The 72,089-nt window shown below is 30.5% G+C and overlaps 7 protein-coding genes and 1 long non-coding RNA gene across 10 annotated transcripts in view; 3 read left to right on the plus strand and 5 right to left on the minus strand.

Moving 5' to 3' along the window:
* Positions 1-957, plus strand: part of LOC112791426 (serine carboxypeptidase-like 31) — a 2,627-nt gene extending 1,670 nt beyond the window's left edge. The window contains exons 6-7 of the mRNA XM_025834262.3: positions 1-9; positions 409-957. The exon at positions 1-9 is cut by the window's left edge and continues 122 nt beyond it. Of these exons, the coding sequence (XP_025690047.1) occupies positions 1-9; positions 409-760 (361 nt within the window). The 3' untranslated portion in view covers positions 761-957. The remainder of the gene's footprint in view (positions 10-408) is intronic.
* Positions 958-6,302: 5,345 nt separating this feature from the next.
* On the minus strand, positions 6,303-7,957 carry LOC112791428 (NAC transcription factor 25). The gene is made up of 4 exons (XM_025834265.2): positions 7,645-7,957; positions 7,226-7,557; positions 6,853-7,114; positions 6,303-6,767 (listed from the first exon to the last, which is right to left on the minus strand). Exons 1-4 carry the CDS (start codon positions 7,850-7,852, stop codon positions 6,577-6,579), a joined length of 993 nt encoding a protein of 330 aa, XP_025690050.1. The 5' UTR covers positions 7,853-7,957; the 3' UTR covers positions 6,303-6,576.
* A 3,478-nt stretch (positions 7,958-11,435) lies between these two features.
* LOC112791429 (uncharacterized) lies at positions 11,436-13,770 on the plus strand. 2 transcript variants are annotated; one of them, XM_072233500.1, is made up of 3 exons: positions 11,484-12,257; positions 12,945-13,242; positions 13,586-13,770. In XM_072233500.1, coding segments are annotated over exons 1-3 (957 nt in total). In that variant the 5' UTR covers positions 11,484-11,600; the 3' UTR covers positions 13,588-13,770. The 2 variants fall into 2 exon arrangements, with proteins under 2 accessions (XP_025690051.1, XP_072089601.1); XM_025834266.3 differs by lacking the exon at positions 13,586-13,770 and having other exon boundaries at positions 11,436-12,257; positions 12,945-13,374.
* A 1,491-nt stretch (positions 13,771-15,261) lies between these two features.
* Positions 15,262-20,048, minus strand: LOC112791427 (ABC transporter G family member 9). 2 transcript variants are annotated; one of them, XM_025834263.3, is made up of 5 exons: positions 19,861-20,048; positions 19,037-19,178; positions 17,891-18,695; positions 17,456-17,775; positions 15,262-17,374 (listed from the first exon to the last, which is right to left on the minus strand). In XM_025834263.3, exons 2-5 carry the CDS (start codon positions 19,151-19,153, stop codon positions 16,742-16,744), a joined length of 1,875 nt encoding a protein of 624 aa, XP_025690048.1. In that variant the 5' UTR covers positions 19,154-19,178; positions 19,861-20,048; the 3' UTR covers positions 15,262-16,741. The 2 variants fall into 2 exon arrangements, with proteins under 2 accessions (XP_025690048.1, XP_025690049.1); XM_025834264.3 differs by having other exon boundaries at positions 16,659-17,374; positions 19,037-19,194; positions 19,861-19,954.
* Positions 20,049-28,428: 8,380 nt separating this feature from the next.
* On the minus strand, positions 28,429-29,199 carry LOC112782191 (probable 2' cyclic ADP-D-ribose synthase BdTIR). Its single transcript, XM_025824575.3, has 2 exons — positions 28,751-29,199; positions 28,429-28,525 (listed from the first exon to the last, which is right to left on the minus strand). The coding sequence occupies exons 1-2, from the start codon at positions 29,197-29,199 to the stop codon at positions 28,429-28,431; spliced, it is 546 nt and encodes a 181-aa protein (XP_025680360.3).
* A 15,246-nt stretch (positions 29,200-44,445) lies between these two features.
* LOC112791430 (uncharacterized) lies at positions 44,446-50,142 on the plus strand. Its single transcript, XM_025834267.3, has 9 exons — positions 44,446-44,867; positions 44,956-45,070; positions 45,334-45,624; positions 45,722-45,817; positions 47,788-48,779; positions 48,867-49,032; positions 49,109-49,273; positions 49,355-49,507; positions 49,595-50,142. Exons 2-9 carry the CDS (start codon positions 45,005-45,007, stop codon positions 49,799-49,801), a joined length of 2,136 nt encoding a protein of 711 aa, XP_025690052.1. The 5' UTR covers positions 44,446-44,867; positions 44,956-45,004; the 3' UTR covers positions 49,802-50,142.
* Positions 50,143-53,721: 3,579 nt separating this feature from the next.
* LOC112791431 (polyphenol oxidase A1, chloroplastic) lies at positions 53,722-55,846 on the minus strand. The gene has a single exon (XM_025834268.3). The coding sequence runs from the start codon at positions 55,694-55,696 to the stop codon at positions 53,963-53,965; it is 1,734 nt and encodes a 577-aa protein (XP_025690053.1). The 5' UTR covers positions 55,697-55,846; the 3' UTR covers positions 53,722-53,962.
* A 7,561-nt stretch (positions 55,847-63,407) lies between these two features.
* LOC112791432 (uncharacterized) lies at positions 63,408-66,884 on the minus strand. The gene is made up of 4 exons (XR_003197218.3): positions 66,287-66,884; positions 66,090-66,196; positions 65,830-66,002; positions 63,408-63,843 (listed from the first exon to the last, which is right to left on the minus strand). It is a non-coding gene; the product is annotated as an uncharacterized lncRNA (long non-coding RNA).
* Positions 66,885-72,089: the final 5,205 nt, after the last annotated feature.

Consider the following 72,089-nt stretch of genomic DNA (forward strand, 5'->3'; position numbering starts at 1 on the left):
TATTTGCAAGTAAGTAAAGGCTATCTCCGTTTGTTTTTGATAATAGAATAAGAGAAGATACTAAAAACAAGATTTATAAAATAAAGATACAAAATTTTGTATTTTTGTATTATATTTAGTAATAAATTAGAATTTATTTTCATTTTTTTTATCTAAATAATTTGAGAAAAAAATATAATAATAAAAAATATAATTATAAAAAATTAATAAGAATAATAAAAAAAAATAAAAAATAAATTATATCTTTTCTATTAGAATCAACACAAAATATACTAATTCAGTGTCTCTTAACGTAATGTGTTAATGTCTCGTCTGTCAACTATAATTTTGTATCTCTGTATTTTCGGTGTCATAGAGATTTATTTAACTTACCATTCATAATTTGATGCGTGGGAAATTCCATTGCAGCAATGATATATTCAATGGATGGGGAGATTCAAAGGCAAGTGTAGTGCCAATATACAGGAAGCTAATAGCAGGAGGAGGACTTAGGATATGGATTTACAGCGGAGACACAGATGGAAGAGTGCCAGTGCTGTCAACAAGGTATAGCTTAAGTTCTCTTGAATTGAGAGTGAGAAAGGCATGGAGGCCATGGTACCATGAGAATGAGGTGAGTGGGTGGGTAGAAGAATATGAAGGGCTAACATTTGCTACTTTCAGAGGAGCTGGCCACGCTGTTCCATGTTTCAAACCAAGTAGCTCTCTCGCCTTCTTCTCTTCCTTCCTTCGTGGACAATCCCCTCCTTCTACTAAATAAATCCATTATTATTGTTTCATTATCCTTTAATTATTGTTTCGTTCGTGCTCTATTAGGTGCTCACAATAAATTCCATCGTTAAAAATAAGAGAAATACTATATGTAAAATTTTGGTACACACTTTTTTTTTTAGTATTAATAGTGATCAATCACAAGTAACTACTTCAATAATAATATCTTTATATTTTTATAGGAAATTGATATTGTGAAACCTATCAAATCATCCCATGATTCATAATATTATCTTCATGCGAAGATGTTTTCGTCTAAATAACCACTTTTTTTTACCATAAAAATGAGTAAAAATATTCAAAATTCAATTCAACTCGAGATATATTTAATTTGGTTCGAATTTGTCATTTTTTACTTACGAATTTTGCTAGGAAGACAATGAGAAATCTTAATAATGTGTATAATGGACTATTTATTTAGGCTAATAAGAATAAATAATAAAAACTCATCCACAGATTATCCTAAATTTAAAAATTCTCTTTCATTATTTCACATCAAATTTTAAATTTTAAATTTTAAATTTTTTAATTTTAAATTTTAAATTTTCAAAAAATTCAATTAATTATTTTAAAAAAATAACCATCTAAAATTCTAATTTACCAAAATATTTACTCCAATACCCTCTTCTTAGTCAACCGGCGGCCACCCCACCTTCATCAATAATCATCCCAATTCACATTTGCTGCTTGGCTTGCCACACGCCACTCACCTTTAGTAAAAATAATCATCTACTTAAGAATAAAATAATCATTTGCTTATCTAATGAATTGAACATCCAACCTATTTTAATTATATATAATTAAACCCAATCTAGTCCAAATAATCATTTACATAAAGTTTAAAATAACCATCCGCATACCTACTAAAATGACCATAATAAATTGACCAATAAAATAGAAGAAGAAGGAGATGAATAAACAGAAGAAGCAACTATGATCATTCAACAATTTAATTTTTATTAAAAAAAATATATAATTTAACACATGAGTCTTATGATTTGATGTAACCATAAAATGAAAAAATGAAAAAAAAAAACTTGAGCAGATGAGGAGTGTGAAGGAGCCGTAACACCAATACGACTGTGACCAGTCCAACGGTCACACCTTCAACTAGTTAACGAAGGAGACAGGAGTCAGGCGGACGCAGGGCGCGCACACCATACAGGTTACTGGTACGGAGACAGGCTGGCGTCGAAAGACGAGTGCGCGCAATGGGTGAGCGGTACAGGACCAGGGCCGACCGAAGCAGCTACTGCCAACGAGGAAGACGCGCGCGAATGAAGGAGGTTGGGCACTGCAGTTCTGATCGACACTGATGATGGCTTCAGGTCATGCGGCGCCGCGGCGGTGGATGTTGAGGGCTACGGCGGCTGGTGTCTGCGGCGGTGCGGCAAATGAAAGAGGAGAGAGAAAGAGGAAGATCGGTTGGAGGTGTTCGTGATTATTTGAAATCCTTATTTGCTTTGTATTTAAAATTAGAAATAATTTTGTAATTAATTAATTTAATTATCATTTAATGTTAATTTAAAAAATACTCCATTGTACACATTGTACACTAATTATATTAATTCCTTACATTTTTTCTTTACTTAATATTATTATCGGTTCGAGTAATACTACCTCCGTTCGAAGTTGTCTTTATAGTTAAAATATATATTTTATAGTGAAATTAATAATAAAATATTATATTTTTATATTTTAATTAATATTTTTATGTTATATAATATTTTAATGTTAAAATAATTTATTTTAGTATAAATATGATATAATTTTTATTAAATTTAATTAGTAAAAATAAACTTTCATTAATTTATTATATAAAATTTATAAATTTATACATACTAATTTTATATGGGATCAGCTTGATTTAATCTTATTCATTTTGAATTAATTTAGGATCGAATCAAAATAAATTCGTTAAAATATTTGAGTCAAATTTAATTTTAATAATTAAATTTGGTATAATTCAGCTCGACTTAAAAAATATATTTTTCTAAAAATAATTCATGTGAAAGAGGTGTCACCTAGCATATTTTCTATTAGTAATAGATTTAAGCTTAATTATAATTAATTGATCATTTCAGCATGTTTTAATTAAAATATAAATTAAATTAGTTTGTTAGTTATTAATGTGTAGTTGATTAGTTCTTAGTTAATTTATTAACCACTATCTAATTTTTAGAGATGAGAAGAGCTCAATTTCTCTCAACTTTTATTCTTTATCTTTCTTCTTTGATTCATCAATACTCTTCCCTTAAAACATGAGATTTTCTTCAAGGGAAAATTGAAAGGTTACTGTGAAATAAAAGTACCGTTAATTGAGCTGAAAAGCTAGACGCACTTATTAGTAAAAAGTCATAAAAAAAAGAGTATGATGGGCTTTTTGAAAATTGGGCTCAATGAACACTGCTCGCTTACGATTTCTTACAGTCCAATTAGTCCAAAAGAGTTAGTTACCAAACAATGCACTTTTTATGTAAAACAGATGCATGTGTTATTACACTAAATAAAGTGGAATTTACATAAATCTGTGCACCATTTGATTTTAAATATAAATATTATTTTGATGTGAAAATGAGGGAATCAATTAAGTGGGTCAATATCAGGAGAGGAGGATAACAAATTGATGATATTCATGATCACATTGTTGAAAATAAAAAGAATTCCTAAACTGGTTAGAAATGAAAAGGACACTTGGAAAGCAAAATTGTAATGGTTCTCAAAAATGGAAAGCAGATAGTAATTAAAGGGGTCCAAGGAAGTTAATGTGAAGTATTATGATAAAGAAAAAATTAAAAGTGATGGTAACATAAATCAGCATGGCAACCTCTTTCTGAGGCAGCACTCACTATCACCATTCTTCTTCTGCCTAAATCATGGACATGGATTATGCATTACTAATCGCCTAATCCCTTTCCATCACCGACTTTTATACCACACACCCCAACCAAATCAAATTAAATAATCACCGACTATTACATATATAAATTCTTCTCTTTGCTTTATTTCATCCTTGACCTTACAGATCAAAAATAAAAGAAAAATCCACCAGCTAGTTACTATTATTATTCTTTTTTCTAAATTAATCTTATGTAAACATATACTTAGCTGCTCAGTATGTTTTACAAAAATTAAGTCAGATTGATTTAGTGGTTAACTCACTAATCTGCTTAAGTAAACGTTGGAGGTTTAAATCCTGCCTTATACAAGTAACAATCTATTGACTAATCGTAAATTCTTAAGTAGAGTTCGAATTCGCGAAAATTATTCTTAATCCGGTTGGATTAAAAAATATCGTAAAAAAAATTACAAAACCCTAAATATGCTCTATATTTTTGTTATTTCCATGATGAATTTTACATGTATTTTTTTTAACAAAGATTCAATTTTGCATGTTTAGTTCTATATGAATGGATGGATGACCTGCATACACTATATCTTGATGATCGAACAGCATATATATATATATAACATAATTGGTAATTGTATTCATCAGAAAACTTATATATTAAAATCAAAATTCAGATTTTATTTTTTTAATGGGGTTCTCTGGTGGCAATCTTCATAATACAAAGCTAACTAGGTCAATGAGAAAATGGGGATGTAACATGTTGATAAAAAATGATAATGACATTCATTATGCTGGCCCCCATCACGTTCGGCTTATTAGAAATTATGTGGGTGTAAATTTGAGTAGTGATATTATTTTATCAAACATGACAATTTATATACTGCGTTATATTGTATTATTTAATTAAAGGTGTAATATCGATGTTTTTAATTATCCAATCCGTAGCATTAGATATAGCGCAATTCCAGTGGTTTCTTTTGTATGTAACCAATAACTTGGCGATACATTAGAAAGAGATCAAAGGCTTCAGGAAAAGAATAAATGAAATTATGACAGCTTAGTTTGGTGCTTTTCTTAGGAGCCAATGCTATGGCGATACATTATATCGACTAAAGCTGAAATCATAATACAACAAAATTTCATATTCAAAAGTCGCCTGCTTATCCTACTATCTAATCTTTACATACAATCAAAATATATACATCATTATGACACTCATTAAAAATTACACGTCCTTAGAGAAAAGTCTGCCGCAAATAATATTCTAGAAAAGTTATTGTTTTGTTAAGGTAGATATTATATTGAAAATTTTATAATTATTTTTATATAAAATTATTTTTTCATTATTGAATAGTCAATTATAATATTATGAAAATTTTATTTTTATCTAAAAATATTATTATTCTTTTAAAATATAACTAAACAAATAGTTATCTTTGTTTAGGTGTCTATTATTATTAATAGTTATCTTTAATATATTAAAATTTTATTAACAACCAAAAAATTGATATATAAAACATATTTAAAAATATTATTTGTTTTAACAAATAATTTTAAAATAAACATTCATCCTTAATTAATTTAATTAGTTTTCAAAACATTGTGACTTGTAGTTGAGCTCTTGTTTTTCCATTTTGAGTAAGTTTTATTGTAAATTAAATGATAATACTATTATAACTTTCACTTAGTAATCCACGTCAATACCAAATTAGAACTTACTACTTTTCTCCTTAAGACTACTTGTAATCTCGATCATCTCCAGTTCGTGGAGGCATTGGAATTTATTTATACTCTCAAAGTTTCAACAACTTTAAGACCATGACCTTTAGAAAATAAGGTATGTCATGCTTTCTCATGTAATCATAATTAAGTATGAATATGTAGAGTTGAAATAGTAAAGAAAAAATTATGCGCTCTTATAAAGCTAGCTAACTTATATTAAGAAAAAAAGCATCACATCGAAACTTTTTAAGAGCACTACTTTGAAAGTTAGAAACAAAAATATTTCAATCTTTTCTGTTCATGAAATAGAGAAAAATTAATTTATGATAATCAAGGATGCAAGGATGCATTTTATAAAGAAAAGAAAACACTAGCAAAAAAGTATAATTTTTATATAAGAGGGAAAAACTTTTTTTTTTCATTCTCTTTCTCTGTTATATATTGAAAAAATAAATTTCTTTTTTAAGTATAGTCAAATATATTTTTTTAATAAATATTTTTTAATAATAAAATTCAAAATTTCATATTATTGAAATACAACTGATAAATATTAAAATTAGTCGTTAGTATAAAATATATATTTAAAATAATTTAAATAATATATTTATACACAAATATACAGTAGGTAACTTAAATGACACCATTTAGTTTTAGTGAGACAAGTAAAAGGCCAAAATTTTCTGCCTAACTTTATCGGCGGTGTTTCGTTATTTTTTGTTTCCCAGTTCACACTTTTTCTTCAAGTCATAAATGCCAAAAAGAGGAAGGTGGTTACGACCTTACCAGAATTTTCATCCTAAGGAATGGTGGTAAATCACCATTACCATTGAAACAAATTAAAGGCAAAAACAATAATAAAAAATATATATTATAATACTATTCATAAGTTCTTCACGTGTGGCTTTGATTATATATAAATATAGAAAACACAGAAAAGAAATTAGATGCTCCATGAACATGTGTAACCGAATTCATTTATGATGCGATGGTATGAAATTTCATCTAGGGTAAGCTTGCTTCAGTTTCAAAATATAGGCCTATAGTTATGATCATGAAAACTCTTGTATGTTCTTTAATTTGTGTATGCTATGGTTATTACATTCAAAAGTGAATAACTACATATATACTAAGGCACTAAGCTACACAATATGGATCAAGAGACCTATTAATATAATATAATTATAACACCCCCACCAAAGCAACGCAAAATATTATTATTATTAATTAATTAATTAGTTCCAATTTAAGCCTGGAAGTTGAAATTGTTGCCTCAAGACAGCGTCTCCCACGGAGCCAAGAATGGAGTTTGGGTGAAACGGTGTGTTGTGAGGAAGCTGGTTAAGAAGAGAAACGAAGGAGGTGTTGTCTCCATTATTAAGATCACCATGGAATCTCTTGCTTGAAGATGAGGACCCTGGAGACCCTGTGGATTATTATTATTAACTAGTAAGTTTAATTTGTTTGAATTAAGTAATTAAGGAAGGTAATAATAATAATAAGGTTGGTACCATTTTGCATGGTGTGATGATCGGTTGATGCTGCCAATATACCATCGAAGAAGTTGTCATCGTTTTCAAGTGCCATGGGTCCATAACAACCTGTTGTTGAAGTGCTTCTTGGTTTTGACATTGACATAGTTGGCACCATGCTGTTCTCCATGGAAATTAGATCCTTCTCTTCATCCATTAAAAACGCTGGCCTTGGAATTGGAAGGCTGCTACTACTGCTGTTGCTCTTCTTGTATATTCGGCACAAAACCCAATCATCAAGCTACAAAACCATCACTTAGTCCTCAATATTTAAAAGTACGAGATAAAATATTTTGTTAAATTATTAATTAAAGGAACTAAACTAAAAAACTAATAATAATAATATAGATACCCTGAGAGAAGTCTTCTTGAGTGGATCAAGAGGGATAGAAGGAGGCTTAGATGAAATAGAAGAAGAAGCATTGTTATTGTTATCGGTGAGCCTATACTCATGCATAATCCAATTGGTTTTGACACCTTTGGGGGGCTTGCCACCATAAAAAACAAGCGCTTTCTTGACTCCAACTTTCTGCTTGTTCCCATCAGAAGAGAGAATAGGCTTATCCGTCCCGGTGGCTTTCCAATACCCAGAAGTAGCCGCCCTGTTTGGCCGAGCTCCATTCGGGTACTTCCTATCCCGAGGACTGAAAAAGTACCACTCTTGATCCCCAAACGCTGCCTTACCTATATATTCACAAAATCAAGATTAAAAATAATCACTTTAATTCACATGCTACTAATACGAATTGGGCATGTGGAAAAGTTGGGTACTTGGGAGCTCCCATGGATCGAACTTATAGAGATCAACGTCGGCGATGATGGCGACAGGGAGTGGTGAAGAAGAAGCTTTCTTTTTAAGGTAGTGAACGACGAGTTCTTCGTCTGTGGGGTGGAATCGAAAGCCTGGAGGAAGCTGAGGGTGATGATGCTGATCACCCGCTCCTGATGATGAATCTGTGCTATTATCCACCATGATCATGGATCAGTGAATGAATATTATTATTATTCTCTTCTCTATTTATATCTCATGCATATATAGTCTTTATACACCTTAGTATATACATACAACAATACAACTTTTTTAATACCTATTTTGTTTTTTTCCATTTCATTTTATTTCTTCAGTGAATTTTGGGAAAAAAGTAGCCCTCTGATAGTGACATCGCTGGAGGTAGATAACGGGGACAATTATTAGGGACGTTAAAAATTAATTCAAATTCAATTAAAAAATATTTGACTCAAATTTTCAAAATTCATCAATATCGTCCAAATAAAAAATTATTTTAAATTCGCCATTGTTATTTGTTTTGTAAGTTGTGACAAAAAAATTTATTATTATCGAGCAGTTTAGTTTAGTTACAATTACAAAAATTGAATAAAAATAAACTAAATTAAATTAGTATTATTCATTATATTTTGATAAATAGATTTTATTGAAATGTTTTATAAAACGTTAAAACAAATGAAAAACATTAGAAAAACAATATTTTTAGTGTAATATACTTAATTTTAAAGGAGATGAACATATCCTATGCGAGTATGTGAACACTTTATTTATTTAATTTGCTGATTTTGATATTAGGAGAGGAAATCTGAGTTTTTGTAACAAGAAATAATATTTGTACTAATTTTTGTTTGTATATTTTTATAGTATAACAAAATATTTCTTATCAATTATTTTAGTAAAAAAATAAAAAGACATATACAAAAGAGCATACAAAATTATGCATATAATTTTTTTTAATTATATATCTAAATAGGTCTTTAAAAAAATTTACGTTGAACATTTTAATTTCTAAATAATTTTTTATTTATATTGAGATTTTTAAATTTTATAAAAGTAAAGTATATATTTTTTTGTCACACTTTTAATAATTTATTTATTTAAATAAAATTAATAAATTTGACTAAAAAATAATATACTTTACCTTTATAAAATTCAAAATCTTAATGCAATAAAATTTTGTTAAAAATCAATTTTTTTATGCAAAATTTTTTAGGAATCTACTGAGTATATATATATATATATATATATATATATATATATATATATATATATAACACATGCGGTAAAGGGATGAGATTTTGACACGTGGATGTGGGGACCACGATTGCAACGAGGAAAGGATGGCTGTTTTCCTGGGAAAAAGAAAGGGGTTGAGAAGTTTGGGAATGGAACGTTTTTGATGTCATGCTTTTCTTATGCAAACAAGCCACCTTCTCTCCCTCACACACATCCCACCTCCCCCCTCCCAAACACAAATACAATGTGAAATGCAATATTAAAAGCATCTCTGGTGTTTCCAATCTCATTCATCCTCCCCAAAAAATTAAAGAATGTGTTCGTTACTTGGGATCTCGGGTGTTCGACAGGTCAGGCAGAGATGGAATAGTGAGCGGATTGAACCCTGAGTTGATGGAAGAGTGAATTGAAGACGCTGAAGATGACGTGCGGAGGGGGTGGTCACCTGTAAAGACACTCCAACGATCAAGTCAATATTCGTACGAGGTGATGGCCGAATTAGATAAAGTGTTACGTACTTTGGCGCGAGAGCTAATTTCTCCCTTTACATATGGTACTGAACGGGTCCATGAATAACCTAGTCCACTGACTAAGAAATTTCTATGAACTGTTCTAGTCCACGTGGAAGGGGTAGGTCGAACCGGACTTCAGATCGGAAATTTAGGTGCTGTCCCAAAGATACCGACCCAACTGATGGCATGGGTCGTACGGAAAGTGAGTCGAGCGTGACTCAGAACAGGTGTCAGAAAACATGAGTGTTTTGTAGAATTAAAAGAGTGTGAAAGTGTGTATCATATTATCCTTCAACCTTACATCTTAAGAAAAATAATATATATATATATATATATATATATATATATATATATATATATATTGACATCCGATGTCTAACACCAAACAAGTAATTTTTTCATTTTAAAACATGATGAATAATATAAACAATGAATAGAATAACCATAAATACTCGAAGATTTCTACTTAAAATGAGTATCATCTCAAAAAGACTAATCAATAAATTCTTAATGAGCTAGACACCTGATCAATTATCACCAGAAATATGATCACAATACTTTGGGACAAATACATTTATACTTATATAGTTTTTAATAATTACTAAAACATGATTTTACTTTCTTTTAAATGTGGCTCCTAACACAACTAAAAATACATATACTTTCAAAATTAGTAATTAAACTAAAAATTCTAAGCTATTACCATGTTTCTCTCCCCACCGTTTAAAAACAGGAGGAGGAGCAGTATCATCTACTTTTATAAAATAATGATTAAAAATATATTTAATTGACTTTTGAACGCATATAAATATAAGAAGAAAATTAATTAATTCATTATCCTATAACCAGAAGACTACAAACTCTAAAAGCAAAAAATTTTCAACAATGTTGGTCTTAAAGAAATACGTAGTTGCAATGCTAATATGCATGGTGTTAGCTATTGTATGTTTTAATTATGCGGAAACTTTATCAGATTGTGCCAAACAATGCATGCCTGTATGCTTGCAAGAGGGGGGAGCTACGATTGAAGTCTGTGGCCCAGCTTGTGAAAAGTATTGTGATCAGATTTCTGGTGGTAATTGATCAGGTGTCTACCTCATTAAGGATTTATTAATTAATCTTTTTCAGATGATACTCATTTTAAGTAGATTTTTCAAGTATTTATGATTATTCTATTTATTGTTTATATTATTCATCATGTTGTAAAATGAAAAAACTATTCCAGATTTGATGTCATTTTCTACTTATTTGGTGTTAGACATCGGTTGTCAATATATATATACACTTTATCTTTCTTAAGATGTAAGGTTGAAGGATAATATAATACACACCTTCACACTCTTTTAATTCTACAAAACACTCATGTTTTTTGACACCTAACCCGAGCCACGACCGACTCGCCTTCTGTACGACCTATGCCACCAGTTGGGTCGGTATCTTCGAGGCATACCCGAATCCTCGATCCGAAGTCCGGTCCAACCTACCCCTCTCACGTGAACGAAGACAGTTCATAGAAATTTCTTGGTTAGTTGGACAGGTAGCCACTCCTCTCCACGTCATCTCCGGCGCCTTCAATTCACTCCCCAACTTCTACTCCACATCAGCTCAGGGTTCAGCCCTCTCACCATCCCATCTCCGCCTGATCCGTCGAACACCCGGATCCTCACGTAACTAATAGAATGTTTATTACTCTCTTTTTAGACTAACAGGGGAGTTAAGATACCTAATCATATGCCAAAAATTTCATTCCATATCTTTCACAACAAAAAATCCATAATTATATTGGACACATTCTTATTAACAATTTTTATATGCAACACTTATATAATATATAATCACAGAGCATTTTAATCAACCATAAATTACTAAAATAAAAGCAATCAAGTCTCAGAATAACTCAAATAATACTACCAAAATTTAAAATGAAATATATATAAATATTTTTAAAATAAAATAAATTAGACATATATTTTCATTGTAAGAAAATAAAAAACTTAAATAAATATTAAATTCTTAAAAAATTAAATGTCTATCACCAAAAATAAGAATCTATTTATTTTTTTCTTTCAAAAAAAGGATACCAAAAACGTAAACCCCCTTCTTGGTAACGATGAGAGTGTAGGGTTTATGTAGAGTGGAGTTGGTGATACGAAAAACTAAGCATTAGCAGCAGCATATCTTTCACCACGGATATGCACCCAAGAATGAGTCTGGTAGCAGGATCATACGAGAGGTTCATTTGGGGCTTCTCCCTAAATCCCAAAAACGAAACCCTGACCCTAACCCCTCTCTTCTCTTACCCTTCCCACCTCTCTCTCATCAAGTGCGTCGCCGTCTCCGGCTCCGTCGTGGCCTCCGGCGGTGCTGACGACACAATCCACCTCTGCGACCTCGTCACCGCTGCCTCCCTCGGCTCCCTCCACCAACACTCTGCCACGGTCACCGCCCTTGCTTTCTACGCCCCTCCCTCCCTTCCCTTTCCCCGCAACCTCCTCTCCGCCGACGCCGAAGGCTCACTGTCGCTCTTTGACGCCGATGGCTTCGTCCACCTGAAGACGCTCCCCCGCGTCCACCGCCGCGCCGTCAACGACCTCTCACTTCACCCCTCCGGCAAGCTCGCACTCTCTGTTGGCCGTGATGAATGCCTCGCCATGGTCAACCTTGTACGTGGCCGAAGGAGCTTCTGTTGCCGCCTTGGAAAGGAGGCAAGTATAGTGAGGTATGACTTGGCCGGAGACAGGTTCTTTATGGCCATGGAGGAGAAGGTGACTGTGCACGGGGCTGAGGATGCGCGCTTGCTATTTGAATTGGACTGCCAGAAAAAGGTCCTCTGCGCTACGCCAGCGAAGGTTCGCTCTTTTTTCTTGACCTTAATTCGTGATATAACTTTCAATTGCATGATACTGATTTGTCTTAGTGGAAATTGCAAATGTGCTTAGAGCGATGTTAAATTAATGGAACGTGTGTATTTTGTAAGGAATTTGGCTGTGGATATTTATATAGCATTGTTCTGTTTTGTAATTCAGCTTTAAATGTAAAAATTTATCTTCTTGCTGAATGGTGTTTAACGATGATCTAGATAATTAAAATTCTTTGCTGATGATCTGGAGATGTGCTTACAGGGGTGTTAAAGTATTATTTGCTTTTGAATTGTTGTAATTTTGGAAGTTATTGAAGTCTCAATCATTTGTATTCTAATATATCTGTTGGGAAGTGTATGATGTTGGTTAATGCAAGTGTTGCACATTTGATTGAGGGTCGAGTGCTCTGTTGGTAAAGTCAACTTTCTGTAGCATGGATGATAAGAATGTGCAAATACAGCATACATACAATGTTAATTGAAATATATTCATAATTTCATATTGAGGGATGAGTTTGGGGGTTGGATTGTTTTCTGATACAACTAAGAGAGCAACATAATTTGTGGTTTACAATTACCATTATTCCCTAATGACACTGCCTAGAGGTTGCTTTCTTTCCATTTTCAATGTTTGTTCTACTCCTTTTTGACACCTAGAGTTTATTCTATGTTGTAGAATGGACTTCTATACACAGGTGGTGAGGACCGAAATATCACAGCATGGGACATAAACAGCGGGAAGGTGGCTTATTGCATTGAAGGAGCACATAATGCCCGTGTAAAAGGAATTGTTGTGCTCACAGATAGTGATGCTGCTTCAGGGAGTGATGATCCGTACCTAGTTGCATCTGCATCATCTGATGGGGTTATACATGTCTGGGATGTTCGAATGGCCGCAACAGAGAAGTTGAATCCAGTAGCTGAGTGTAGGACACAATCTAGGTTGACATGCCTTGCTGGATCATCTCTAAAATGTGAGTCAATTTCTTAATACTGAATTGTTGGATTTTATGTTTAGACGGGATACTGCAACTTTTTGTCGATCCTATATCTATATGTATGATTTTGCTTTATAGTACATCAAACTGCTTTAAGGATGGCTGCTATTTCCTGTGGATCCATTTCATACAAGCACTTACTGCGCATAACTAATTGACTTGCTCATTTTTACAACATTTTAAGTTTTATTTAAACCATTGCTCTATAATTGATTAAATTATCATGACTTTGGACTAGCACCAAATTTAAAACTCTAAAGAAATTGAAAAAGCAAATTGGGGAATTTTGTACCTTAGGTAGCGTTTGTTTTCGGAACAGGACGCAGACATGGACAACACTTGTTTAAAACGTGTTTGGAAGCAGAGACATGGACAGTGAACATATTGTCTCTGAGACAGTTTTTTATACTTTTGTGTTTACTCTTTTACGAAGGACATTAATGGACATGGAATTTGAAAGAGTGGACACAGACAATTTTATAAATTTTGTTTTCTTTTTTTTTCATTATCACACCTTCTTATTTTTCCTATTGCGTTGTTCAAAGATATTTTTTTCTTCCTGTTCTTTCTCTATCTCTTTCTTTTCCAGGTACTCTCTCCTTTCTGTAAAATTTTTTATTGGGGTAGATAATTTTTTTCTTTTTATCGTTTTATTTTATACCATTTTAACCTTATATTATATTATTTGATTTGTAATAAAAATAATAACAAAAATAATTAATCTTGAAACTTTTGAAAGATAAATATTATCAAAAGTAAAATTAATATTTTAAAATACTAAAAAATAATTTATAAATTATAATTGATTTTATATAATTTAAAAAAATCAGTTTTTTATAAAGAAAAGTCAGTTTTTAGATAAAAAATTAGTTTTTTTTTTTAAAATAAAAATAGATTTTTATATGTAAAAACTAATTATTTTTTCATGTAAAAATGGATTTTTTTAAAATTAATTTTTTATTTAAAATTAATTTGGCTTATTAACTTAAATTTTTTTATTAATCAAACTCAAATTTATTTTTTTTGTTAATCTTAACCATATGTATTTCTACATATTAATAATAAATTTTAAAATAAAATAATTATATTTATAAATTTTATTTTAATATAAATACTAATATATTTTTTTATTAAAATTTTTTGACTTTTCAAATATTTTTTTCAAATTCTGTATGTACTCCTACATACTTTTATTTTTTATTAAATTAATTTGTATTGATATAGAAAATTTGGAATCACAAGCTATTTTAGTCATTTTATATAATATTTTAGTGTTGTCCATATGTATCCAAACATAATACTAGACATTAAAAAGTCAATGTTGGAATGTGAGGTGAGAAAGAGTGCGAATTGAGGATCTTTGAGAATGTGCTTCCACAAATTTAGAACATAATATATTCTTTCATAACTTCCACTAAAAGTTGTTTAACATTTGTCTTAAATTTGTCTAAAATTAAAAAGTCATTCGGACTGAAATTTTTGTCTGAAAAAAAAGCCCAATCTTTAATAGTAATAGTAGAATTTAATTAATGAGAAGTAACATACTTCACTCTATTTGTTATATTTTTTATTAATTTATATATAATCATATTTAACATAACAATCACAAAAATTGAGCTTGGCTCACGGCTCGCCTCATTAACAATCGAGTATATTTCTTAATTCATGAAAAATTTTCTATCATTTACTTATAATACTAAAAGTAAAAAATATATAAATAAAATATATTAAAAGATAATACATGTAACATTCTTTTAATATATTATAGCCTCATAAGTCATAAACAATCTCTGATTTCATATATTCACCAAAAATACTATTATATATGTATAAGCAAATGCCACACGTATACTGCACATGCAAAAAACCTATTCATATATTTTAGGTGCATTTTACAGTTTAGTTTAGACTTAATAATTAAAGATTTCCCATATGATTTTCACCTCCTTTAATTTCATGTATTTTGTACATAGATTAGGTTGCCACATTGAATAAGAAAAATTAGAAACGTGGGCATTAAGAATAAAGACTCAACATACACATTTTTGCATGCAAACATATACATAAAGTCCAATTAATTGCTTCTAAGCAAGATACTTTCACCTATGCAGTGCACTTCATATAACAAAATACATATAAATTCCGAACATGATGACGTGAACCCATCATTGGGCATGTGCCACACCCATCTTTGCCATTTGTCCTCTTCTTCATCATGCAACTCATGATCAATTATTCATAATAATCAATTAAGGCACAAGATCTTAACAAATTGTTAAAGTTCTTTGCAAAATGAAATTTGTTCGGTTGTCGGTTGCCGGACTGGTCTAGTGGTTATTTGAGGGGGTAATAACGCTTCAACCACGGTCGTGCTGGGTTTGGATCTGTTGGGTAGCCGAACTCTTGCTGTGGAAGGAAAGAGGGGGATGCCACCTGCAAAAACACTCCGACGCTCAAGTCAGCTAGTGTGCAGGCGGGGAATATGATAGGTGGAAAAAGTGACGTATCTCTGGGGAAGGGCAGGTCCTTCCTTATTTATACCGTGTCAGAGGTGGGCCCTACAAGGATAGGCCCACTAGGGCCCACCTTCCTCGAAGCTTCCTCACAGCTGCAGTGGAGAGCTGTCAGGGACGCGTGTTCGGGTCGCGTAGTGAGCTGCATGTGCTCGACCGCTTGGGTCGGGCCATCAATGGGTCGGGTTGACCCGCAAGTGGCCTGGGCCAGGCCGTAACAAAATTAAACGCTCTACATAGTTAAATATTATATTATACTATATAGAGACAATTAGTCTTTTTGTTTTCTTTTTCTTCATTTTTTACAAGCATTTTTCTGATAGAATGATTATGGTGGAATGGAAAGTTAACATTATTATTAAATATTATAGTTAAAAGTAAGTTATTACATCTATTTATAATGTGCACATTAGTATATTATAAGAATATGCAGAAAAATTTCCATCCGACACAAATTCGGACCTAGGATGTTATATATGGTTAGTATTGAACTTCATAAAGACCACATATTTAAACCCATATAAATGCTCAAATTCGATAAATAAAATTAGGCTATACTGTCTCCGAGAATTGTAGTAATAGTTTGATATTGCTTGTATTATTGTTGGAACACAAATTGTCCTTGTAACACATAATCTTCAATGCAAGTATGCAACCTCTTATGTTATTACCACTTTCCACATCAATTTTTATATGGTTAAGAACGCAACCAACATGAACTTAGCAGTACGAAACAAATTGTTTGGACTGGATTTATAATGGCCGCTGTTATTATCATCACTTTCTTGATGTGACTATGATTATCTCTTAGGCCAAGAATTTGTAACAACTAAAAGTAGTTTGACATCTAACAATTGAAGGTGAATTATGTTATCTAAATTGTCCTTTTAAATTTTATTAGTATTTAATAAATAAGAACAATTTTATAATTAGTTCACATAACCTACATGCTGTGGGTCTACCTAGCTATGTTTGACAACAATCATGAGAGCAAAATAGGCAATAATCCTGTACACTAGAACCATTGCAACCAAGGCAAAAACAGAGAAAATTTGATGATCAAGACCAACATGCTGAATCACCTGATATTCTCTAACTGAGCATGTAACATTATCCTTAAACTGTGACCCCAACAATAGCTTATAACCATAATAGCTATGAGATATGTGTTTAATCCATGACACAAAACTTGGGACATGCTGAACATAGAAGCCATTGCTTAGAATATATAAAGTCATGACTACCGATCCAACTCTAGAAGCCAACTTTTGATTACTCACCACAACTGCACCAATGGCAAGACCAATACCCTGTGACACCAAAGCATAGAGAAGAACAATGGCTAGAGTTTGAAAGAAATTTAAGGGATTTGGTTTTAGCCCCACCATCCAGTAAGTAATGGTGACAAAAATGGTTGGCATTGCTAGCACTGCTGGAAGTTCAACAACACTGTTTGCCATGACATAAGTTGAGAGTCTATACATGTAGCAAGATTTTTCCTTCATTAACATTTCATGATCATAAGGGAAGGTGTAGATTGACACTAACATAGGCAAGTATGCACTAACTTGTGTGTAGTAGAAAAGTAGTCCCACCTATGTAGCAATGAAACAATGATGAGAATTGAGAAATACATAAATGTCAATTTAGACACAGAGAGTTTATTGTTTAAATACCAGGTCTTTCGTTTGATTAGCTCCGGCCTGCCACCAAACAAGGCCTGAAATGGTTGATGCTGCCAAAACTTTACAGATTATGAGGATTGAAAATTGGTCATACTTCCTTTCTTTGAAACCTCTGTTTATTAATATAGTGAATTGTTGCCACCATGTTGTGCAGTACTGGCCAAGCATTTCATCCCCTGAAGTGTTGTGAAATGGTACCTTGGAGCTTTTGAGTTCCATGTTTACTTGAGATGCAAGGTTACTTTCAAATGCTGATTTTAACACTTGTTTTGTAGCTTCAACTTCATCTTCTAAATTTCCAGCATATATACCTACAAAATTGTAACATGATTTTTGAAAAATGAAACATATTAGCTAAAACTTTCAGAAAGACAATTTTCAGTTGATTTGAAATTAGTCCTTGAAACATGGTATCATGATAGTTACCGCTTGCAAGATCAAGTAGGAAATCTGTAGGATTCATGGCTACAGAAGGAGCATAACCAATGCTGTAGAAGTAATTCATGACAAGTTCTCCTTTCCCAAAGTACAAGGTACTACCATCTGATAGCAGCAGAATCTTGGGAAACATGTAAAATAGCTTGCTAGAAGGTTGATGAATAGTCATTACCACAGTCCTTCCAGATTTAGCCAAATCACACAGAGTTAGCACGATTCTCCGAGCAGTTGTCGAATCAAGCCCTGAAGTTGGTTCATCAACAAGCAAAAGACTAGGATTAGTCAACAATTCTTGACCTATGCTGACCCTTTTCCGTTCTCCACCTGACACACCTCTTAAGAGTGGACCTCCCATTATAGTGTCCTTACAATGATTCAGGTCAAGTTCATCCATAACCGCGCAAGCGTGCGCGATTTTCTCTTGTTTGGAGAGGCTGTTTGGCAGGCGAAGAAGAGCCGAAAAGACTAATGTCTCATGGACTGTTAGGTGAGAATAGAAGAGATCATGTTGATGAACAAATCCAAGGTTTCGCTTCATGGATTTCAAGAGCTTCTTGCCATTGTAGGTTATGCTTCCTTTTGTGATTCCATTTTTTAGTCTACCTCCCAATGCATTTATCAGAGTTGTTTTTCCACTACCAGAAGGACCTAAAATGGCTAATAATTCTCCAGGGAAAACAGAACCGCTAACCCCTTTCAAGATTAGTTTACCATCCTCATTACAACTATTTTCTTTCTTGCAAAACAAGCCACCCCTTTTACTTGTTTTGGTTTCATATATAACATCTTCAAACTGCAATAATCAACATTGTAATGTAGAATATGAACATGTCTAGCAAATCTTATAAATTATCCATGTTCCATGAGTTTACTAACCATTAGGCATTATCACATAATAAACCAATACCAATCTAGAAGTTACTCATCACTATCCATTTGTGTTAACATTTAAAATATCTAAAAATTGAAGGAAGGTAATGTACTTAAAGTGATCTAGAGTACCAAATAAATAAAAGGAACTAGCCCAATTCTTTCTATGTCTGGATTCAAATTAAATTCTTTATGAACTATCATTAACAACACTAACACATGAAACAACAATTAAAATTTTATGAGTGTATTTATAGAGCATGCCTTTAGGGTAACAGGTGGATAAGCTTTGATAAACATGTTTCGTTTTCCTTCTGTTGTTGACTTCATTAAGGTTTGGTATTCAGAGCTTAGTGTCCCACTTGCCATTTCATTTGACATTTCGTTGCAATGTTACCCGTAAATGCTGCAACAAGAGGCAACTAAAATTTATTAAAAGAAATACATTAGTGACATTGTTTCAGAAAATATCAAGGAGTAACAATTTTAATTTATATTAGTAGGCATTTTTAGTCAGCAACCTATAGTCTAGTAGTCCAAAATTATTCTTTTAACTAATATTTTTAAATATTATTAACTAACTGATTGTTGGTCAAAATTAATAAATTGTGCTAGTCCTATAACACTGACCTATAAGTAAGTCAAAAGATTTTGCGCTAGAATAATCAATTATAGATCCATTTTAAATAAGTTTGTTGCTTCTAATCATACATTTAAAAATTACTCCTTAACTTTATGTCAGGATTAGCAAAAGCGATTAAGCAATCTTTGTTTTAAATTTCAGCTTTACTTTTGTCAATTTCAAACATCTTTTGATATTGTTGTTTCAACCCAACCCAACTCAAGTTGTAATCTAAGCATGTTAAGAAGAGAGAAACAGTAGGCCCAAATAGAATTCAGAGATGAATGCTGAAAGAGAGATAATTGGCCCAGTTATGGGACCGTCTCTCTTTCACTCTATGCATTATCAAAAACAAAGTTTGGATTCATAATGATATGATTGAACAAGAAGGAAAATCACTATAGATAGATGGATGATATCGATTTCAATGTGGATGTGGCAAGAGGAACCATTGGAAAAAGCTTACCTTGTTATTAGTTATATTTGCTTCACTTTTTGTTCAGAATATGTATGGCTCCTCCTTTGCTCTGCCTTAATTATTAGCTTTTCGTTGATGAAAATGACGAGAGATGAGCATTGTTGACATGTCTGCAATGCTTTTTATGTGTGTTGGTTGATGAAAGAGGTTACGTGCACCTATGTTATGTGTACACTAAAATTAATTATCAGTATAAAATATATATTAAAATATAAATATATATTAAAAATAAATTAAATTATATATATATATATATATTTATATACAAATATATTAGTGATTGATTTTAATGTATAAATAATATTTTTGAATTACTAGTGTTGTGCCAATTGCTACCATTACGTGGGAACTTTGCATGCTGCCACCGTCCCTTTTACTCTCTCTATTCATTAAGCTTTTTCTCCTTTCATTTCTCATGTGAATGAATCTCATCGATGCAATAACTTCGTGTCATTTTCTTACTTGAAAATCTTCCTCCACAATCTCTTTTTTCCTTCTATTCAAAATGATTTTTTAATTTCAACATTTTTTTTAAATGACACAATAATAATAATAAATGAGTAAATTAAAGTAGTAGTATAAGAAGAAGATAGATATATTAATCCTTTTGGTTGTAAATTCCTATTTCCTAATATATGAATTGAAGAAGCTTCTACGATTTAAACTTCCAATAAGGCTAATAACTTGTCATTGCTTCTGAAAGTCAAACCAAGCCATATATATGCATCGCAGCCTATAAGGTACCAAGAATGATTTAATTATAATTTTCATACTACTATGTATGTGTTTCTCCCATTCAAGCATTCATCGTCATTGGTGTCTTTGTTACTTTCTTGGATCTTGTCGTATATACTCGTGGCTTATGGACTGAATACGTAATCAGTGACGTCAGCGTTGTTACATTTACTACCCCTCTACTAGAATTTATTTAGATATGACATGTAGTGCTCACTGCCTCTAAATTTATTTCATCATATCCTACTAATGACTGCATTAATTAATTAATTGGTCCCCGAAGAAGTATATAAGCAAATAGATATTTCGTTTTGGTTCTCTTGTAAATGTCTTTATTCCTATATATATGAATTAAAGATGCTCTTACGATTTAAACTTCTAATTATGCATAGCAAGAAGAAATAATAATACATGGTGGGAACGATCTTCGCCATTTAGAAGAAGAATAGGCGTAATGGGCATCTCTACCAAAAATAACTAAAATGATATATGGATCACCAAGAACCACGCATGCATGTCTTATAGTCCCTTGAAGAACTCATGCAGCCCTGTTCTTTATTTTCTTATAATTTTTTGGGACAAAATACGGAGAACTAATTTTAGTTGTTCAATATTGTTTTAATTTTTTAATTTAATTTTTTTAAAAAAATTTAAATTTTATAATTTATAATTAGAATTCAAAATTTAAAATAAATAAAATAATTTTAAAAAAATTTGATGAAATTAAGTGAAGGAAAACTTAGCTCCTTATCATTATTTTTTTTTCAGTGACGACTATTTAAGTAATATACTACTCTCATTATTTTATATATTTTTAATATATATTTTATATTTTATATTTTTAATATATTTTTTATATAATAACTAATTTTTTTGTGTATAGATAATATAATTATTTAATTTCTTTTTTTGGGTCAGAGTATAATTATGTAATTTCATGCACTCGCATATGGAGGCTCATGGGCCACGATGACGTTTGTTTGGGCCTACTGTTTGGACTGATCATTAGGATCATCCCTTTTTTTTTTTTTGCAATAATAACCATAATTTTCATTTATACAGGCTCATGATTGTTGCTATTAACCGAGACCGAGAGTCCGAGAGCCATAAACTTGTTCACTTCTAGCAGGGTTAGGGTTCTTGAGCCACACTCTGATACTGAAAGTGCTATCTATCTATGATGTTACAAAATCCCTAATCTCTCACTCTGATCCAAAAAAAAAACTTGTTCACTTCTTCACTCATTTGTTTATATTTTATTATTTTTAAAATTTAAATTCAAAACTTTTCGTTTTAATTAAAGTATAAAATATTAATTATTTGACTAATATTATATTTGTTATTTGTGTACATATTTATATTAATATACTAGTATATTATTAAGCTACTATCACCGGTGGAGTTTTTTTTTTTTTTGGTATTTACCGGAATTTTGTTTAGACAACAGAGGCCATACAAAATTTTTGTAAAAATATTAGTGGTGCTATTTCAAAAAAAAAGTTAGTTAATTTGGTTAACTAATACTAATAGGCTTCCAATTTATTTATGTGTGTTTAACATCTACTTTCATCGTTCTCTCAGACTTTTTATCTTGTATCTTTCTGAATTATATTTATCTTTTCATATATTTTCATGTATTATTTTATTTTTAAATTAATATTAAAAGTTAAATATTATTATAATATTAACAATATTTATATTAATAAATTTTAATACTTTATTTTATTAAAAATTTAAGAATTTATTTTGTTGCATTATATTATTTGATTGTAATAGAAATAATAATAAAAATAATTAGTCTTGAGATTTTTAAGAGATAGATATTATCAAAGGTGAAACTAATTTTTTACCATGTTAAAAAATAATTTATAAATTATAATTAATTTTATATAATTAAATAAAAATAAGTGTTTTGAAAAAAAAAGGGTCAGTTTTTAGATTAAAAAAATTAGGTTTTAAATAAAAATAGGTTTTTATGTGAAAAAATTAATTATTTTTTTCATATAAAAACTGATTTCTTTTGGATAAAATCAATTTAATTTATTAACTTAAATGAAACTTTTTATTAACTAAAATCAGATTCACTTTTTAGTTAACTTTAACCATATGTAATCCTATGTATTAATAACAAATTTAAAAATAAAATAATTATATTTATAAATTTTATTAAAATTTAAATACTATTATATAATTTTTGTATTAAAATTTTTTTTATCTCTCCAAAAATTTCTTTTAAGTTTCGTCACTGGATACTATTGTATAATATATTAATAATACAATGTATATCTGACAAAAAAATGTTTATTTCAAAGGAAATCAACACATAATATTCCATTTCAATACTCTCCTAAATTTATTATAAAAAAGTATAAGAGGCCAACACTTTTATTAAAATTTAGTCAGCACTTAACTATCAAAAGAAAAGTGAGTAATCATATATTATTAGATGTAATCTCACACCATTAAAAATACTGATGATAACTAATTGATAGTTACAAATTACAAAATATGCTGGTCCTAACACTCTTCTCTATTATATATATACAGATCGAGTATTAATTTATTTTTATTCTAAAGTAGTTAAAAAATTATTTTCAGAAATTGTTTTTTAATTTGAGTGTTATCATATCGGTTATTTAGTCTATTATTCAATTACCTTGAGCCCAACTAGAAAGAATAACTAAATATTATAATATAAACAAGAATATTTGAACATACATAATAATAACAAGGACTTAATAGTTTAATTTGGGCATGACGTTTATAGTTAGAAAGTTCGAAGTAGTTGTTCCCGTAATAACCTACCTTTTATGGCCATGGAACTTTAATACTTAAGAGAGTCACAAGTCACAACAAAAAAAGGTAAACATAATTTTTGAATGTGCCGTCATCCCCTACTTTTATGTTGGAAACCCCTGTTGATTTGGTCCTCACATTCTTATTAGACTAATTCTTTATTTTGAAGCACAAACTAAACCAATGAGTAAAAAGAGATTACGAGATCATTTTATTTGCTATACTCTTTTTAAATTTGTATTCTAATTATAATGACACCTTGAATACTCCTTAAATTATAAGATTAAAAGAAATTATATCAAATTCAAAATTTTAAGATAATAAATTAATGAGTCTCTCATTTTATATACTTCTTACTCTTTTATTTTATTTGATGTGCAACTAACTTCATACACTCCTCATGCTTGTAAAATTAACAAATTTTAACCCAATATAACAATGCAAGAATACGAGAATCACATGAAAGAAAGATTGAAAGGTCGGGATGGGAATGTGGATTGACCACAAAAAAGGAAGAAAACTCGGACACATTTTCTTTACTGATGAAGAACGGGACAAATGTAAATCCTCTAATATAATAAAGAAGTAACACTAGTGCCACAAAATATGTTATTAATTCATACTAGTATACCTGCTGGGCGTTATTCACGTGTCATAGACAAGAAAGAGTGAAAGACCCACATTGTCCGTTCCAATTCTAATGAGATTCAAAAGGCACTAGTATTCGATCTGATATGTATTATTGCTTAAAAGATTGATCCTGATATGGAATAATCCACAAACCGAAATTATCTAATAATTCAAGCAACGTGTTATTAATTGTACAAGCTATGTTAACGCGAATCTAACATAATGATGACAAGAGTTTTACTGTTGAAAAAGTGCATCAAATAACAGTAAAAATAAAAAGTGTATATATAGAAGTGGGTTGGGAACCAATTAATTAACTAGCACACAATAATATAATATAATTAAGTCTTACTATAAAATTATGGCACATTAGAAATTTAGAAATGGTTTGTCCCCATGGCATACACTTCAATATAAATATTATATAGCATAACATTTGTAAAAACTAAAAAACAATTCAATATATATCTAAATTGATTGTGATAAATAAATTAAAAAATAATAAATTCAATTTAACTTCATACCAATTATATATATATATACACCAATTTTTTTATTTATATTTTTTTATTAGTTTAAATTTTTACAATAAATAATTTGATGATATTATATCAAAATTTTAGATAAAAAATTTGATATTTGGTGAGCCCAAAAATAAAATAAAAATAATATAAGAGTTCAAAGAGAAAGTATTATCCTATTAGTATAAGTTTTTTGGATGAATCATTTTATAACACTTCGTCATTGATTATTCAAAAAGAACAAAGAAAATTATAGAAATATAGAATATAAAAAATAAAATTTGTAGTAAAAACTAAAGAAAAATAATTGTGAATTAAATAACGTACCGCGTCCTTTCGCGCGGAACTCTAATTAGTAATTACGGATCACATCAACAATCGCTTTTTTATTTTTTTATTTCTTTTTTATGAGCACTTTTTGAATTACTATCTACTACTATTATCTGTTTTCTGTTGACTTTTTATGTAATACTAATACTTATACATATAAGTGCTGCATACTTTAATCTATATAATTTCTTTGTTGATTTACTGGTTAAACTTTCCGAAGTGTAATACGTGGATAAAACTCAAAATTAAAATTGTTACACATGAGATATATTTTAATTAAATTTTAATGTTAAAATTTAATTAAAATATATCAAATTTTTTAAAGTGAGAAATACTTTAAAATAGTTTTAGGCCTTTAGCTAGCCATATTTTTAATTTGGATAAAGTTATAAAAAACCATTGGATAAAGTTATGATTATAAGTGTTATTTTAAACACAAATTTATTATGTCTCTTTCCTTTTTCCTTTTAATTTGATGATGATTTGATCGTTTATTTATTTTATTTTTTTAAATATGTAATTGTATTATTTTGTAAAAAATAAATACATTGTGTATTATGAGAACAAAGACAAAAAAAAAGATCTTCCACTTTAATAAAATATTAAATATTAACAAAAAATACTAACAAAAAAATCAGTGGAGTTCACAAAAACGATATTATATAACTTGAGTCATTCATTGTTAGAGTTTTTTTGCTATTTTTACCTTTAGCTTCTCATTTTTAAAAACTTCTAAATTTATCATCTTTCACAACACCTAACAGAGAGATGCAAGGAAGGTCATAGAAGATTGTTCTCTTTCAATATCTCTACTTATTGTTTGCTCTGTTTTAATCTCTAATGTTTGGGATAGATGAATTCTATTTTAATTTCTAACTTTTTAATCGTCCTATTTTTATCTCAAAACGTTTAGAATGACATCAATATTATTCCACCATCAAATTCTTCACTAACAACTAACGGAATTGATATACTATTAATAATATTTTTGTTAAAATTATGTTTGCTCAATCTCCTTCTTACCTTCACCCTCTTAACAAACTCAAATTCCATTTTTTTACTTCTTTATTCTTCTCCTCTTTACACTATTAATTCTTCAAGAGGAATTTGAGGAAAAAGAAGAAGAGAGCAGGAGAATAAAATTTAGACTTATTAAGAGGATGAAGGTGAGAGAGGAGAATTGAGTAAATGTAATTTTAACAAAAGTATTATTAATAGTATATCAATTTCGTGAAGAATTTGATTGTGGAATAACATCGATGCCATTTTAAATATTTTGGAATAAATATAAGACGATTAAAATGTTAGAAACTAAAATAGAATTCACCTAAACATTAGGGATTAACACAATATATATATATATGAAATTATAACTATTAAATTAAATAAATTTTAAGTTTTTACCTTTCTAACATTACTCATATATAACTATATATATTAAGTCAGCTTTTAAATTGTAGAACAAGTTTGTTACCATCTAAACCATCATTATTTAAGTTTCTATTGAGCAACGTTCCGAGTAAAAAATGGATTGAGAGACAAAACAAATAATTATAATCCTTCAATTTTCAGTATCATTACCAATCTAATTGGTGTGTGATGAGCTATACTATATTTTATATAACAAGGGTTGATTTCTTCAGTAGTAGATGCGCATTAACCTAATTTACTCATTAACTATAGCGTGTCTTGCGCAACACTTGGAACTACGTACTCATCATATCTTCATCAGTTGGCATTTTAATTAGATCTTTCAATTTGGAATTCATCATATCCTGACATATTGATAGTTTGATTCCACGGTATATAGCTTAGGGGCAACACTTATTTTTCTGTCTATTAAATCATAAAGGGGTCAATTTTATTAAATTTCGAAATAAGATTTTATGTTAACTGGGTAGCAGGTAGGTGTAGGGCCAAAGGGGCTTAGCTTATTGTGCAGGTCATCAGTTTAGGGCTGTGAAGCATTTCCCTCTATTGAAAATAAAACTTGTTTTCTGTGATATTATTATTATTAGAAAAAATGACACTTCTACTCTTTCATGTATATATAATGTCTAAACAATATTTTTTATCCTGTGAAAGTTAAATAACATGCTCTTTAATTAGTTTATTTGACTAAAATATTATTCAATAATGATTATAATTATATATAATAGTAACAATAATATAAATTATATATTTATTATTAATTTGATAACTTTTATTTACGTTTAATATTTTAACTTGTTGCTAAATATTTAATTTAAACTTTTTACATATTTTTATGATTAATGATAAAATATTAAAATAAATAAAATGTATTACTTTAACAATAAATATATATCTTATATATTATCCATATTATTACATAATATAAAATATTTTCATTTTTACAAAGATATTTAATTTAAATTTTTATATATTTCATGATTAATGATAGAATAATAAAAATGAATAAAATCACAAAAATAATGAATATATTTTACTTATTATTTTTAATGTTAGAATAATATAAAAAATATATTTATTTTTACTGTAATAAACTTTATTTATTTTTAATATTTTATCATTAGTAATAAAATATATAAAAAATTAAATTAAATATTTTTGTAATAATTTAAAATACTAAAAATAAATAAAATTTATTACAATAATAATAAATATATATTTTATATTATTATTTTTATAATCAACCAAATATTATCACTAATATATATATATATATATATATATATATATAATGATTTTTGAAGTGTATTTTAGTTAAATACACTAAAGTATATGTTATGTAATTCTTATAAAAAAGAAAAGTATATATCTTAGGAATAGAAGAGAAAAAAATTATCATTTAGACATTTCGTAAAGAAGAAAAGTGTCATTTTTCTATTATTATTATTATTATTATTATTATTAATTTATTACTATTATATAATGTGTTTATATAAACAGGAATTTTATTCATATTTTCATCTAGCTTGATTTGTCATGGCAATTAACATTCATAAAATATAGTAGTTAATTAAACTATATTGTGAAACTAATAATAAAGCAATGCTTATATCAACATCATCATTCATCAGTACATTCTTTAATAAAATTATATATATGTGTGTGTGTGTTTTTAAATAATAATTGCACAAAAATACTTAATTGGTACCACCATGTTAGACAGTGTAATAAACAGACTAACATTTAGTATCCAAATGAAGCCTTTTTATTATTATATAATTGGATTGTAGTATTGAAGGTTGAGATTGTTATTACAGATGTATATCCCATAATAATCCCGAATTTAGGGGATACGAAACAAAAAAAAAAAAAGTGGGTTGTATACTTCTATCGGCTCATGGCAGTAGGAAGGGATTGAAACCTAAGCCAATGAAACTACTCTTTATGTATGGGGTGATCAAGAAAATCAAAGAATATAGTTATATATAGTAACTTAAATATATATGTTTGAGACCTAGTTAAAAGGCCAAAGAATTGGTGATGTTAGAAGGTCTAATACGTATATGGGTTTTGATCACCCAAGAACTTGTTAATAATAATAATAATAATAACTTCAAGGCCTTGTCTTCATGCGCTTATTCTCTTCCTCAACTTCAAGTAAGTTTATTACCACTGCTTCTGAAGCGTTTTTTAATATCTCCGACCAGTCCCTGCATATCCATCCAATTCAAATTCAATACACCATTTATCAAATAAATAATTCAATGACAATAATAACCAAAATGTTATATATATGACGTTAATATTATATTATATTATATTATATTATATTATATTATATTACATTGAGTGAATTTAATCCAATTTTACTAAAAAATTATGTCAAAATATATATTATTTTTATTTTTAAATGTGTGATGACTAATGCAACGTACCCTTTTAAAGGATCAAAGGTTAATCCAACGGTATACTTAGCTTCTTCAAGCGCCAAACTAAATCTCCGGAGCTCTTTTGCCGGACAAGTTCCATTATCCTTAACGACAAGCTGCGAAGGCTTAACATCGTAGAAGATGGGGACAACCCTCTTCTTTGACTCCATGAGCAGAGCGAGCTCATGGAGACAAAAGTAAGACTCGCAATAGCGCGGCGAGAATACAGCGACACCAACTTTACTTCCAACAATGGCCCTATCAATATGGTGAAAGAGTCTGTCCCCCGGTTTCATGTTCATACTATCCAAGAAACTCCTCACACCCATTGCCGTTAACCGGTCATACAACAAGCCCGCAATGTTTCTTTTGGTGTCGATGCCACGGTGGTTGATGAATACATCGCATGCTGGGTGAGCTATCTTGCGGCACAACGTTGTTGATACACGCTGCATGGTTATATATTCTTAAATCTTTTGTGTTTATGTGTGTTGAATGATTCATTCAATATGAAGGAAGAAGCCAAGAGAGGAATTGATGGGTGTATATATATAGCACAAATATGGTATATGGGGAAGAATTTTATAAACAAAACTTTGATGTTTGATTTTCAAGGTGGGTAGTCCATGTTAAGATTAGACCCGAGAAAATACTAGGTATTTGATGGAAAAAAAGAGTAAAAGTGTTTGAAAATGTTGACTACATATGTATGTATGTGGGAATTCATGTTTGGAACTGCTTATCCTTCAAACACGGCTACATCAGTGTATATTATTTTGATTTGATGTGTGTATGAGTATATGTTCTGAGATTGGGATCCAAGTTCCAAAACATGGATTCGCTGACATGGTCATTCCGCTAATTATTTTGCTTTCACTTTTTGGAGAAACTTATACCGTTGCTTCCCCGTACCCCTCATTGGGTTGGGGTCATCATCACAATAAACAAATAAAAAAAACCTTTATGAATTAATATTAACATTTAATTAATTAGTTTTGTTTTAAACAACTTGATTCGTCGAGTGGTCAATTCACTCGTTTAATCAAGTGGTGAAAATTCGGTCGAATTAAAAAATACCATAGCTAAAAAATCATAGTTATCTTAAGGATTTATTAGAGATAAACAAGATCATGATTTTTGGATTTATTAGAGATAAATATAATATGATTATATATATATATTTTATTAAAGGTAATTTGTTAAGGAGAGAAACAGATGCATATTTAATGTATATAAATTTATGCCTCAAATTATATTGTTTATATCTGTTTTTATTTTATGTAAAATTGTCAATTAAATTAAGGCTGTTAAGCGGCATTATTATTGTTTTTCTTACTTTGGTTTTTTTTTTCTCTCTTTCATTTGGTCCGAATTTGTTTCTTTCCGGCATTCTGGAGAATTTGTAGAAGAAGGAATGATGATGAATTGATGATAGAGGAGAATTTGCCTTTCGGCTTTGCTATTATGAATTTTCATATTTGGAAGTGGTCTTAAGAGATCACGAAACTGGAAATTAGTCCCACGGAGCTGAGTGTCTCATTTGATTTGTTCCAACAATTAAGTTGACAATTCTTCTATATATGCTTGGAAAGGAATAATACTATTGAACAGTCTGGTCAAGTATTTGGGAATTGAGAGTTAGTTTAAGATTAAACACAAATTAAACGAAAATTCTTGTAGGCTAATTCAATATATGTATTCCAAAAATATTTATAATTATTTATTTCTTATTTTTAGTATTTAAATATTATATTTAAAAAAGGATATAGAAGTATTCTTTATAGTCTTTTCTTGTTTAACTTTTTGTTTCAATAATTACGTATATGCAGTAATATTTGACTTGTGAATTAAAAAAAAATGCTAAACAGTTATATCACCTTAGATTAATAATGTAAAGTATAGCAAAAAGTATAGGGTTCGAAAAGATAGACTAAATAGTAAATACTAATAGTTAAGTTGGATATGTAAAATACGTCAAGTTAATATTTTTATAAATTTTAGATAAAAAAGTAGTGGTATTCTATTTTCAATTTAATATTGCAAAACATATTAAAAATAGAAATAACCCATAGAAAAACAAGTGTTGACTTTTTTTAATTGAACAATGCATGTTCACAACATTGCACCTAAGATATAGTACACTTATTTTAATTTTCACCAGTCTCATTGTTGATAAGTGAAGATCTTTAAATATTTGGTAAACATACCGTGACATTGGAGGCATACTTTGGTCTTAATTAAGCTGCTGGTACAAGCTTGTTATTAAAAAAAGAGCTTATCACACCCTTTAAATAAAGAAAGCATTATTAATTACTAATCCTATAATTTAAATTTAAAAGAAGAAAACAATCGATAACTATATTAAAAAAATATATACTTGTCCTCATTTCTCTTTGGAAAGTGTACTAAAAGGATAGAAGACGTTTAATGCTTCAAAATAATTAATTAAGAACAAGTAGCAGTACTGTTCTTATGAAAGCGACAACTATGTCATGCATCATGAATGTGACTGAATGAGAATTTTGTATTTTAAGTTCTAACTAACAGATAGATACTGAGTCTTCGTAAACGCGGTGATTTTGATTGATGTAAGTATGTAACTCAACAATCTTAAATTAGATTAATTAGATACTTCTTCATACATGGCATGGTTAAATAAAGTTGTACGTGTTTTAACAACCAATAAGCCATAAAGCGCAGAAACATTGAAACAAAATACTTTTCTTGATTTCATTTGGTTCAAGTTAATAAAGAAGTATGAATCCTGGATCCTATTAATTAAGTTCATTAATAAATTGAACGACATACATGGGTATTTAATTGACTTGTTCGGTTTGATATGTACTAGCAAGATTCTATGTATCAAATTCAGTAATTAAATAAATAACTTTATTATCTTCAAAAGGAAAATATATAGTGGGCTCCAATTTTGTCATTTGCTTTTCTGATTAGTCAGGTATCTTCAAATTGATACTTTCACCAATAGTGGACTTCAATTTTTGTTATTATTTCATCGGTATAAATATTAAATTATTTTTAATAAATAAATTTTTATTAATTTATATATATAAATTTTAAAAAATAAAAATACAAACTGTATTAATTTATGTGTGTAAATTTTGATAAATATAAATACAAATTATTATTAATTAAGTGCTAGCTAATTAAAAATAATAATATTTGTTGGTTATAATACATTGCTCATTCTTATATTCTTTAACATTTAACACAAATTGTATAAATTATATTCTTTATGAGTTTTAGTTTCTTTCTTTAGTTTAAATTATCATTTTATAGCTATCTGCACCATATTAGCAAGCTGTTCTAGAAATCTTTCCATGCAAGTTCATAATGTATGTTCTAGAATAATGCATGAAAAATGTTAGCTCATAATAGCATGCATGCGAAACAGATAGATCAATAGTGTTTTTCTGGATGTGAAAATATAGCTATCCAGCGTAAAAGAAGAGCATTAGTATTAAAAGTAACGTTAATTTAGTCTTTTTTGGATGTGAAATCCCTGATGGACAATAAGTAAAGTAAGAAGCATGTCAATGATTCTAGATTAGAGTGCCGAACTTGAAATGTTCAAGTCATCCCGTTTTAGTTCCCCGTAATAATTATTTCCTGAAACGTTAACATTACAAATGGGGCAGCGCTTAATTAATTACTCGTGTATACTAGGGATTATTCTTATTATTTTATTATAAAATATTGATATTATATTATATAATATTATAAAATTATTTATTTTAAAAATTTATATTAATAAAAAATAATATATGAATAGTTATTATAGAAAATAATTAGATTTTTAGCAACGTGAAGAGCAGTTTGACTATCGCAATAGAGACGAATGGGAATATGACGAGGCACGTATAGGGAAAAAAGTATATTTTTAATTCATTTTAACTCTTTTGTTGTCTGAGTCATTGAACAATATTCAGTCTCAGCAGAAGAGGCAGATTTTTGAGTTTTTCAATATATTAGTGAGTTACCAAACTGTAAATTGACTTGCTAGCAAGTGGACAACTAGTCCAATTGGAGTCACACTATCTATAGAGCTGCAAATCATTTTTTCGTGGAAGAAGAATTTTTTGTCCAAGGTGTCCATTTAAATAGCGTACAACACGTAAAGCGGCTTACCAGTGTTCGGTTCTTGGATTTTGCATGAACTGGGATAACATGTAAACACTGTAGTCTAGAACAGGCCGAGTAAAACACAAATAAATCAATCTTCCAACAAGCCAACGATATATGTAGCTAACCCTATTTCGGTTCTTTGAAAAGTTAAATTGCAGCACTATTATTATTTCCTACAATTACAAGGTCATCAACATATACCAAAACTACCGATTGCACACTATTGTGGCGAAGGCTAAATAAGGAATGGTCCTTTGGGAATTATTGAAAACTATATTGAAGAAGGGCAGATAAAAATTTTGCAAACCAGCAACGTGGAGCCTGCCGTAGGCAATAGAGAAATTTTTGAAGTTTACAAACTAGTCATTGTTGAGGCACTTGAAAACCACAGGGAAGTTTCATGTAAACGTCCTCATCAAGCTCTCCATGAAAAAATGCATTGTGAACATCCATCTGGTGGAGTTCCCAATCTTAGGCTACTGCCACTGCGAGTGTTGCACAAATTGTTACCATCTTTACCATTGGAAAAAAATGATTCATTGTAATCCAGGCCTTTCACTTGATTATTTCCCACTTTCATCCATGGGCTTTCTTTTCTGGGAGAAGGGTTGTGAGCTTCCAAGTGTCATTGATTTGAAGCGCACGAATTTCTTGGGACATATGTTTGCGCCAACACTCATCTCTAACTGCTTATGAGAAAAATAAGAGCTCCGGTTCTGTCTGGAGAGAGGCAAGAAAACTACAGTGTTGTTTGTTAAAAAAATTATAGTTCACAAAATTTTGTATAGAATAGGACACACATGAAGATTTTGATGGAGAGGGAGGTTGGTCAGTAGGGCTTATTGGTATCGTGGCAGCAGTGACGAAGTCGCGCAACCTGACTGAGAGTGTCTTCATGCGGTGACCTCGACCAAGTGGAACTTCCATCGTGATTAGTGGTAGATCGGAAGTCGACGTTGTTTCTGCTACACTTGATTCTGATGCATCGTCAGCGATGCACTCTTCAATATCTTCGTTGAGTTCATATTCCCCTTGTTTGTCAATAGATGCTTCAATGAGAGATTTTCCAGCACAGTCATTTAAATATAGAATACTAGGCCCAAGTGTGGATTCTGAACTTAGCCTATTATGTGTATCTTCTTCAACAATTATTCCTATTATAGGAGGTCAAATATCTTCAATCCTTGGTGTCGGTGCTAAAGTCTGAGCCTCTTGAAAAGGAAATATATCATCAACAAAATGGACATCATGAGAGACAAAGAAAACTTCTTTTTTCAAGTCAAATAGTTTTCATTCTTTTTGCTAAAAAAGGTGCCCGACAAACACATATTTTCTACCATAGCTGGTAAATTTGTCCTGTTGCCTATTTTAATTTTGAGCAGAACACAAAGAGCCAAAAACCCTTAAATTCTCATAACTTGGAATTGTTCTATGAAAAATCTCATACGGAACCCTGCCCTTCAGCATTGAAGATGGGGTACGATTAATTAAATAGCCAACAGTTAAGACACATTCTCCCTAAAAACTGAATAAGAAGATTGCCTTGAAAGCGTAATGATCTAGCAACATTGAGAATATCTCGATTTTTGCGCTTCACTCGTCTTTTTTGTTGCGGTGTATTAACACATGACGATTGGTGAATAATTCCTTGTTGTAAGAAGTATTATTTTAAACACATAAATTCCGTCCCATTTTCAGATCTCACAATTTTAACATATTTGTTATACTGGCGTTCAACTAACGTGAACAAATTTTTCAACGTGATTGATACCTCGGCCCTTTCTTTCAACAAATATATCCAAATCGATCATGAACAATCATCTATAATAGTTAAGAAATACGAAGCACCACACGAGGAGGGAGTTCTATAGGGTCCCCACAAGTCACAATGGATTAAATAAAAAATATTGAAAGCTTGATAGTCACTTAAAGGAAACTTATCACTTGTTTGTTTGGATTTTTCACAAGTTTCAGGAATCTTATTGCTTGTAGATTTGTAACTTACATTGGGGAGCATTTGCACAATTTTAAATGATGGATGTCTTAATTAGTCTCTTATACCAAAAAGCTAGTTGATTCTCTGTTTTGGCATGACAAGCTTGAATCTTGTGTGCCCCATGATACCAATAGTCCATCCTTCCGCTCACCTGCTCCAATCAGCGTCTTCAAAGTGCGGTCCTATATGACACAAAATTTATCAGTGAATTGTACTAGATAATGTTCTGTATCTGTTAATTGAGAAATTGAGAGTAAGTTGCATTTTAATTTAGGTACATAGAGAACATTTTTCAATTCAAGTTCTCCATCAAGAATCCCTGTCCCTTGCTTGCACGGTATCACCTGCTCTCCATCCGGTAAATTTACTGGACATCCGCGTATAGTTTTCTTTTCACATAAATTTTTCAAGGTTCCGGTCATGTGGTTGGAAGCTCCACTATCAATGAGCCATAAATAAAAAATTTTCTTACCAGTCATTTTCTCATATTCATTTGATTTTTTTTTGTTGATCATATCTCCCAATACATTTCATTACTCATTGGTCAATCCTGATATCTCACGTCACTTGTTTTCCGTATTGATAGCATGGCTGCCACTTCCATCAGTGTATACCACATTTGCACGTGTTGGAATTCCTCCAATACATATGACTTGTCATCCGTAGCCTTTACCACTCCCCACCATTTTAGATATTTGAAAGCATCCTTTAACATCATGCCAACTTTTGCCACAATTATAGCACATTGTTGATTTTTTGCTATGATCTCTTCGTCTTTTCATCTTGTTTCTTGCCTGTATTGCGAGTCCCACAACCAACCCTCTCTCTTCTGATGTCTTAGCCATCGTTTTCACTTTCTCCTCTTGGACTAGCATTTCGTATACACGATTCAGCGTTGACAAAGGATCTGTTGACAGGATATTTGACCGCACTGTTCCGTAACTCGCATCATCTAAGCCCATTAGAAATTGGTGAACCCTCTCTTCTTCCCTTCGCTTCTCAAGTTGAGAGCCAATCCCACACTTACATTCACCACACGTGCATTTGGGACTTTGCTCGCACTGTGCTAATTCATCCCACAATACTTTCAATTTTCCATAATACGCCGTCAGGGCCATCTCTTCCTGCTTGCATCTCGTCATATCTGACTTCAGTTGTTGTATTCGTGGTTTGTTTATAGCGAAAAACCGTTTTTTGATATCTTCCCACAGTATCCGCGCGTTCTCAACATACGCAACGATTGACCGTAGGATTGGTCGGTTGTGTTCAAGATCCAAGATACAATCATGGATTGGACTGTCCACCAATTCTTAAGATCAAGTGCATCTTTTTCTGGTTCCGTGAGAGTTCCATCGATGAATCCCTATTTTCTTCGAGCTCGAAGCGATATTTTCACGGTTGTACCATTCCTTATAATTTTCTCTACGCAATTGCACTTGCGTGATTATATTTCCTGGGTTTCACTCGCATTGAGGTCTCATGGCAGTAAGTTTTCTTAGTTTCTTTTTCTAAAGTCTCTGATTCATTTGCAGAATTTTTTCTAGTTTTGCTGCCATATTTATGCAGTCTAGGTTCTTTTTGTGTTTGTCGGTATTAGAGTCGCTCTGATACCATGTAGAAAATAAGTTGTTTCAACCTGCTTTTTTATTAGTCATGAACACACATATATATACATCTTTTGATATAAAACTATATTTTTTTTATCATAAAATGCATAATTTATGATCCTAATAAATTAAAATACATAACTTTCTATCCTAGTAATATACATGAGAGTACTCAAAGAGTACTGTATCTAAACTTTATTATCCATTAATAGTGATATTTAAAAGTATTAAAAAAAAGGATACAAGTGTTTATGGACAGAAAAAAATTGTGCAAGAATCGATAATTGTAGATTTTAAAGATCGATTGAAGGTACCGTATCATAGAGCAGTTAAACCCAAAAAATACAAATGTGTGTCGATAAGATGATATTACACGAGGGTCGATCGTGTGATTGATTGTGAGCTTTTGGGATTTTTTGATAAAAGGATAAAATGTATAATTAGTTTGACGCTTGGACAAAGCAAAAATGTGTATCAAGAAAAGAGTTAGGCAAATTTTGAGAATGTTGGTAAAGTTAAAGCCTTAAAGGAGTTGAAAATGTTAGATTGATGTATGGACGAAGTGGTTTAGGGATGACAAAATTCTCGTGACACGGAAATTTCTGTGGAGACTTTCTTGAATGGAGTTTTGAGTGTAAAAAATTGTTTTACAGGGATGGGGACGGGGCAAAATTTCTCGAGGCAGGCGCGGAGACCCAAGTGAGGATCTCTACCCGTCCCTGCTAATCCCTAAAATTCATAAATTTATTTAATTATTTTTAATAATTTATTTCTCGTATATATTTTTTTGTCATTTCACATGTTATATATATATAGAGGGAGGGAGGGAGGGAGACAGAAAAAAGAGAGAGAAACCCAAAATTCTTAAACCTCATTTGCATAATGTTTCTTCAATTTAGAAACTTCTAGCGCCATTCATACTCCATCCAACCTCTCTGCAGCTACCCGCTCGCCACTCTTCCTTCTCACCGCATCGTTCTCTCTGTTCGCATCATTCTTTCTCCTCTTCGAGGGTGGGGTTTGTTCTCCTTTTCGCAACTCTATCGTCTTGTCCATTCTCCTCTTCGCTGCTGCGTCCCCCACCTCGTCCACTGCTCTGTGCTCTAGCTTGCCATGGCATCCCCCACTGTGTCATTTCGAAAGCAGTCACCGTTCTGTTGTTTAGACTTTTTTATATAAAGTCATGCTACTTTTTGCATACGATGGGTACTTGCAGCTCTATTTTTATAGAAATTAATGATTAGTCAAAATTATTGGAGAGATAGAGAATAAAATCCACGCAAAAAATGAAACCCTATAAAAAAATGGAGATAGGGAGTAATATTCTTTTATGACAAAAAATAGAGACAGAAATTAGAGAGACATCTCCCGTCTCTGCCGTATCCAATTGCCATCCTTAAAGTGGCCTCATAGTCGTGATCAAAGAGATCCAAATTTTGAAAGTCAAGCAAAGCAATTGGCGTAAATAATTTATTTAATCGAGGATAACTATAGATAAATTTCAAGATATCATTGGTCTAAAAGAATCTATAAATAAGAGAATATAAGATTGATAAAGAGTAAAAAATCTTTTTCAAAATTACAACTTAAACTCTTCACAAATCCTTTAGTTTTTGACATTTGTTATAACTTGTAAGTCAAATTTTGAATTAGTATTCCTTTCTAAGTATTTTTTTTTCACTTGTAATTGCATTTTATTTCTTTACAAAGTTTATTTCTTTTATTTATTGTCATTCTTTTGTTTTTATCTAAATCTTCAAATTTTTGTAAAGATCATATTTTATTAAATACTTTAGAATTCTGTAAAATATAATATTTATTAATTCAGTTCTATTAGAAAATCAATTAGGGTGAAGTGAATTCTAACCAATTAGTTAAAAAATAGGTATGTTACAAAATAAAACAAAAAAGATAACTCTCCATTATTCTAATTTTTTAAATTTTAAAATAAAAAATAAAGGAGATTGACTTAATTGGCTTATCTGGAGTTAGTTCTCTACATTTTTTTTTATTAAATACTTAATTGGTTAGAATTCATGATAATAACTCAAGAATAATAAAATTAATAATAAAATACTTTTAAAATATGATATAAGGTATTATAGATAATGAATAAATAAAAAAGTAATTAAATAATAAATATCTAATATCCCATTATTTATAACAATATCAATTAAGATCAATGTAATTAATATTCAAATTCCTAATATTTTCTAACATTGTTTAATAACTATCAAATTTTTTTTCTTTTTATTTTTTCATGTTAAACTCTGAATTTTGATGCACTTTTTTTTTATAGATATAAGGAAGAAGTGCTGTTTTGATCCCTATAATTTGGTGGGTAAAATCAAAATCGTCCTTAACATTTTATTATTATTAAAATCGTTCTTTTAAAAATTTTACCCCTATCTCACTAATCTTATTTCACTAACCTTATCTTTATCACCATCAGTAACAATTACACACACATTCAGATAAAAAAAACATAGAGAAATAAAGAAGTTGGGAGAAGAAGAAAAGAGGAGGAGAAAAGACGGTGTCGGTAGGGTTAATGGCCGCCATTATTGTCGACCAAATCTCTCTCTTTGAAGCAAAAGAGAGAAGGAGAAGGAGAAGCAAAGGTGGCAGCGTATCAAAATGGCACCACTGAAGAGAACGAGAAGCAACGAGTTCAAGTGGAATCCGGGAGGAGCAGAAGCGATGCAAAACCAGAGAAACCACAGTAATGGAGGTGGGTTGTGCGTGGAGGTGAACCTCTCTGTTGCGATCTCGGTCTCTCAATGGCGGCATGGATGAGCAGTGGCAGCCACCACGGTCAAACCGATGACTTCTTTAGTCCTTAAAGTTCTCTTCTTCGAAGTACAGCGATGCTGTATTAGCAAGCTCCGGCAAAGAGAAGGTACATCGCTTGCGAGATTAAGTGCTGCCATCCCCGTCGAAGAGAAGTGATTTCCGGTCTCCTTTTTCTCTTTTTTCCAGCGACAATTTTGAAGACAAGTGGCAGTGACTCTCTCTCTCTATCTTTCTCTCTTTTATCTGTGTACTCTTTCTTCTTTCGATGGTGGTGGCAGCAACGACAAATATCCACTGCCACTGTCTAACTATCCCTTTCTCGTCCTTCCTCTTTCTTCTCCTTTCTCACTAAGCTTATTGTATCTTTCTTGTCTCTCTTTGTACTAATCTTTCTTTCTATCCTATTTTTAAAATATATAAATTAATGTAATGTCGTTGTTGAGTTTGAAGAATTAAATTTTTAAAATTTTTGTCTTGAATTTAAATGTTGTGTTGTTGTTGATGATGGATTCTTGAATCTAAATGTTTGTTGTTGATTATGAATTATGGATTATTGAATTTGATAGTTGGTAGGAATAAAGGGGGAGAATGCAAGGTGATTACTAGTGCATAAAAATGGTAGTGGTGGAGAATGCATGGTGAGTATTTATGCAGTAAGGATATTTTTGTCTTTTATTTTTTCTCAAAAGGATGATTTTAATACTAAATAAAATGTTGAGAACAATTTTGAATTAAAAATAAGGTTAGACACGATTTTAGTTTTGTCTCTAAACCATAGGAACTAAAACAGTACTTATCTCTAAATATAAAGATGAGTTGGTTCTACTTCCAAACTTAGCTTTTGAACCATAAATTTTAGATAATTGTCAAAATAATTAGTTTTTATGAAAGAAAAATCCTGTAAAACTCTAACATAATAATAATAATAATAATAGAACATGATAAATAGATTTTTGATTTTTTATCCTGTAGATATTTTTGTTTTTAACCATTTGAAAATACTTTTAAATTTCTGAACTTTTTAAAGTTGGACATACGAATCTCGTCATTTATATGGATCCATCAGACTCAACGAAAAAGTCTGACATAGTTCTCGTTATTCTAATCTGGCCGTTACGAATATACACGTGGAGGGAAAGTTTTTAAAACAGGACATATAAACATCCTGCTTCAAAACAACGCCATTTGATTAGTAGTCCTCCACTACCAATTTCAGACTATCTTTGTGTTTTTCATTTATTGCACCATCTCCAAAAAAAAATAGCTGCATCAGTTTATCAGTCATCACCTTGAAAATCCCGTTTAATCTAAAACCTTCTTCTCTCTTTCTCACGTGCTCGATTTTTGCCAACAGATCCTGAAGCTGCACTTGCTTCCCAATTCTGCCATTCCTGAAGCCCTATCGCCATCGATGGATCAGGTGGATCAGATGTTGTCTTCGTCGGTGAAAGCGGTGCTGGTTTCTGCCCCCGTCAAGTTGTTTGAGATTCCTGAGTTCGATTTTCGGAATCCGATTCTATGTTTTTCATACCGTGATCCAATAATGCCGAAGTCAAACCAAATAGTATTGGAAGCCTAGGCTAGGGTTTGCATTAGATCCACGCCCACTCGACGAGGAACAAGCTTTCAAGGTCTTTGATACAATTCTAAGATAAGGTTCTTCAATTCCTTTCGTTCTAAGGATTTTGCTATAAGTTTGACAAATCAAAAGCTTAATTGATTCTTGGTATAGTAGTATGGATTAACTTATTTTGCTATTCATCTAATGAAATTCGAAAATTTTGATCAAGGAAGGAGCAATTAAGAGAGTAGTAGAAAAGAAAAGACTCATTCCAAACTTAGTTACTATCATAAACGTTGCATTGATTGTCTTCTTTAGAGAGAAACTGAGCCACAGGAAGAGGAGTTGAAGAAGAAAGAGACGAAAAAGAAAGGAGGTGGACGCTAAGAAGAGTGGTTCCTCGATCAAGAGCGTAGGCCTCCATAATTGAGATAGAAGAATTGGAAGAGTAAACAAGAATAAGTTAGCAATGCCAAGAGAAGGTTCTAGAGAATTGAAGCACTTGAACTTAATTAATTGGTGCTTTTTCAAATGACGTCGTTTGAAAAAGGAGACTAATTTATTCTATTAAAATTTTTTTTTTCACTTGTGTATTTATAATAGCCAAATCAACACAACGAAAATTATATCAGACATCACATTTTTATTAGATCTAACGAATATATATAAATGGAAGAATAGATATATCTGTTTAATTTTTAAAGAGGTCAATAACTTAAAAAAAATTAATTGGTCAAAAATAAAAATATGTCCAGAACAAAAGATTATGGATGTATTTATCCTTTTTTTCTAATAATGATGTTGCAAAATATGAAGCAAAATTGGGTTGCTTTCAAGCTGGTAAATGATTTCGACTTGTAGCTTATATTTTCTTTAATAGACTCCTTCATGCCCGAAAAATTGGTGGAACATCCATAGTGCTGTTGGAATCCACTACAATATGGCTAGATGATGCCAAAAATTGAAAAGCTCTACACGATGGCCACTGTTCTAACCATTCTACGGTGTAAGCATATAGCAAATAAGCAACTCACTATTTCAAAGTTTCAAACTTCAAAACCAACGCATATTTGAGTCAGCAGCTCCTATTAAGGAAAATGCTAACGTAACGCTTAATTAATTTCTATACTATTTGTTTACTAAAAATATTATCTATATTAAAATTAATTATTAAAATAAATTATATTTATATATAAATATATATTATTTAATTTATTTTTAATATATATTTTATATTTTAATATATATTTTATATTAGTAACTAATTTTAGTATATATCTAAATTAATTATATACATATATAATAATGTATTCTTTAAAAACCATTTTTTAAAACAAAAACCCTACAGGAAATAGCTCTTAAGTTATTCGTTAAATTATATTATTTTATATGATTTATTAATTTCAGAATGCAAGACTGAAAATATTACGAAGGACCAAGTATAATAGGACTAATTTAATAATAGTGTCCTTGATGAAATTCTTATTTCTGATCATATTATGAATGGTTATATTTTTTATATATTAAAAGTTTTTTAGAGTTACGTGGATTTTACATAAGTTTTATTTTTCCTTTTATTTATTATTTTATGTTAAAAAGTTTTTTTTGAGATCAGCATAAATTAAATTTTCAATATTTTCATCATAGAAATTTCAATAATATATAATAAAATTATTCTTAATAAAAATTAAACCAATGAAAAGAAACACAAATGATTATATCACTGATAATATATAATACCAAAACGCCTACAATGATTTATAAGCAACTTTTTTTAACTCCATTGATAAGTAAATCATTGACAAATAAATCGTTACAGGAGGATAAAGTTTATACGTTTTTCATGAATCCTTATCCACTACAATGATTTACTAGTAACGACATCATGATGAGATTTTGTTTCGTTATCTTTCGTTGTTTTCGTATATATAGCAATAGTTTACTGTTAAATTATTTTTTATTATATTTTATAATTTATATTTATATGTATATTCTGTATTTTTGTTTTTGTATGTGTATTTATTGTAGTCTAGGGATCAATTACCCAATTAATGCAATGTTTACGCACGATATATTCCTTACACTCTTTTCAATCTTTAAGTTAATAGTATTTTTGTATATTTATTGTGTTGTGTTATAAAATATATACCTAAACAAAAAAAAAATGAAATGCTACTAAACAAACGCTGCATATTATATTATCTTTTTTCATATTTATTGTGTTATATATATGTCATATAAAATATATACCTAAACGACACAACTACTTAATAATATAAAATGAGACTAGAAAAAAATACATATTATTATTTTATATTTATTAATAATAAAGTTATTTGACCGGGTAATAAGATCCAGAAAAAAAAAAGACCTGAGACATAAGATTTCATATATATGCTTCTAATTCTATACATGCAATACAAAGCAATATGATGATCACCCTCATACTAGTAAATCGTTATAGAGAATAAGATTTTCCGGAAGTGTAAAACTTACCTTTCTAATTATTTATTTAAATGATGTTAAAAAATTTGGTTGTAAATCGTCTTAGGTGAGTAAGTTTTATGAGAAAAGGTAAAACCTATATACCCTGATTTACTTATTAATGGAATTAAAAAATTCCCTCGTAAATCATTGCAGGTTTCCGGGTATTACAAAAAAATTATAAAACTTCAATACCTGTAACGATTTACATATATAGAAGGACAAATTTGTAATCACAATTTGATTAGGAGAATTTAACAAATAACTATTCATTTTATTTTTTATATGGGTAAAAAATCCGAAATTCTTGTAACTAAGTGGCAAAAACAATTTTTTCTTTTTTTGGTCATGGAATTTATTTTTATCATTGAGGAAACTAGTGTTATTTTGGGTCTCGACTGTTGACGGAGCCAAATTTGAATTGAACAGGCCAAATTTTAAGGATATGCATATGGGCTGACCCCGTTGCCTTTTAAACTTTAACATTGGGCCATTGTGCCCTTCTTAAACCAAAAAGAGAAATTTATCAAGATTTGAAATTCAAGTATGTACGTGGCAATTTATTGTGACTAACGTCAAATATTTAAATAAAATTACAATTTGCCATAGATTAGTTCTTAGTTTATCGATTTAAGAGATACTGCAAAATATAAATAAATGTTTATCCAATAAATAAATGTAGACATGTGGATTAAATTCTAAAAATTATTTTTTAATTAATTATATTATTATTTTTCTCTCTTGCAAATAACTATTCCCTGTCATTTCTTTCATTTGGACCGTTCTTGTAACAGGATATAAATGCATGATATATAAATTTGTATAAATGTTTATTTATACTTTTTTTATAAGATATATAAACTATAAAATATTACTCATCATATTTGTATAAGTTAAGTTTCAACCACCAAATACATAAGAAATTTTAATTCCCAAGAATAAGGGAGTCAAAAAATCAATCTTTGTTGAAAAAGAAAGGAACGCACTGGACTAAATGTTTATCTATCAGTTTGTTAGGATTAGAAGAAAAGAAAAAATGAGGTTGAATATAGAAAATGCTAGTCCCATATCAAGAATTCCTATGAATGGGAAACGGGAAAATCTCAAAAGAGAAAATTTTGTTGATTAATGTTATCTTAATTTTAGAAAAGAAGCCAAGCCAGCAAATAATTCAGCCTTTTTTTCTTGATTGCATCAGTTAATTTAGCCGTTGAGGATAGCATTGAAAACCCTAAAATATTCAAACTATTTGTTCATGGAAAGGGGGGGAGTGCATGTTTGTTAAAACCCTTCTTCCTCTTTCAATTGTTCTCCTTGGCTCTCTCTTTTGACAAAGTTCCGTTTAGAAAATTTATCTTTTATTTTAATTGGTTTTCCTCCTTGCCCCTTCTCCCAATAACCCTCAATCTTTTATTTGTATGCATGTATGTCTCCCTTTTTGCACTATTATTACCAACCTAATTTGTTAATTAATATTCATTTCCGACAACAATCTGTTATTGATTTTTTATATTCCTGCAGGAAGAAATTAAAAAACAGGTTGGGACATTAATCTGTTCAGCTCTTGTTAATTCTTCTATAATAATATGATATATTTTCTTACAACTTTTAGCTTTGTTAATTTCAGATTTTTCAGTCAAGATATATAATATAAGAGTTAATTATTATATTAAAGCATGGCTAATGTGAGTTTTTGCGGTTTGAAGCCAATGCTCTTTCGCCGCAAGACGAATATTTTTGAGGTAAATAGCTCTATAAACCCTTCCAGAACAATCTCAATATATGGATATTAGAGAAAATTATTTGAAGGAAGATGATATTGCATTGTATCAGTAAACCTTTCAAATGGAGACAATTATTAGAGGGTTTTTCCGGGATGAAATTCTGAAAAAGCTATAGAAGGTTTAGGAAAGGAAATTCAGTTTTGTTAGGGGTTAGCAATTAATATGAAATGTTATACAATATGAGATTTATATGACACCATTTGTAATATATGGTTTTGTAGGGAATAAAAGCGTTTGGGTCGCCCAAGAAGTCTTCAAGGGTAAGGGAAAAGGAAAAAGAAAAGAAAAGGAGCAAACCGAACACTAATAATAATAATGATAATAAATGTTATAGTAAGTGTATACCAAAATCAGCTATTAAAATTAGCCACAAGTATAATGGAAATTCAACGGAGTTGTCATTTATAGGAGCAGACCAATTGATTTTAATGGTAGAGATCCATAAGAAGATAATGTCATTCAGGGACATCATGGATCTTTCTCTATGTAACAGTTCTGCTTCCTTACGTGAGGTCAGAGTAATTATATTATTATTATTATTTTAATTTCTCCTTATCATTCTTGCATCATAATGAACTTGTGTTTTATAATTTTGTGAATCATGTGCAGATTGTATTGAAAACCTTGGAGGATCTCCAGAAGGTTTATCCAGCAATCATACCGAGAAAGGAAGTGGCAAAGATTAAAGACAAGTCTACAGATCAGGTTTTTTTTAAGAGTGGTGTAAAATTGATAGTTAAGAGTCATTAAATAATTTAATATATTTGACTAAATTGTTATTTAACGTCTCTTACCTATCAATTTTATTTGAAATTAAGTAATTGCACTAAACTTTAAAGGGAAGTTATATGGTGGCATTAGTTTTGGTGGCTAAGAATGACATAAATTTCACCAACAAATAAAATATTAACAAATAACAAAAAAAAATTAAATCTAAAACTAAAAAAATTTTCTCTTTCTTATAATTTTTTATAATTTTTTAATTATATTTATACTTATTATTTTATTATTATTTTTATTTTTAAAAAATAATTTCTTATAATTATTTTTACTAAAATAATTTTTTTAATTATTTTTATTATTATTATTTTTAATCATTTCTATAAATAATACCAAAATTATTTTTTATCAAAATAAATTTTTTTATAATTATTTTATTTTGTAATTTTGGAAAACTAAAACCAAAATAATATTCTCTCTTATAATTTTTTATAATTATTTTTAAACTAACACCAAGAGGAAGAATATCATTTTGGTGTTAGTTTTTCAAAATTGTAAAAAGATAATTATAAAAAATTATTTTTTAGAAATAAAAATAATAATAAAAATAATTAAAAAAATTTTAGTCTTATTTTCTAAAATTATTAAAAAAATAATAAAAATAATTATAAAAAATTATTTTAGTAAAAATAATTATAAACATGATTTTTTAAAAATAAAAATAATAATAAAATAATTATTATAAATATAATTATAAAATTATTTTGGTATTATTTTTTTGAAATTATTTTTTATAATTATAAAAATAATTATAAAAAATTATTTTAATAAAAATAATTATAAAAATATATAAGAGAGAGAACCATTTTGATTTTAGATTTAATTTTGTTGTCATATTAATATTTTATTATGAGTAATGCTAGGGAACTAAAAGGATATTAGCCAAAAATCAGCCAAATATCTTTGGGTGAATTCAAAATCTCTACGAGTTAATATATATGGATGTTTTTTTGGCTAAGTATTAGAATGTTTCTTTTTCATTCTAAATGAATGTTCTTTTATATATTTTTCGAATTTTTTTGTATTATAAATATGAATGTCTCTATTTCTTTAAGAATTTCATAATTTTTTTTTATTTTATAGATAATTAATTATTTTTGCTAAAATATAACTGGATATTTCTTTTATTAAGTATTAAGATATTCTTTTACATATTAAATAGATATTTTTTTATATTAAATAAATATTTTTTTATATTTCTTAATGTAATGAGGCAATTATTGAGAAGCATCCCTCCATCTCCAAAAGCTATAAACACACACCAACACACTTAACTTCGTTCAATTCCTTAACCGCAAATACATACACATTCTTATTCCTCAAAATCATGGACTGAATTCGAGGATCAACCCTTGGCACTGGAAGCTTCGCCACCGTCAGTATAGCCACACTCAAGAACCCTTCCCTTCCACTTTTCGGTTGTCGTTAAGTCCTTCGATCGTTTCACCTCCTTTCTCCTCGTTAACGAGGAACATGTTCTTAACCGCCTCGATTCTTCTTGTTCTTGAATCCTTAAGTGTTTGTGTGACTCGGTGATAGAAGAGGAGTGGGTCGCGGTGGAGAGGCGGAGAGGGTCTGACGGTGAGAGAGAAGTTTGTGTGTATGATTGATATGAGAGAGAAAATGAAAGTTTTTATAGGTTTTAATTAGATTTACTTAATTAATTTTAAATTTTTTAAATTTTAAATTTAAAAAATTTAAAATTAATTCATTATTAATATGAATTAATGTAATTTTGTTTAATTTTTTGCTGGTTCCATATACTTTTCCTTTACTTATTCGTCAAACTTATGTCATCTTTAGTCACTAAAATCGACGTCACCATAAAACTTCCCAACTTTAAATTGTATTAATAATAGTATTAATTGATATAGAAAATGTTGGCATGTTGCTAGGCTATGGCGTATTTATGCTCGGCGTTGAAGTGTCTCGGAGAGTCGTGGATGGAGAACAATGATTTGAAGGAAAAGCTGAAAATCGTGCTACCAACATGCAAGGATGAAGGCAACATGAGCAAAATTGGTGAAAGCATGTTGGTGACACTAGAGAGCTTGATGAAGTTGGCAAGTGAGTGGTTCGATGACGTGGAAGAAGAAGAAGAAGAGGAGGAGGAGCATGAAAGGAGCAATAAATCGTTGAATTCGTTCTCAGATACAACAAGCAGCATTCACAGCTTCTCTCTTTCGTCTTCTCCGATGACACCAACATCAGTTCTTCCGAATAATCCATGCACCTCTCCCCTTCTTTATTCCCTCAGGGTTCAAGCCGTCGGCAAACTCAACCCTATCGATATCAAGCGCTTGTCTTTCCACATGTCACCAACGCGCATCAAGCTTCAAGAGAAACAACACATTAACAATCAACCAATGGAGGAACAAACTACTTCTCACCAACTAGAGTTTGATTTCGACACTAGAATTCACCAACCTCCAACTTTAACATCAAATCCCAATCCACCACCAATACCTTCACTTCTACCACCACCACCACCACCTCCTCCTCCTCCTCCTCCTCCTCCCCCTCCAGTACTCAATGGAGGATCAGTTGTAGCACTACCACCTCCGCGGCCGCCTTCTTCTCCACCAGCACCACAACTACCTGGAATAGCAGATGCAATCTTGCCACCTCCACCAGTGCCGCCGCGTGGAGGTGGAGGATCGCCACCACCTCCTCCTCCCGGTGGAGTAGGGAGTAGGTCCTTGCGCGCCAAGGCAACTACTAAGTTGAAAAGGTCAGCCCAATTAGGCACCCTTTACCGAACTCTTAAGGGAAAATTGGAAGGTTCTAGCGTCACCAACAAATCCTCCGGCGGGAGGAGGGTTGCAGCTGCCGCCACCGGAGCTGGAAAACAAGGAATGGCCGATGCTTTAGCTGAGATGACAAAGAGGTATTCTTGCCTTGGTTCTCATCCACAATTGAAATCTTTCAAATTTTGTTTCGGCAACTAAAAATATATATTAAATGGAATTATTAGATCCACTTACTTCCAACAAATAGAAGAAGATGTTGAGAAGTACACAAAACAAATCGTAGAGCTGAAGACTGTTCTTACCAACATGAAGATAAACGAAATGGCCGAATTGAAGAAGTCTCACAGGGAAGTTGAATCCGTTCTTGAGAAACTCACTGATGAATCACAGGTCACTAGCTACCTTCCATCTTTGTTAGTTTGATATGCTACGCTTATTCATGTGTTATGATTCTTGTTTCAATTAGGTGCTAGCGCGGTTTGAAGGTTTCCCCACAAAGAAGTTGGAAGCTCTAAGAATGGCAGCAGCAATGTACGATAAGTTGGATTCAATACTCTCTGAACTTCGAAATTGGAATCTTGTGTCTCCATTGGCTCACCAACTTGACAAGGTTGAACGTTACTTCAACAAGGTAGGTAACTAAATTTGTTACCATTTAAATATAAATTGTTAATACTATATACCTTAAAAACAATGAAACATAATAATGCAGATCAAAACCGATTTAGATGCCTTGGAACGAACCAAAGATGAAGAAGCAAAGAAACTTAAAAGCCATAACATCGAATTCGACTTCCATATTCTAGTAAAAATCAAGGAAGCAATGGTGGACGTTTCCTCAAATTGCATGGAGTTAGCACTAAAGGTACATATATATCCATTATCCAACTTAATAATTAGGATATATATATATATTAATTTGCAATTTGCTAAACTTGTATATATGTTGCAGGAGAAGCGAGATAATGATGGTAGCAAGAACGAAGCAGCAAAACAAGAATGTTGCAAATTGCTATGGAAGGCATTCCAATTTGCTTTCAGAGTCTATACATTCGCTGGTGGACATGATGATCGTGCTGATAGGCTAACAAGAGAACTAGCACAGGAAATAGAGAAGAACCCTATTTCAATCATGAACAAAGAAAAGAAAATTGCATGATATAATTAATAATATGGAGTTAAAAAGAACAAAAAAAAAAAAATCTGGTTTCAAACCCATATATGTATATATATGAGGTCCCCTTTATTTATTTATTTTTATTAGCTCCAAAAAGCCATGTGTATAGTAAATGTTGCTTGGCGACTTGGAGATTAAATCTTAAAATTTTTTTATTAGGAACTAGTCATGCTTGGAGAGTTCTCAATATTAATTATGGAAACTCCATTGTAATATTATTATGATGGAGCATTGAAGCTAAACTAATAAACTTGCAGCTTCATGCTCTAATCTGTATGTTCTATATATACTACATATTATATATTATTGGAGTTTTAGTTAAATCATGGTCTTCTTGCCTTTGAATTTGTTCTGCATGTACTGACAGATAGTACTAACAAATCTAATAGTTTTTTTAATTCTATGTATCCATATCATTAAGAAAATCTCCAATACTAATTTTAAATTTTATTTTATTTTAAATTTTACAAAATAATATATTAATATTTGTGGATTCATAAATAATAATTTAAAATTAAAAAATAAAATGTATTATTTAAATATTTCTAATATACTTAAATTTTAATCTTATATTAATTAAATTTTTTAAAATACCAAAAATAATATTTTAAAAATACTTTTATTGAAGTTTTTGTTTTGTTTTTTATTTTTACTAAAGATAAGAAAACTCAAACCCGTAGCCTCTTAAATGAATATGAGAAAATTATGTCATTTGAACTATAATTCATTGGTTACTTTCTATTGAACGAAGTTATTTTAAAAGTTATTCAACAAACTTATTTGTTATCCCAATTGCGGGTATGTTGCATAAATATACTTTGACAAAGTATATTCAACAAACTCCCTCATTTTTGTCTTTCCAGGTGAGAGTTTAGGAGAGTTTAGGGTTAGAATTTAAAAATTTAGAATATAAGATTTGAGATTTATAATTTAAAATTTAATAATTTAGAATTTATAATTTAAAAAATTAATTAATGCTGATTGAAAAAAGTATCTCCATAATTAAACTTTTAAATAATGTATCACCTAACAAATTGAGGCCATTAACACATATTGGCATATGCATGATTTGCGAACCGTGTATAAGGTTCTTTGTTATCGTAAACTAAATAAAATGCCAACTCCAACTGCCGCATTTATTTACACTTGTTGAAGTAGAACTAAAATCGAGTTATATACGTTGGTGTGTATTGTAATCTATTATATTGTTAAATAATTTTTGTTGGAATATATTTTTATAAAATTCACTGTTATGTAAGAAGTTTATACAGTGTGAATTTTATATCCATAAAATTTATTATTAATCTAAAATTATTTGACATACCATTTTATATATAATGCAAAATAAAAAAATATTAAATATAAATTATTTAAAACATACATAAATATAGGTTTTTAAATAATATTTAATATAAGTTATCGTAATGCAACCGTTGAATAAAAAAAATTAGAATAGAAAATTATAATTACATATAAGTATGCTTAAAGTTATAAGCTAAGTAACACTATGCATATATGAAGTGTAAAAGTGAACACCACTACTTTTCTTTTCTTCATATGGTTAAAGATGTATACAATATACTAATTACTTTTATATTACCAGTTTAAATATCAGTAGTATATAGTAGTGATTAGGATGAGAGCCGCGAAAGCCAAAATAAAGTAGAGCTATGTTCATCATTTTAAGGATTTTATATTTAATTTCCGCATTTTTTCTTGTTTAATTTGTTAGCTAATTCATTGCATTTTTTCATTATTTCCATTGTAATCTACTTTTATCTCAAACTAGAGATGCTAAAATAGGCACCCTCCAAAACAAAATTTAATGTGGAGTACAAGTAGTAATGAAGTTAGTTGAGCGACCACACTTAAGTCAAGTTTGTGATTTATCATTTATGTTCACACCAATCTAAATCAATTTTAATTTGAATGCAGGGAGAAGCTATCACGAGAAAGCTATACTGTTTATCACTTCAAAATTGTTCATTTATCTTTTAAGAAAAGAACTTAATTATAATTGTATCAAAATCAAATATCGGTTCTAAATTGATTTTGAGGCTCTAGAATTAGAAGTGGCAACTATTATTGTTTACTTTTATGCATTGGATAAAATTCCAATATGTTTTTGCAAAATGGATACCTCATTTTGACATTATATTACAACTGTGTGTTTGATTAAATTGTGGTATTCATCAATTTTATTATTCATTCACCTTTTTTACCTTTAATTATTGTATATGTCACATTATTGGTTTAGGCAGATACATGAATATAAATGCTCCCCACGTGACACAAGATATATACTAAACTTTCTATGGTTATTTATCAAATCAAAACAACTTTAGAGTCATGCTATAGAGAACTTTAGGACAACTTTATTAACGTTTACTTAAAATTTGAAAGATTATAAAAAAAAGTGTATTATAATTTAACTTTTTTAATTCTATTTAAATTATGATTAATCCTATATTTATACATTTTTATTAAATTAATTTTAATTATTTTTTATTATTTACTTTTAATAATAATTAGAAAAGTTAGATACATTAATATAAATGTTCCCCACCTACTGACACAAGCGATAAAGTAAATATCGACTTTAACTTTAGGTATTAAAAATAACATTATAACAATATTATTGGTTTAGGTATATACATTAATATAAATGTTTCCCACGTGACACAAGATATAACATTTTCTATGGTTATTTATCAAATCAAAGCTACCTTAGTCTTATTAGGGTCGTCACGCTATAGAAAACTGTAGGACAACTTTATTAACGTTTAAAATTTAATGGTAATGTTAGAACACAAAAAATAATTAGTTTAAATATTTTAAAATTGATTTGTTTGATACTTATTTATTATAGGATATATTAAATAAAGTTAAAAATAATAAATTTTTTAATAATTTTTTATTAATATTTTTTGTTATTAAATATTTTTAAAAAATTATAAAAAAAGTGTATTATAATTTATTTTTTTGGTTTCTCACCGAATCTTATAATTCACCGGGTCAATGATTAAATTGACGCAAATTGAAACTCAATTTAAGAGTTTGTTGTTAGTCAATAAATTATTGTATACACAAGATAGAATTCGATCTCACACAGACTTAATTATAATTAATTTTATATTTATTAATTCTTATTATATTATTTAAACAATTCTGCTATGTTACCAACAACATTTTTACCAACATCTGCCAACTCTTATTTATAATTGTGTTTAATAGAAGTGTCTTTGTAAATGTGTCTAATAAAAATGTCTTTTTTATAAATATGTTTAATAGAAGTATATTTATAGATATATTTTTTAGATGTGTCTCTTTATATATGTGTTTAAAATATAATAATTAATCATTGTTGGCAATAAGTTGACAGATAATATATTAGTACCCTGCACTTTTCCTTATTTAAAAGAAGAAGTAAATAAGTTAGATCACTAAGTCACATCAATTTAAAGTAAAAACTCAGGAATAATCGACTTCACGTGAAATTAATAGCCGAGAGCTTTTAGATAGAACTTTAGTCAAATCAGTCAAATCATCTAACTGCTCTCAGCCATTAACTTCACGTAAAATCGACTACACCTGAATTTCCACTCCAATTTAAACCCATTTTATTTTGACAAGCAGTACCTTTCTGTTTTTGGTGAGCTTGGATGGAATGAGTACCCCCTTGACACTTTTACTTATGAGTGCAACAAAGTTTCTTCAAATATATAACAATCTAAAATGTATATTAAAAATAAATTAAATAATATATATTTTTATATACAAATATATATAAATTAATTTAAGTAATACATCACATTTTTTTAAAGTATATCATGCTAAAAAAGTGGCAAATGCAGTTAATATATTTCTCACTGGTACTTGTTTTCTCAAGCTGATTAGGAAGCTTTGTTACTAATTAACTTCAAATATTATTCTAAAACATCATCCTCATCAACAATTCACTACATATTGTGAAAGCAACAAAAATTCTCGAAAGCAAAGAAAACAGACACACGTTTTATTATTGGTGAACTTGTACAAATGACTGAGATAGAGATAAAGTCACCAATAATAATATTATTGAAGGGATACGTAGGAGGAAGCATAAGCAGAAAATTAAACGAGGAGTGTGGGTAGTAAGATTTGTTATTTTTTGAATGAACATTCATCGTAACTTACGTAGGCGTTATTTATTGTAACAGGCACAACACCATATTGTGGAACCAATGTTACCTCAACATTATCTTCATCATCAGCTTCCAAATCATCCAACAAATCCGTTATCCCAATGATGTATTTTACCGTTGTGTCCTTGGCATTTGGAGCATGGGAAACATTCACAAAGCTTCCAGCGAATTCCCTGTCCTTGGGTGTGGCCTGCATCGGATCTCCCTTCCAAAACACCAACACATCAAACTTGACATCTTTGCTCTTATCAAACGCAACATCAAACACCAGACTCTCCTCTCTCTCCGCCTTCTCCTCCTTCCTCCTCGACTTAAACTGCCTCTTCACAGCAAAGCTCGTAATGGAGTTCAACACCAAGGGCAGGTTCGGAGGGTTCAGCGGCGTGGGAGCCAGTGCTGCCCTTTGAGCTTTGTTGGTGGCGGGTTTTGGCTTCGCATTCTTCCATAGAATGGGAACATCCATGTATTTATACCCGAGCTTACTCTGGTCAAGGCATTGTTCGGACCTGACTCGTACAAGGTTCTTATTCTCATCATAGAACAGAAAACTTGACTTCAAATAATCTTTATCGCTTAAATCAACTCCACCAAACTTTTCCTTCCATATAGTCCAGAGGCGGTCCACGTTGGAATGGTGGCAGTAGAAGATCGGATCTCTTCCGGAAGAATAGAAGGACCCCATGTCCTCACCATTGGGATCCGTTGGATCACCGGTCCATGAATGACACGTGTTGTGGAGAGTCTCCAAAGAGCCAGCAGCTGAAGAGACACCACCTCCAGCTTGGAAAGATGAGCCAAAGAAGCACGCTGGCCCCTTCACATCGGCAATACACTTGTAAACCTTGGCATAATTCTTGTCCACTTCACCGCTAGTGTCAACGCCCCTCCTGTTCCAGTCCAAGTCAACGAGAACAGGTGGCTGATGGTTGGCATTCCTCTTAGCATCGAAGAGCGACGATCTTCTGTCGGTGAAGATGGCAGGGATGTCCATGCCGTCGGAATGATCCCAGTTCCAGAAGGGAAGAGCGAAGGTGGGGTCGTTGATCAAGCTGCCCAGGATTTTCTCGTAGAAATAAAGGTACCAGCGATGGAAAGGAGCGAAAAGCCAGTTGAAGTGGACTTTGACTTGTGGGGGAAGAGTAGAATCCAAGGCATAGGAGTCATGGCAATAAGCGCAATGGATGTTGGCTTGTTGCGTGAAGCTGCGAGGATCATCGTCAGGGAGGGCTCTCATCAGCCTAATAGCTTCCTTGTACTTGGCTAGTTCGTCACCGGTAACCAGATGAGCCGGTTTTCTAACCCTTAACGGCTGGTTACTCGGGAACACAAAGTCGCTGATATTTGTTGCTTTTGGGGGGCAGCAAGGGATGGGTTTTGCACCTGCCGGTAGGTTAGGCCGCCCGCAAGAATTCTGATCGGTAACCACCGGATTAGCCACGGCGAAAGGGTTGTAGGTGAAAGAAGCAGCGGCGCCAAGGCCTCCAAGGCCAATCAGGACATCCCTCCTGTTTCCTTTTGAAATAACGTTGTCATCACCGCCATTATTGCATGACACTTTGGAAATGTGGCGTTTTGATTTAGGGTAGCGGTGTCTCTTGGGTTGAAGTGGAAAGAGAGTAAAGGATGAGGAAGTGGCTGCGGAGACATTGGCGGTGGTGGACAGGAAAGAGAGAGGGGTTGAGATGGAAGCCATGATGGTAACTATAGTGGCGTTCACGTGGTTTTGGTAGTGCTAAGAGTGAAAGATAGTTGCTCTTCTTATAACGATAATCATCACTACTACCCACGCTGTGTAATGATTTCGTGGACCAATAATAGAGGATGTCGAGTACTTGTTAATGTTACCAATACTGCTTCAATAGTGTATTTGAATAATATATATGACTATTTATTTTACTCAATATAAATTAAAAAATAAATATTTAAAATAAAATATTATTAATTTTTTAAATATAATATATTTATATTATTTAAAATAATTATTTAGTACCAAAGATAATAAATATTTAGTATTATACTAAATTAAATATTTTTATATTTTTATTATACATATTATATAAATATTTTATTAATTTACTATATTTCTTCTATTTGTTATTATATTTTTACAAGTTTTTTTAAAGAGTAATGCATTAATATTGTCAGCAACATTATAATAAATTATTCGGTTAATCTTATATAAAACTTATTAAAGATTATTTTTATTGAGTTGAAATTTAAAATGATTTTTCAAAACTAATATTATATAATGAATCAAATTTATTAATTTTTTATTAATATTTAATAAATTTTAAATTTTAAATTTAATAATATAAAAATAAAATATTAATTTTAAAATATTGATTAATATTAATAAAAAATATTTATCTTAACTTTTTCTATTCAAATTTTAAATATTCTTATTTTTAAAAATTTTTAATATTAGTATCAGCTACGATATTAATTAACTGTATAATATTAGTTTTCAAAATTTTTTTCTGTTCTCTTTTTAATTTTAGTGAGGAGTAGGTGAACATTATTCTCGAGATTGGAACTTGTTTGTACTTTTTATTTGGTGAAGTAGGTGGACCATTCCCTTGTTTCTTAGTTCTACACTTCTACTTCTATGATACTTATCGAAGAAACGAAATTCCATGTGGACCACGTGCATGATTTGTAATATTTTTCTTAGTAATTCCAGGGAATCGCCTTTTTATTTATAAGTCAATGTCGATCAATTTTTTTAAATTTTAATTATTTTAAATTATAAATTTCGAATTTTGTAAAAAATGAACATTTTTAAAATTAAATTAAATTTTAGAGTAAAAAATAATTTTAAGAAAATGACAACAAAATTAACTCCTTAATTAATCTTATCATACTATTTTTTAATAATCTAATCTTATTATATTTTAAACATTATATATATATACATATTTAAATTTTTATTAGGATATTGATTATTAAAATAATCAAGAATCGAATAATATAATATAAAATTATTTACAAATAAAAAAATAATCAGTATTTTTTCAAAAATATTTAAATTTTTAACAAAACGGATAAATCAAACTCTGAGATCCAGTACTCGAGTGAATTTCTCTCTACAGATAGTGTCTAACACGTGAAACTTGCCATACATAAAGTCATCAACTGCCCAGGAAAAACACTCTCCGCGTATATAGCAGCCAATATTTATTTTCTACGGATGTGAAGGATAAATATTTAGATTTGATAGAGATATAGGTAAAGTCGATACTTAATTAATAATTGTCAAATAATATTTTAGTTAAATATATTATATTATTTAATAATTTTAACTTATTAATTTTGTATAAAAATAATTGTACCTAAGTTTTAATATTTAGATCTAGTAATAAAATAGTATTTGTTTAAGTGAATAAATATTTTAACTTTTCTAATATATTCAATGTATTTGAAATTTAGAATTAATTAATTTTTTTATTTAAACATTTATTTATAATATCTTTAAAGAGTACCTTTAAAATACTTGTCAGTAGATTTATTCCATTTTTTATTCCACAACGATGTTAAAGTTTTGTTTGAGCAAGCTAATAAATAATAACCAATTATGAATTATCCCACTTATTGATATTTTTATTCAATTAATTATATATTGCCACTTGCCACTACTGAAAGGCCAGGCTCATTATTTTAGATATGTCAGCTATATGTGTATTATGTCTTGATATGAAATATAAAAGTGTTATATATAGATGTGGGACAGTTTTTGATGAAAGAAATTTGGATAACCAAATCGGATGGTTCGAGTTACGAGGAAAAAAAATTTATATTTTAAGAATGAAATTAATTAAATCGTCTAATTAGTTTTTTTTTGAAAATCAAATTGGACCGTCTGAATTTGATTAATAAATATTTTTTTTGAATAAATTAAAAGTAATCGCTGGATCTAAGTTGATTATAATATATTTTTTTAATATTATATAAGTGTGGGTAGTTCGTATTGGACTGATTAGAGCGATTCAATTTATCGTCTTTTTCCCTCAGCACTTCCATTTATCTTTCTATGTTCTTTCGAACGAAGGAAAATAATTTAAATGTGAAGTTTATTCATGTGAGTGAGAAAAATAGATGATAGAGTCTTACTCAAAGTATATTATTTCGGTCAGATTTTGTTACAAACAGTTGAAGAGTAAAATTTATTTGTGAAAATCCATTAGATATTGTTATTCCATTCTCAATCTCATTCGAGGAACTAAAATGTGTGATTTGTGAGAAGATAGAATATGGATTGTCTAGAAGAATATCATGTATTTTATATAGGTATCCCCTACCAATATTTGGTGGATTCGTTCAATTTCAAACGAAATATGTAACTGATGAAGCGAGCATGCAAGAGATGTTTTCAATGTACATTGAAAGTCGCACTCAGATATCGTTCATTGAGGTGTATGTTGAATTCGAACAGTCTAAAGCCGACCAAAATATTAAACGAAAAGATTATAACAGTGACAGTGAGAAAGAGTTTGAAAGCAATTACGAAGTTGTTGGTCCAGACGGAGATGAAGACCAAAGTGATGGCACTATGGCACCAACTGTGACGGACTTGGCAAATGCACTAACAAACGAATATCCGTTTGAGGAGCCGTCTTTTATGCGAGTTTTGGACTTGAAAGCCATGCATACTACAGAGTTTCCGGAGTATATGAATGCAGGTACGTAATTACCTATATATATATACAAAGGATTAGAATTTTATAATAATTTATATTGATCGATGTGACTAAATAATTACGTGACATGTGATAATATACGTAATTAGCATTTCTTTGTGTGTTTGTTTCGTTAATAATATTATTTGTACTTAGTTATTGATTAAGCTAAATATTAATTAGTGTTTATTAATTAGTATTTGTTTATATGCTTATGCTTTTAATTAGTGTTTATTAATTAGTATTTGTTTATATGCTTATGCTTTTAATTAGTGTTTATTAATTATATTAAGATTGATGTAGTGAGTATTGATTTATTTTTAATTGCACTTATTAAATATTTGTGTATTAAATATTTATGCTACGGCTGTCGTCGTGGCAGAAATTCCTGTTGTCGCAGATGGTGAATTTGCCGTGGAAATGGAATTCAGTTCCAAAGAAGCTGTTATTATGGCGATGAAAGATTATACTATCCGAAAAAGTGTAGACTACCGGGTGTATGAGTCAGAGTCGCTGACATTTTTTGCCAAGTGTACGCAGTATGGGTCAGGTTATGATTGGCTTATCAGGGTTAGCATGATCAGCAGAAAGTACTGTTGGGTTATAAGGAAGTACAATGGTAGTCACACTTGCACCAAAGCAACCATTTCTCAGGATCATTCGAAGCTGGATTCGAACAGAATTGCAGAAGCAATAAAGTCATTGGTTGAGGCTGACCCCTCAATAAAGGTGAAATCAGTTATTGCGAAAGTGCAGTCGAAGTTCAATTACACCATCAGTTATCGAAAAGTATGGTTGGCTAATAAAAAGTCAGTGAAAAAATATTTGGAGGTTGAGAAGCATCATACGAAACTTTGCCTATATGATTTAAGGTCATGTGTCATAAGAAGCCATCAGTAGTTGTCCATTTTGAGACTATGCTTGCATATCAAGGCAATAACTTGGTTACTGATATTCGGGTATTGCATCGAGTCTTCTGGAGTTATTACCCCCCGTATTAGAGCATTCAGACATTGTAAACCAGTTGTCCAAGTAGATGGGACTCACTTGTACGAAAAGTATAAGGGTTGTCTGTTGTTTGCAGTTTCATAGGATGGTAACAACAATATCGTCCCAATTGCATTTGCTATTGTGGAGGGAGAGACTTCTGATACGTGGCACTTTTTCTGAGTAACTTGCGATAACATGTAGTGACTCGGATGGTGTGGGACTGATCTCTGACCGACACGAATCCATCAATGCAGCTGTGACCCGCAGAAACAGAGCTTGGTCGCCTCCCAGAGCTTTCCACATGTTTTGCATCAGGCATATAGAATCGACTTTTTTGAGAAAGTTCAAAGCACCGTACCTACAAAACTTGTCGTCAATATAGGTAACTTTGTGTAATTTGAAGTTCATTATTAACAGGGTACTGTTCAATTATTATTAGTGGTATTGTTTTTTTTAATTTGTCCTTTCTTATTGCGTGGGATATTCGATGACGGTCCGCGAGTACGAACTACGTTACCAACGTTAACGAGAAGGGGTGAGGCTTACACTAACTGGCTAAACCGATTCCCCCACGAACAGTATACATTGGCATTCGATGGTGGTTACCGATGGGGTCACATGACGACGAACCTCGTGGAATGCATCAACTCAGTCTTGAAGGGGGCACGCAATCTTCCGATCACTGCATTTGTCAAAGCAACTTTCTACAGACTCAACGAGTTGTTCGCTTGAAAAAGAGCCGAGGCGGAGGCTCGGATTAATGTTGGCCATGTTTTTTCTGAGCTTGTGACCTCCAAATTGCATGCAAATCAACTTGCATCAAGAAACATCCAGATGAATTGCTTCGACAGGCAGAATGAGGTATTTGAAGTGCGTGAGATGCCAAGTAGAATGGAGTATGCAGTCGACCTCCGTCGACAACAATGTGACTGCGGTGAGTTCCAGGTGAACTAAATTCCTTGTCGACATGTGTTTGCATGTTGTGCAAATCAACGAATAGATTCGCAAGTGTATATTCATGATGTGTATAAGATGGACCAAGTTTGACGGGTTTACCGAGCCAGGTTTAGGCCACTGGGGAATCCTACTATATTGCCTGCTTACAACGGGCCTCGATTCGTACCGAAACCGTACCTGAGACGAGTTAACAAAGGTCGTCCAAGGATGATGTGCTTCTTGAACGAGATGGACACGCGAATGCTACGTCGTCCTAGGCGATGTAGGCAATGTGGGACTGAGGGACACATCCGTTTTATGCAGCTTGCTCTACAATCCGAATTTCCTGATGCAACCCCGAATTGCTGCAAACACTCCGCCTCTAAGACTTCAAAACTACTCATAGTCATCCTTGTGACTGGAAAACCGTCTGTTGGAAGACTAAGAATAATAGCATCTTATAGTGTCACAGCACATTCACCAACAAGAAAGCGAAAGTTATGTGTGTTCGGATGCCACCTTTCGACTAGAGTATTTACCAGTGCTTTCTGACATTGAACTACTCCAATTTGGGAAACATGCAAAAAATCGGTAAATCGTAAGTGCTCCTCAACCCTATCATTGTACTGATCCGGAAAGAATGGGTGATCACGTATCAAATACCGTGAACTCTATAAAAACATATCAGATTATTAGTCAAATCATTAACAATTACTAATTTACTACTAAAAGATAATAATTATCTAACTAGGGCAACTAATTTATTAAACCCATGCTAAACTTTTTGTTAATTAACTAATTTAGTAATTACCATGTATGACTAATCTAACCTACCAATTAATTAACTATCATTATTAAACAATTTCCACAATTAACAAAACAGGACATAATAATTGAAATCACAAAACTATGATATATAATTTTACTAAATCCAATTCAGATAAATGATTTTACTTAATCCAATTTATTAAATCCCCGAGTAATTAACTTAACTGCTAAATTTAATTAACAACTCTATAAATTATTTCGAATGCTTTTTAAAATATAAAAAATTATGATATTATTATTATACATATTTTACTCATTCTATTCTCAACTAAACATTGAATTACATAACTATTTATTTATTTAGTTACGAACAACAAACTACTTTACTACTAATAATAACTAATAAATAAATTCAATTCTTATTTAACTAATAAAATTTCACTTCATTAAACCCTCAACTACACTAACATATTTATGTCAATTAAAAATCGAACCACAAACAAAAAATTATTACAAAAAATTCTACCTAGTTTACTCAAAATTTTCCAAACCATTTCCAAAAATTATACAACTTAAACATAATAATTAAGTATAATTTCTAAAATTATTATAAAAAATTTTAAACATATATTTTTATTAATCTATCACATTACATTAATTTAAATATTATCATTAATTAAAAAGTTCAGTAATCAACTACATTTATATATAACAATAAATTTTTAAGTTCTAATGATAATCACAATTTCTTAACCTACATGTTTTTAAATTCACTTTCTAACAATAATAATAATAATAATTCTATAACATAAATATTTATTTCATTTAAATATATAATTCTAAATTTCTAATAATAATAATAATAATAAATCTAAAATATAAAAAATTAAAAAATTAAACTTATATAATCAGGATGGCTGAGATAATGTATAATATAAAATTCAAAACAATCAACATCTTTATATTCTTGTTTCTTTAGAAGCTGAAGAAGAAGAAGAGAGAAAAGAGATTGATGTTGGTGTTCACTATAAAAGTGACTCGGAGGGAGTGAGTTGAGGTTCCGAGAAGCATGTTGGTATAAGGAGGTACCGCTCTGGAGGACAAAAAATGTGCGACACGTGGCTGAAACTGCACAAATCAGACGATTCGAATTATGCCCTTTAATCAGACCATCTAAATTCTTATACCACTAAATTCTTCCGTCCGATTTCTTTACCTCTGACACCACATATAGATAAAGCACTCATATTCTCTATAAAACGGTATCACACCAAACTCCTCTCCATATTAAAATAAAAAAGTGGAATGGCCACTACTCAATACAAAATTCTGACACTTTTTAATGTTGTGGAAGACTATTACTTATATGATATCACTACAACAAATAAGGGTTTTTGCAACGGTAAAAAACCATTGCTGTAGATTGAAAAACTGTTTCTAAAACTTTAGGCAACGCTTTGGCAACGGTTTTTGACCTGTGGTATATGCGGCCGTTGCCAATGCTCAAAGACAATGGTTTTTTACCTAAGGCAACAGTAAGAAAAAAATCGTTGTCAAAGTTACTAGCATAGACAACGGTTTTGAAATAAAATTTTAAACAACAGTTTCAAACCGTTACTCGATAAGCAACGGTTTTAAACCGTTCTCTTTCATGATCCAACGGTTTAAAACCATAACTGGATAGGCAACGATTTTAAATTGTTGTAGTTTTATTATTCACAAAGCCAACGATTTTAAAACGTTGCTCTTGGTGTCATTTTTTGGAACGGTTTTAATACCATTGCCATTTTGTAGTCGTGTAAGACAACGGTTTTAAAGCGTTACCATTAGTGTTGTTTTTTGACAACGGTTTTAATACCATTACCATTTTGTAATCGTCTTTGACAACGATTTTAACACCATTACCTTATGTGACTTTTGACAACGGTTTTTTGTAATATATAATTCTTTAATTATAATAATTTTCTCATTAATAAAATTAGTTCCAACTTTTTTTTAATTTAGTGTCAATAAATAATCTAAACTATTAGAATCAAATTACTAAGATCCACAATCATATTATATCATCATTGCAAAATAACATACACACTAGTCTAGGTCTTGTACTTATATCATCACCATTTTTCAAAATACAACAAATGTTTTCCTGCTTATACTTTTCAGTTTTTACAACCTAAGCAGGACTAATTAAGTTATGCATAGTATTATCTGTATGCTAATTCTCTAAATAATAACTAACTCTAGCTCAGATGTTAAAATTGACATGGTTAATATTCTTGTATCTTAACATATTACAAAATCATTCAAACCAAAATTGAAGTTAATAAGGGATGAAACTTTCATGGAAAGAACCATCATATCAATTTTCTACCATGTCCTTCCAAGGAACATAAAAGTCAGATACTGCAACAGCCAGATAGAACATTGCACGTGGGCCAATATCCTTCATTGGCTTTGAAATTATTTGCAACATCTACAAAATAAAAAACATATTTATCAATGATCAATTTGTGCCAAGATATATAATTATTAAGCTCTTATAGTTAAGCTAAAAAATAACAAGTGGCTCTAGCAATCTGATGAACCCATGGAAATGAAAAATAAACAAATAAACAAATTATTGCTGGCAAACACCAAGAGAGAAAGAAACTATATACACCACATAACAGATTGCGCTACATTTTTACATGAAATTAATACAAAGAAATTACAGTGGAGTGAAGCTAACTTGAAGATACTCAAATATAATGCTAAAAGGAAGCTTTAACAGGAGACTACTATCCATACTGCCTGCAATAGTATGATATCGTAGTAAGGCTATACTTATTAACAAAGACAAAATGGAATTAGATGAAAAAAAAAAGACAATGAAATGACAAAATCTTAGCTACAGATCATACATCATGATGATCCACAATAGCGGTCTTCAATACTTTAGAATAAGCCTCATGGACTGAAGTATATAACAGCATTCAGCAAAATGCAGAAAACTCATATGTTTGAATAAAACAGCAAAATAAGAAGAAATGAAGTGGGCATGCAAAATAACACCATTACAAAATATCCAATTAAGTATCATTTTGAATGGTCTTCATCTAAAGACAAGATTAAGAAGCAAAGAAAATTGCTTTATATGATGGAATTTTGTTAGCCTTTAGTAAATCAAGATAAAAATTAAGAATCTTCTAGAGGAAGAAGAGGGAAAAAAATCTTACAAGGCACTTAACATCATTGTTTCATACAACTAACGACCTACATGATCAAGTCTTTTATTTCAGTTTATCACAATTTTTAGTGCAAATTCTAATGTGAAGATCACTTATATAACTTTTACAAGCAACAAGTTTTAGAAACCAACAAGCTTAGTATCTTTCAATTTATATAACTTTTACTACAAAACTTCAATTAGGCTAAAGTTTGGTTTGGAGACTCCTAATTTATCAAGCAAAAAGTGTCTTGGTTGCAACCCAATTTCTATTCAATGCTAAGAATTACAAGCATTGGAAGCTGATGCATAACTTGTTGAAAATTGATTCTTTCCAGCCTTAATCATTAACTTTCAAAAATTCACAACTCCCCATCCTTAACTCCTAAAATTCTAAAGTTTTAGAGCAATTAACCAAGTCAATCAAATTTTAAAACAAAATTGGTTTCACTCCAAAACTCAATTCATAGGAATCGCAGCAAGAGAAACAAGTTGCTGCCCTGTTTGAACTCTTCTGCTACAGGACAGATTTAATGACTTAACTTTAAAAATTTGCCATAAATTTTCTATTTAACGAAAAATCCTCAATTTTCCAGTTCAGCTCCACACATTCCCAAGTTTAATCCAGACTTGGTCCCATGCAATTCCGATAATCACAGAATTAGTTATAGCTTTTCAAAGTTTCTGACTTCGTTTAAAAGTAATGCAGAAAATCAAATTTTGCAATTTAACTTTGAGAAATCATAACCAATTCTCTAGTTAATTCAAACTTCTCAAAATTGAATCCCAACAACAACTTTTATCATAGTTGCCTTTACTCTCATATCATTTCGATTATTGTTGAATAACTAGTTTACTTCCAAAGTTATCTTTTAATTTAAAAAATCAGATTTTCAGCAATTGGTTCAACATTTCAAGCTTCAGTCTTCCAATTATTCCTTAAACCCAGTTTCAATTAATCACCAACTAAGTCCGTTACAGTAAACCAGCTCAACAGCAACAATTTCAATTTGATCCATCAAAATACATAAATCAAAATAATCTCTCATCAAACAATTCACAATTCAATTTCACAAAATTAACGAATTCAATCAAAGTCCCAATCCAAATCTCAATCATTCCAATCATAATTTCAGCCGCAATTCAACATTCATATAATTAATCAATTACTCACAGCTATTAAACCTATTTGCAATTATTCAATAAATCTTGTAGGCATTCTTAAATTAAAATAGTTTAAGTTAAACCCTCTACCTCGATGAAGCAATCGCATAATTTAACGCAAAAAGCCCCTTTATCCCCAATTCGTGGCAGCAGCAGCAATAATTCCAATGTAATCTGGACAGAGATAGTGGCACCAACTATGATCACAACTATGATCACACTCGCAGCAACCATTTCAACATTTCTGGCAGAACATAGCAGTGCTAAAACAAAGACATTGACTACCGTAATTAAAATTAGAATATAACAGGGAAACAAAATGCTAAATAGAACAAGAGTGGAAGCGTTACAGGGTTACAAAACGGGAGGTTCGGTGTTAGAACGAAGGGGATGGCGCAGCAGCTTGTCTTTTCCGGTGACAAGCTTCAGCTATGACGATTCCAAAAACGCAATAGAGCTAGGAACATCAGAAACAAATACAGGATTGTTACAAATTAAATAGGGTTCAGAGATAGTAGTTCTGGTAACTAGGACACGACTAACTTACCATGAATGACGGCAGCAACCAAGATTTCCGGTAACAGCAGCGGCAGAGGAACGACTCCTCCTCTGCTGCGTCACTCTCTTATGCGCATCTGTTTCTCCCTTTCTGCGACCACATCGATGGCGACCTCATCTCCCTATTCGGCTCCCCCCAGCGGAGGCTCTCTCAATCGTAGCAGCAGCAAACCCTGATGGCAACGGGAATAAGGTGCGACAGTGATGAAGTCTCGACGAAAGCAGTGAGGCGCGATGGTGCAGGTCAGCATCTTCTCTTTGCGTCTCACCCTCAGCGAATGACAACGGCGATGCACGAACAACGGCAACGGGGCGTGGCTCGACGGCGGCTCCTCCCTCTCCTTCGTGGGTCACGTTCGCCTCTCCCTTTTTTCTCTGCGACAGCAGCTCACCAGCGGCACCAAGCTCCACGGCGCTGTTCCTTCTCCTCTCTTCTTCTCCCTTGTCCTCTGTCTCTCTTTCCTTCTTTCTTCTCTTCTATCTCCCCCTCAAACTTCCCGTTTCCTTTCTTTCCCTTTCTTCTGCTCTGTGTGCGTGCGTTTTTCATTAGGTTAGTGTTAGGAATTTGTAAAATTAGGGTTTTAATTGAGAATTTAGTGTTAGGATAAAATTTATATGAGTAATATAATAAATTTATAAAATATTTAAGATAAAATAATAATTTAAGATTTAAATATAATATTATAAAGATTTAAAACGTATAAAATTTTATTTATTAATTTATTAATTAGCTCAAATAATTATTTTTAATTTAAATTATAAAATAAATATACTAATCATATTTTATAAAATACGGTTAGGGTATTGAAATTTGGGAAATAGGATTTTTACTCAATTTAGGAATTTAGGGCTAAGAATAAAGAATTTTATAAAAGAATAAGGATAAATATAAATGGACATTTTGATAACATTGAAGGATAGAATAATTTTAAAATTAAATGTATTCCATTAAAAATATTTAAAAATATTATTTATCAACATATTATTAAGTTCAATTAATTATTTTTAATTTAAATTATAAAATAAATATATTAATCAAATTCTATATAGTATAGTTTAAATTTAAAATATCAATTATCTAATTAAATCAAATACCCTTTTATTATTTTTTCATCGCCACCAGAATTTTAATTCCAATTTATATGAAATAATTAATTATAATAAAAATTGTATATAAATATTTTAAATTATAAAATAAATATAATTATTTTTATATATTTGTTTTAATTTGTATAATTATTTAAATAATATTAAAATTGTTGTTTGATAAATAATTTTTGTAATGGTTTTAAAACTGTTCTTTAAAATAGTCAAAAAGAACGATTTTATTTTGTTGCTATAATGTAATGAAAAATTGAACTTCAACAGCAATACTGTAAAAATCGTTGTCTAAGACCATCTAATAAAACAATTTTAAAGTGTAGCATTTTGACAATGATTTTTATGTGTTTCTTTTGTACAATTTTTTAAACAACAATAAAAATTGTTGTTTAAAAATAAATCATGGTAACGGTTATAAAATCGTTCTTTAAAATAGTCAAAGAAAACGATTTTAATTTATTGCTATAAAATAATAAAAGATTAAATTTAATAATAACACTATAAAAAATTGTTGTCTAAAACTATCTAAGAAAATAGTTTTAAGGCATTACAAAATTTAGCGTTACTAAAGCCATATTTATTATAGCGTATTATTGTACCATTATATTGCAGCTTTTCTCTATCACGCTTGCTACATGCAAGATGCTTTTACTCGGGTCTTTTTTTTAAAAATATAATTTTTTTTCTTCGGATTTTATTCTAGATGAATATTCGAAGGGTCCATCTAGTGTACAGATGTGTTTTGGTACAGATTTACATATTTTTGTTTTTTATTGATTTAAAAGTGTATCACTAAAAGTGTATCACTAAAAGTGTTGCTTAAAGAAAAAGTGTTACCCTTAATCGTTAACTTGGCTCTGATACCAATTTTTAAAAGTAAAATGACTTTGAATAATTCATAATCAAAAGTATTGACCATAATTCTGGTTTTTATAGTTTTTCAATCTTGTTTTAGTTTATAATATTCTTTTTTGCATGGATTATTGTATATAAAATCTTTTATCTGTTTGTCTTTTTCTTTAATATATTTTCTTAAATCCTCAAAAACTTCTTTTATTTCTACACTTTCTATTGTTTCTAAATATCTTTTTAATTTTTCAACTTCATTCTCCATTTTTTCTTTTAGCAGCTTTAATTCTTTTAAGTCATAATATGGTTTTCTAGACATTTATAAATTTTTTAAGTTTAACTCCAACTTGTTTATATTTATTTTTATTTCTATCCTTTTTATTATAAGGTCATTAATTTCAATCTGAAAATTATTTAATTCCCTTTTATACTCCTTTATTTTAATTTTTTAATTTTTTCGCCCTTTTCCTTTTTATTTTATTTTCTGGTTTCTCAATCCTTGTATGCTTCATTATTTATCTTAGAATTTCTGCAAATTCTATCATCGATTCATCACTATTTTCTAGAGATTCTATTAATTTTTCTAGCTCTTCGACTTCTCTTTTTAACTTGTCATAGATTATTTTTAGAGCTTCAAATGCTCTTTGATTTATTTCAGAAAACTGTAAATAATTCAACCGAATTTCTCTTTCAAAGAGCTTTTGTTTCTTGTCTTGATAAGTTATATATATTTTTTCTTTATTTATTGTCATAATTTAATGTTTAGGGTTTCATTTAATTTTTCGACCTTTTTTGTTAATTCTTTTATTTCAGAATTTTCTTCTTTAATCTTTAACTTGGATAAACTTAAAGGGCTATTAATTTTAGATTCTCTTATTCGATGAAACTAATTTTCCTGATGGTTCTTTTAATAATAGAACTGGATTTTCAATAGCTTTATATTTTGGTATTTCTGTTTTTACAATTTTATGAAATAATTCATCAACATAAATTCTTTCTCTGTTTTTAAATATTATACTATGATGGCTATTTGTTAGAGCATAATTTATTGCATATGTAATTGAAAATGGTTCATCGTCTTGTTCCATTAGATTCTTTCTGTGGAATTTATAGGCCAAACTTATAGATCTTCCAAGATTTTCAGTTGATAAAGGTATAGCATATCCAAGATGGGCATTGAATTTAACATTTACGTTTGCCAAGTTTCCATGAACAATTCCAATTATTTGATCTATTGGGTCGTCAGTAATTCTTTTGTCACAGATTGCTAAGCTTATTGGTGAATTAATTCCTTTCATATATGTAGATTTGATTAAGACTTGTATAGTACTAATATGAATCCATCCAATTTTAGATCTTTTTTGTTGATCCTTAATTTTCTCAATATGTTTACTCAATTCTTCATCATTTATCAAAGCTATTTCAAGTTCTCCATTGGCGGATTTTATCTTTATAGGAGCTTCAAGTTGAATTTTTCCATAGTATATTATATTTTTTCTATTAAAAACTTCTTTTAAAAGATTTTGTTTATTAAAATTTTCATTTGATTTGAGATTTAATTCTGTTTTTAGAACAGCCTGTTTTTCATTATCTAATAAAGCAGATAATCTATAATAATCAGATTCTTCCGTTAATTCTAAACTTTCTAAATAATTCATAACTAAGAGATTAGGATAAAGGCGTACCTTTCTGAAAAAACTTCCTTTATTTAGAATATTTTACATAAGATGTTTTTATCTCCAGAGGGGAGATTGTAGATACTAACTCCAGAGGGGAGTTTAGAATTGGGTTTTCCTAAGGGAATTCTTCTTCAGACTTTAGAATCGCCTTGGCAGCTTCCTCCTTGCTCTCCTAGCATATGAGTACTCTTAACCTTCTGCTTTCTATTGTCTGATGCCTTTTACAATTGCCTAAGCAACCTATTTATAATGGTTGGGTCTGATGGACAATTCCCATCCTTACCCTTCTTATGACGTCATTGCTTACGTCATTGTTTATTATCTTGCACCAGCTACATTGTTGGTGCTCTATGACCTAAGCGCTTACGTCACTATGTAATAATGTTGAGAGATGCTTCAGATGTGCTGTCTTCTCCTTTCATCATGTGACCTTCAGATGCATTGTCTTCTTCCTTTATCATGTGGGTTGATTCCGTTTCATTATTGCCTTCTTCAGATAACTCTGAGACACATAGCTGGCACTTGTGGTCTTCTCTGTCTTTTATCAAATAGCAGAGATTCCTTTTTATCCCTTCGGGGAGCTTTTCTAAGAGTCCAGATAAGTTGTAGAATGCTGATTCAAATTCTACTAAGAGTCTCATCTCTCTTTCTTTAATTTCATTCCTTTTACTGGACACAAGCAAAGTATTTCTGCTTTTATAATTGATTCTTGTGTGAGATTCTCTTGTTATCTTTTGAGTTCTTTCGAAGACCCTTGCTAGTGTGCTGGCTAGTCTTCCTTCATGACTGTAGATTGTTAAATCTTGAACTTGATCAATTGGTTGAAAATTTCCTGGGAAGACGGACATGAAGATTACTTGATGTGCTGGAACCAAGCATTCTTCTTCTTCATTAAAAATAGGTTGACTATTCGTAAATTTTAGGGATATATCCCTTGGATTTACGTTGTCAATCATATTTTTAAATCTCTTTACTGCATCAATGAATCCTGCAGGAAACTCACTAATAATTTTTAAATCATTAAAAATTAAAATTGTATCAATTAATCCATACTGAAAAAACTGATAGGTGTCAGATGGGGAAGCCTCTGGAAATATAACCAGCTTTGTTAGCTGTTCTTTGGCAATAGGATAATATCCCAAGATTGCCCTTTTTTCTTCAGTCCAATTTAGGACTATGTTAAGGGTTTCTCTGAGATTTGATCTACAGACCCTTTTCTTTTCCTTGATTTCAGCCCTTGTAGGAATGTTTCTTATTATTCCTGTTCTCTGGGTTTGAATTGGAGCTTTATCTGCTCTTTTTAGGGTTTGCTCTGGATGAAGAGCTTCATATTCCCTGAAAGATTCTTTTGCTTCTTCCAGTGTTAAAAACCCTCCTTTATGAATTATCCTTGATTGATGTGTAAATGGTGCTGCTTTTTTCCAGGCATCATATACTCCTTTCATGGGGCCATTATAAATTACATAATATTTTTTATCTTGGGTGGATTTTGTTTTATTTTCTGGAATTTTTTTCTTCACCTGATTTGTCCACCACGCTTAGCTGGCTGAACTCTGATGGTTTTGGTTGTTGTGTTGATTTCATTGCTTCGATGGCTTTTTTGAGGGATTGGATCTGTGTCCTTATTTGCTGACAATGCTTGCACTTTTCGAGTTCTTGTTCGTATTTTTGAATTTCTTGATCTAATGCATTGTAGACGAATTCCATTCTCTTGTTAATGTATCTGCAATAACATTTTTGTCACCCTTAATGTATTCAATTTTTATTGGATATTGTAACAAAAATAATTGCCATCTTACCAATCGTCCATGATTATAATCAACTTTTAAATTATATCGTATAAAACCTGTTAGGTAACTTGAATCTGTCCTTAATGTAAATTCTCTGGGTAGTCAATCAATTTTCCATTTCTTAAGAGATTTAATTGCTGCTAGAGTTTCCTTTTCATGAGTGGTATATCTCTGTTCTGTTGGAGTAAATGTCCCTGAAATATACCTGCAAAGTAATTCCCTTGGGGAATATTTAGAATCTAATGATTCTTTTTCTTGTTCCAAGCTTTTTATAGCTTTCTTAGCTTTTAGACATCCTGACCAGGTTATGTCTGAGGCATCTGTTTCTACTATTAAGTAGTCATTTTCTTCTGGAATATAAAGTTCTGGAAGT

This window comes from Arachis hypogaea, chromosome 3 (genome assembly GCF_003086295.3).
Source record: "Arachis hypogaea cultivar Tifrunner chromosome 3, arahy.Tifrunner.gnm2.J5K5, whole genome shotgun sequence".
In the NCBI taxonomy this organism is placed as follows: domain Eukaryota; kingdom Viridiplantae; phylum Streptophyta; class Magnoliopsida; order Fabales; family Fabaceae; genus Arachis; species Arachis hypogaea.

What these genes read in the sequence shown, in the direction of transcription:
- LOC112791428 (XM_025834265.2), bottom strand. Translation starts at nt 7,852, where the DNA reads ATGATCATGGTGGATAATAGCACAGATTCATCATCAGGAGCGGGTGAT. An exon ending in TCAAGAAGACTTCTCTCAGG is followed by an intron (nt 7,115 to 7,225) that starts GTATCTATATTA and finishes ATGGTTTTGTAG; the next exon opens with CTTGATGATTGGGTTTTGTG. An exon ending in TCATCACACCATGCAAAATG is followed by an intron (nt 6,768 to 6,852) that starts GTACCAACCTTA and finishes AATAATCCACAG; the next exon opens with GGTCTCCAGGGTCCTCATCT.
- LOC112791429 (XM_025834266.3), top strand. Translation starts at nt 11,601, where the DNA reads ATGCACCCAAGAATGAGTCTGGTAGCAGGATCATACGAGAGGTTCATT. An exon ending in TCTGCGCTACGCCAGCGAAG is followed by an intron (nt 12,258 to 12,944) that starts GTTCGCTCTTTT and finishes TCTATGTTGTAG; the next exon opens with AATGGACTTCTATACACAGG.
- LOC112791427 (XM_025834263.3), bottom strand. Translation starts at nt 19,153, where the DNA reads ATGTCAAATGAAATGGCAAGTGGGACACTAAGCTCTGAATACCAAACC. An exon ending in ATCCACCTGTTACCCTAAAG is followed by an intron (nt 18,696 to 19,036) that starts GCATGCTCTATA and finishes TGATTATTGCAG; the next exon opens with TTTGAAGATGTTATATATGA. An exon ending in CCTACTTGATCTTGCAAGCG is followed by an intron (nt 17,776 to 17,890) that starts GTAACTATCATG and finishes ACAATTTTGTAG; the next exon opens with GTATATATGCTGGAAATTTA.
- LOC112782191 (XM_025824575.3), bottom strand. Translation starts at nt 29,199, where the DNA reads ATGCAGCGTGTATCAACAACGTTGTGCCGCAAGATAGCTCACCCAGCA. An exon ending in ACCTTTGATCCTTTAAAAGG is followed by an intron (nt 28,526 to 28,750) that starts GTACGTTGCATT and finishes ATGGATATGCAG; the next exon opens with GGACTGGTCGGAGATATTAA.
- LOC112791430 (XM_025834267.3), top strand. Translation starts at nt 45,005, where the DNA reads ATGGCTAATGTGAGTTTTTGCGGTTTGAAGCCAATGCTCTTTCGCCGC. An exon ending in GTTCTGCTTCCTTACGTGAG is followed by an intron (nt 45,625 to 45,721) that starts GTCAGAGTAATT and finishes AATCATGTGCAG; the next exon opens with ATTGTATTGAAAACCTTGGA. An exon ending in AACTCACTGATGAATCACAG is followed by an intron (nt 49,033 to 49,108) that starts GTCACTAGCTAC and finishes TGTTTCAATTAG; the next exon opens with GTGCTAGCGCGGTTTGAAGG.
- LOC112791431 (XM_025834268.3), bottom strand. Translation starts at nt 55,696, where the DNA reads ATGGCTTCCATCTCAACCCCTCTCTCTTTCCTGTCCACCACCGCCAAT.